Source organism: Melitaea cinxia, chromosome 25 (assembly GCF_905220565.1).
Source record: "Melitaea cinxia chromosome 25, ilMelCinx1.1, whole genome shotgun sequence".
Classification (NCBI taxonomy): Eukaryota; Metazoa; Arthropoda; class Insecta; order Lepidoptera; family Nymphalidae; genus Melitaea; species Melitaea cinxia.
The window spans coordinates 10,131,659-10,203,747 of record NC_059418.1 but is presented as its reverse complement, the minus strand read 5'-3'; positions in this window follow the sequence as shown (position 1 = coordinate 10,203,747).

Genomic DNA, 72,089 nt, shown 5'->3' with positions numbered 1-72,089 from the left:
GGGGACTTTGTTTTATAATACACTAACTGTCGCCTGCGACTACGTCCGCGTGGTTATGAAGATATGCATTACTATTAAGATGTTTAACGCAAATTATTTTTTTATTTCAGTCACTTGAAATGCTTATCAAACTGAGTAACTTTTTAAAAGGCACAATTTAGTATAATTTAATAGTTATTTTTATAAAACCTCTCTATACACCACATTTTTAGTTTTATTTTCAGGCTGTATATGTTTCATACAAACTATCAACCCTAATTAAACCCTCTTAGCGTAGCGTTTATCCGTTCTTAGCGGATGTCTACGTCCTATAAGGAGCCTACTTGCCAAATTTCAAGTTTGTAGGTGTTATAGTTTCGGAGATTTCGTGATGAATGACCTTTCGCGTTTATATATATTATAGATAGATAAGACAACTCACTGATGAAACTGAAATCACAGTGACAGTACAACCACACCACGCGAATCTATTTCCAAAATAATAAAAACACAGAACCGAAAAGAAACGACTCGCTCTCACCGATCTAATCAATTAGAAACGTAACAAGTGATCCGTGTGAAGGAGACGCAATGTTTCCTCAAACAAAGACGATGTTTTATTTAAAGCACTAATTTACATCGAATACGGCGCGTTCGTCTCCACTCGAAGCGTTCTTTTATCGAGATTATTGGAACGAAGTTCCTTACGGCAGGCTTGATATTTGACTGGGCGACCGTCAACCGTAAGAAAAATATATAACGAAAGTGACGTAATATCAGTCACACGACTGTGTAATATTACATACGTTATATTATATACGTTTGTTAAACTAAAATATCACTAGTAAACTTTTTTTTTAAATTATTTATGTAATTTTATACCGTCGACAAAAATAAATAAAAACACATGTTTTTTTTATTTCAAATAATAGTTTGAATTATTATTATTATTTTTTTTTTGATTTATTTTATTTTACGCTATTTGTTATTTTCTTACGCCTTGACGCCGCGTTGGCGCAACGGTTACAGCCATGGATTGTACCTGTTGCGTCGGCGGTTGCGGGTTCGATCCCCGCACATGACAAACATTTGTATTAGCCATACAAGTGTTTGCAGTGGTCTGGGTGTTTGTGCAGTCCTTGTGGGTCTCCCCACCGTGCCTCGGAAAGCACGTTGAGCCGTCGGTCCCGGTTGTTATCATGTACACCTGATAGTGATCGTTACTCATAGTAGGGAATATATCCGCCAACCCGCATTGGAGCAGCGTGGTGGATTAAGCTCTGATCCTTCTCCTACATGGGGAAAGAGGCCTATGCCCAACAGTGGGATATTACAGGCTGAAGCGTTATTTTCTATAATACTAAATTTCCTAAATACTTTTATGTACTTAATTAAAAACCAATCAACAAAATAAAAAAAATCAAGAACTAGAAAAAATTATATAAAATTCAACAGTTTTTTTTTTTTTAATTGTGTTGCTTCTATACCTTCCGAAGGAACTTCGTTCCTACCTGGTGTCCCATGACACCACATAATTTAATAAAACAAATAAGCAAACAGATGTCTTGTATGGGACATTACATTTATTACTTTATTTATTAATTAGTAATTTATAATTAATTTCAACTTATGTGGGAAATCATCAAAAATGAGAGAACGGTATCATCGTGCAAGCGGTACACGAACGAGACCGTCCTCCCGCCTTTAAAAGTATAATAACTGACTTTATATAGAAGGAATAAAATGTTAACACCACGATTTATTACCCGTTTCAGACCAATCAACCACTGAACATTCCTAGACATGTTTGCTGTATGTTGCAACTTGTTGATAGATAGCGCTCATGGTTCGAGCAAAACTACGCCGATCAAATAAAGCGAATGTACCGTGTACGTTTCAACTTGGTAACAGATGGCACTCGTCAAGTTACAAATCGCGGTGGCAAGGTTTTTATTATTGTGTTTATAGTCAATTATGAGAATGTCTTGCTTTGCTAGCGTTAGCACAGTTAACGTTTTAGTTAGCTTTGTAGCTAGCGCTAATAGCTTAGAAGACGCAAAATGACACAATTTTTCTAGTTCCGTCCCCTATCACCATGTAGGAGAAACGGAACCCTAATACATTAACTTATATTCTATAATTAATACATAAAAATTAAAATGGTTAGTGACCACGTGGCTGGCTTTGTCGCACCGTAAACGCTGCTACCGGTCTTTGGACTGTGTATTTGAAAGCCGGTAGGTGAATGGTTATCCCGCTATCGGTCGGCTTTTTAAGTCTCAAGGTGAAAGTGGAACTGTGTTATCCCTTATTCGCCTCTAACGACAACCACGGGAAGAGTGGAGGGGGTGGCTTTATTCTTTAATGCCATAGCCACACAGTTAAATATTTCAGGGTTCTAAATAGCTTTTTTTTATTGACATAAATTACCAACGACATAATTTTTAGTAACTTTTAATTAAATAGTCATTCCACAAACCGCGACAAGACTGTTCCTCGCAGATGTAGCTCAGACGAATCGTATTGGTGTCAATTATTTTATTATGACTTTATAATGCAGAATTATAATCACATACATACTCACATGCATACATATAGTAGATATCTAGATTCTACGCAAATGTAGAATAAATTAATATTTATTATGATAGTATGGATATTTGAAACGGGTTATTTACCATATTTGTATATTTGTCGTTAGTTAGTTCTAGTTCCTGATATTGTTTCGTTCTGATAAAATTAGTATGTAGGTAGTTACGAATAGATTACAAGTAATCATTTGCATCTACCCTCTTTCTAATGTATTCTAAGGGCTTGTTTACCACTACCATTGTCACTTTGCTCGAATGAAACTCGATTCTGTTTTCAGACACGATTTCAAACGTATGTTGTTGTTTTATTCTTTTTTGAACGAAGTTCCTTACGGGGCGTTGCGGAGGGGTACCCTAGCCGCCAAAAATATATATGATATGCAAACAAATTTATTGAAGTAAAACTTCTTTATGTACGCTTGACTTGGGGATGAAGCTAGTGTTAATGCGTGCCGAAAGCGTTACGAAAAGCGTGATCGGGCGAGGCGAACGGAACAAAAGTGTACACATTCTTATCTATATTAAACCAACGCACGACATTATTTGAATCGTAATACCAAAATATTATGTACGGTCAATTAGTAAAAGTATTAAATATAACAAAACAATGTCTTAGGTATTTCATAGCACTGAAACTTTTAATATTATATTACTCTCTAATTAATATCACGCTGTGTATAATAAAACCTTCTTATTCGTTTTACGCTCGCAATAGATTTTATTCATACTTATTCATACTACGTTTCCTTGTAATATCAAACTGGAAACAGTAACCATAAAAGACCTTTCAAAATATGTCACAATCACTTCAGCCTATCGCAGTCCACTGCTGGTCATAGGCTTCCCCAAGTTCGCGCCAAAAATGGCGTGAACTCATGTATGTTGCCCATAGTACCACGCTGGGCAGGCGGGTTGGTTTGTTAAATTAATTAATTAATTATAATAGTTAAATCTTTTTTTTAAATTGTTAAAAATTGATAGCCAGTCCATTAGGTACTAGAGCTGTACTTAAAAGATTGGTTATCAGTTTTCGCAATTATCTTTATAGACTTTATGAAGAGAAATACAATCTTGCCAGCGCGATTCATACTTTGTAACGAATGTTCGGTCTTGTATGAAATTGTTGATAGATGGCTCTCATTGTCAGCTACAATGAATCGCGCTGTGAATTTTTTTATTGTAATATATACATTGTTTGTTTTGTAGAAATAATGAACATTTAACCCGTGACAGGGTGTTAGGAACCATTTTACCGTTATGTTAGTTTTAAGAAAACAAAGAAAAGAAAGAAGAAAATTTTAACGTTGGTGTTAGTTTTAAGAAATTAACAAAAAAAGTTGATTTGTGCAATTCTCACAGGGCAGAAGGAAACCCCGGAAAAGTCGTAGGACGGTAAACTGTTGCGATTTCTTGTATCGATAATGATCACGGTCTCGTGAAAGCAGTAACCGACCTTAATGGAGAGAACTCGAGTCTAGCCATCGCGATTCTTAATTTGTACATGAATGTTTGGTGTGTGTTCAACTTCTTGATAGATGGCGTTGACCATCTGTTATATATACTACATCACGGTGGCGAGATTTCAATTACACTATATACAGTAAATAAAGATACATTTGGTCGTAACTTGACTTCACCTCACTTCACTCGAAAACAATTTTTGCAGTTCCATACAACAATGACAGTCCAGTGTCCACGGAACATTGTTACTAAATTACACTGTCCGTATATGGTTTGGATAGCGCTACAATGTAAATAGGACTTGCGATACTTTGTATTAGTTGATTATTTATCATGACCAAGGCAAGTTTAACGGAGTTTAACGGACAGATATCGATGTCTAAACTTCGTGATAATATTACAATGTAATTTATTTTTAAAAAATCCATTTATATATTTCAGAAATATTCGGTACATACTTCCACATTAACAAATGCCACTCGTCATGTGTTGTAAGTCTTAAATCGCTGTTTTATTGAAAATTAGGTGTGCCCGCAACTTCGTCCGCGTGGAATTTAACAAAAAAGTTATTTTTTAGTTCGCAGAGTTATAAAATAAATACATTTCTAAAATTAGTTTAAGTTACTTCGTATTACGTCAACTATTTGCCAATGAAAGTCCTGTCGAAATCGGTCCAGCCGTTTCTGAGATTAGCCGGAGCAACCAGATAAATACACGCATATTATTATTACAAACAGACACTCCAATTTTATTGTAAATATTTTACTGTAAATATAAATTACAATAAAACTACCAGAGACTAAAATTACAGTTAACCTTATTTAACGACCTGCTACTGTTTGCTACTTAATATATTTACAAATGTACACACTAAGACAAAGCAGTGACGCTATAATATGGAGTATGTAACAGGTAAGCTGCATCAACAGTTTTACATCGCATTTTGAAATCATTGATATTTCGGTGATTTGAAATCATCAAGTCAGCCTTAGTGATATTAAGATTGAAAAAAATGCATTTCTTATTTAAAGATAGTTTAAACTTTAATATGTATTTTTTTTTTAATACAATCAACTCATCGATATATTTTTCATCTATATGTACAATAAAACTGTTCAAGTACAAGTCGGACTCAAGCACTAAGGGTTTCGTACAGTTATATCGACAGCATTACTTAATTATAAGATAAACAAATACACACGCGTCATGTACAGAAAATCAATTTTAATAATTGTTTGTGTCAGTCTGGCGACGGACGGACGACGATATTTAATAGTAATGATTCTTTATAGCAATGAGTACACGGAAACCTGAAACTTGTTGAAATTTCGTTGAAAGTATTAAAAATGGAAAAAAGGATTTTAATATGTGTGGTTACGTTACAATTATTTTATACTAACTCTTGCAACCGTGATTCAGTAATTGTAACCGACCAATCAACGGCTGAATATTCGTTGGTATAATTATGTTTCGACTTGTTGATAGATGGCGTTCATCTGCGGATTCATATACTGAATCGCGGTGGCAAGATTTATAGTGTTGTATATGTATGCCATAATATAGTTCTAGTCGATGGCGAAAGCAATTACAAGTGACAGTTCAAGTTACTTGCCGTTGCTCTCCACCAATTTTATAACATTATTATTTTGTTTTCATATCAGTTAGAGGTAATACACCTCGCTCGTCAGACAATCGCTTCTCCTTCAAGTATTTAGTTCTGTTCCCCAAGGGGATTAACACAACTATTAAAACTGCGCAATAAATAAATTACAATTGTGTTTGCTCACAAACGAAAAGTAAAACAGAATTCAATTACATTGACAAGCAATACAACGTAAGTAAACAGAAAAATAGTCAAGTAAATACGCGTTATTTAAGATTAAGAATCATCAGATCTCAATCAAATTCAAACATGAACATCAGCTTTCGATTAAATTCAAAATCATCAAAATCGGTACAACCAGTAATAAGTTATGCGGTATAATACAACGTTAGTCGACGAAAAAATAGTCAAGTAAAAACGCATTATTAGATATAACTCAAAAAGTAGTTATTATATCTCAAATACATTTAAATGGGACTAAATGACACGCACCACCTTTCGTTTAATTTTTTTTTGTCGAAATCGGTCCCTTCATTAACACAAGCAATAAGCTGCTTACCATAGGAACAGACGACCGTTGTGTATATGTTATATGATATTTATTATTTATTTTATTGCATTATTTTAATTATTCAATTGAATATTGTAACGATTCCAATACGTGTACCGTCCCTCGACCAATAGAAACGCAGTAAGACAACGTCTTCATGCAGTGTATGTTAGTGGAAATCGAGTTGATGTAAGCTTGTCGGGTCGATATAAAGAAAAATATTAGTTTTGGTATTAGCTAGCGAACGATAGCCTTTGTCTCGTGGGGGAAATTCAATTAAAATTCTGCCGTAAATTTTAAACTGTTGAATATATTTTGTTTAATTTCTTAATAAAAGTTAAATTTTCAGTTTGAAATTTGATTTTTCATACATAATGATACGCGGTGTAAAATTTTACAGCGATGTTACTAAGAGCGTGTTTCATAACTTTTTCATATCAGGTTCAAAAACATATATAAATTCTGAAATCAATTATGTTATTGTGATTAAATACAACTCCCTGTAAGGAAATAGGTATTTTTTTATACATTTCACACTCAACGGCCCCCAGTAGGATTTTCTCCTGTGTCGGGGGTCCGGAAACACACACAATACACAAGCACAACGCCCAGACCACGACAAATAGCTATATGGCCGATAGAAATGTCTGTCGTGAGCGGGGATCGAACCCACGACCGCCAGTGCTATGACCGCTGCGCCAACGCGTCGTCATTTCTTTACAATAAAAATAGGTAAAAAAACTTTTTAAGTTAAACGGTTTTATGTTAAACATACATTTCAATGTTTAAGATAAATGTACTAAAAACCAAAAAATAATAAAATAGATACAGTCGTGGGAATTATAAACATATGCATAGACTAGACTAAAATAAAACCGTGGGGCACGTCAATTGTCTACAATCGTTGATTAAAATGTTTGTTTTGTAATGTTACACTATAATTAGGCAGTTGTTCAACCGACAACGATGGACGTGTGATAAGTAGGGCTAGAATGTGGAAACAAGCTAGCAAGCTCGATTATAAGCGAGTTTTAGGGTTTCATAGTGGTGAGCGAGTAGTACTTTTATCATATGTTTTGTCGATTAAAGACAAACTACGAGCAGTGAAACGATTCCTCGCCAGCCAGCAGTGTGAATGTCCAACGATAAACTAGTTGAAACATCTCTTTTATTTACATGGAGTGTATAATTATTGGAATTTCCATGAGCAAGAAAATAGTAAGTAATTTCCTCACCGTCTGCAGGCCAACTGCCTATTTTAACGACGAATTAAACGATTCTTCTATCGCACATTAAGTCGATAATTTGTAGACAATTGACGTGCCCCACGGTTTTATTTTAGTCTAGTCTATGCATATGTTTATAATTCCCACGACTGTATCTATTTTATTATTTTTTGGTTTTTAGTATATTTATCTTAAACATTGCAATGTATGTTTAACATAAAACCGTTTAACTTAAAAAGTTTTTTTACCTATTTTTATTTTCTAGTTTTTAGTTTTTATTTCGCATTCTGTTTAATTCATTTAGTGCTTCATTATTGCAAGGCCCATCTTAAATATTGAGGTTGTATAGTGCACTGTATTCTTCTTGTCAAGCCCTTTTATTTGATACCCATATTGGTGGGATTGATAAAAAATTGTTATCAGACATTTGGTAGCGGCGGCCAGCTTAGATTTCAATTTTGCATAGTAAATTGTATTCTACTTGTTGAGACCTTTCATTTGATACCCATGTTGATGGGATTGATAAAACCTAAGTTATCCGCCATTTTGTAGAGGCCGCCATCTTGGATTTTAATTTTATATAGTACATTGATTATACTGGTTGAGCACTTTCATTTGATACCCATATTGATGGGATCGATAAAACCTACGTTATCCGCCATTTTGTAGCGGCCGCCATCTTGTATTTCAATTTTTTATAGTATATTGTATTCTGCTTGTTGAGCCCTTTCATTTGATACCCATATTGATGGGATTGATAAAACCTACGTTATCCGCCATTTTGTAGCGGCCGCCATCTTGGATTTCAATTTTTTATAGTATATTGTATTCTGCTTGTTGAGCCCTTTCATTTGATACCCATATTGATGGGATTAATAAAACATAAATTATCCGCCATTTTGTAGCGGCGGCCATCTTGAATTTATAATGATAATGAATAAACATAATTGTATTGTCACCATAATCCAAAGTGTATACAAAATTTCAGATTAATCGGTTGACAGGAAGAGGGTGAAATTTGAATTACTAAATTTGACCCAAGAATAATAAAAAATAAAACAAACGGGGTGAGCTAAATAAAACCGTTTAAAAATAGTTTTATTCCAATACAAATTAAGGAATAATAAAATACAAAACGTAAACTTTAAATGCATTCCTATTCACAACTGTTTTAAACAAACGGAATTGACTGGACCCCACGACACAGGGAATCCTAGTGTGGGGACCAGAGATATATTTTTCTTTAGTGACTAAGTATAATTGATGTAATATGTGTTTATGTGATGTACTAATGTTTGAAGGAATAAAGATTAATCGTTAATCGTTAAACATTCGCTAAATGATTTCGGTTCGCTCGTTTTATTACCATAAGTTGATAAAACTGTTATCGAAATGAGGAAAACCAAAATAATTTGTCAGAAATATCGAGGTGTTCAAAAACCACATGAATAGTGCGTCAGATACGCCTATAGACGACTTTCTCAATGTTACTGCTCCGATTTCCTTTTTAACTGACTTCAGAAAAACAGGAGGTTTTAAATTCGATTGTATTTTTTTATGTAGGTATGTTACTTCAGAACCTTTACTGGGTGGACCGATATCGATAAAAAAAATAATTGAAATATGGTCCCATTTAAATTTATTTGAAACCTAACTACTACTTTTCGAGTAATATCTAACAATGCGTTTTTACTTGACGCTTTTTTCGTCGACCTACGTTGTATTATACCGCATAACTTTCTACTGGGTGTACCGATTTTCATAATTCTTTTTTTGTTAGAAAGAAGATATCCTTATTTTAGTAATATGATAAGGAAATCAGGATCTGATGATGGGATCCTAGAGAAATCGAGGGAAACTCTTGAAAATCCGCAATAACTTTTTACTGGGTGTACCGATTTTAATAATTTTTAATCTAATCGAAAGTTGATGTTTGTTATGTGGTCGTATATAAATTTTATTGAGATCTGATTACTAGTTTTTGAGTAATCTTTGATAACGCGTAGTTACTTGACTATTTTTTCGTCAATCTACGTTGATAATCGTAAGTATTTTTGGTGCTGTATAGCGTTCACGTAGACGACGTCGCGGGATGCAGCTAGTTAATATATATATTTATATACTAGCGGTCCGCCCCGGTTTCGCACGGTTGCAATGCTGATACTAAACATAATACATTAAATGTCTTTATTTATAGTATGAAGCTAGCTTATAGCATGGTTATTAACATAATAACAACAATATTCAAATATGCGTCGTTAGATTACACGTTGTTACAGAATGCGTTACAAAAAAAATAAAGGTTCACTGCTCGTGCCCCGTAGGTGGTGACAGGGTGATAATATGTAGCCTATATGTTGACCCGACTTCTCAATAATATTCGTGCCAAATTTGAAGTAAATCCTTGCAGTATTTTTTTAGTTTATCCCGGACCGGATGTATATACAGACAAACAGACGAACAGATAAAAATTTTAAAAACTATATGTTTGGCTTCGATTCTTTAAAAAAAAATTCAATGTACAGTTTTGACTTTCCTACCATTTTATTATATGTAAAGATGATCACAAAAACAAAAAAAAAAGACGTATTGATTTAGTATTATTGTATTTCTCAACGCGCTAGGAAACCTTAATCGGACCTTGATCGTAATCTTCTTGACGTTGTTACAGAATGCGTTAAAAAAAATTAAGGTTCACTGCTCGTTCTCCATAGGCGCGTGGGTCGCATCTTCAAGATACATTTAACGATATTCATTTTACAAAATAAATCAACAAAGAAAAGTGGGCCAGTGAGTTAATATTGCGTTATTTCGCGGACAAGAAACAAAATTCTTAAAAATTAATATTTCAATGTGCATCAAATTGCATTGTATACATTGTGCCTGAGGGTACGTACGTCAGGGCGTTTAAATAAGCTGTGTAAATAAAATAACTTGAAGCAAAAGTAACTCATAATTGGCTTCGAGTTATTTTCTCGTTTTATATATTCAGAATAATTTATTATTTTATAATATTAAGACACATTGATAGATATAATATAAATTACAATGATAAGTAAAATGCCACACAAACTCATTCGAATTTACCTGTCATCGGTCATTAAATTTAAGTGGGTAGTTGTGAGTAATAATTGACCGTTACGTCAACACACTGTAGTCCTAAGAAGGCCGGTAGATGTAGTTTATAAAATTTTTGTATAATTTGGTTTAAAATGTTTGAAAAATGAGGACGAAGAGGTTGAAATGTGTATGTTTAACACGTTACAACCTCTTGTCCTATTTTCGAAATTGTCAGATTTGACTTTATACTCACAAATAAATATCTTGTCAGCGCGATTCATAGCGCCCTACCTACGCCATACTCAGCCTACGTTGTATTACTTGTCGATGTAATTAAAGTCGGGTTTTTTTCTTTTGCGAGCAAACACAATTATTATTGAACTGAGCTTTAACATGTTTAAATCTTTTTAAATTAATGCCTTCTGTAAATAGTGTATGTATTGTAAATAATAGATACTAAGTTTCTTTTTTATACAATGATAGGCTTGCGTTTGACCACTATTTCACCTGATGATAAGTGAAAATGCGGTTTTAGATGGAACACGCTTAGCTAGAAGTAGCCTATTCACCCGCGACTTAAAGATCCCCAGGTTATGCTTTTCTGGAAACACAGACGCTGGTAGAGAGTTCCATTCTTTGGCCGTACGGATCAAGAATGTACTAGCGAATCGCTTAGTGCGTATAAGGGGAATGTCAACCATATAAGGGTGGCGTAACGCAGAGCGTCTGGTTGTACGATGATGGAAGGGGGAGGGGGAATCAGGTTATCGAGTTCCTGCGCACACTCTCCAAAGTGTATCCGATAAAAAAAGCCGCTAAGTATACAGCCGCTAAATTTAAAACATTATGTTTGCAGTTCTGTTGCCGAAGGTTTCATTGGAATGACAGTAATAAATCTCCACTGTCCGCCCATCTCACAGAGCTGTGCTTAGAAGAGTAATGTGACATTCAGAGACTACATATAGCTGAAATAGCTATAACGATAAACACTGATCATTAACTTTGTACGCCATTTCATTGTGTAATTGTTTGTATGATTCATTATTAATCTTCTCGCAGCGATCCAGTATTGGTAACCGTCTGTAAAGTGTCGTCCGTGACGACGTTGAATATTTGTTTTGAAATTTATAATTTAAATATTTGTGAAAATTAGGGGAAGTGCCAACATACTTGTTGTGTTATGGACTTCCCGAAATTTTCAATTTTCGCAGTAATCGTAATCAACTTTATATATCAAAACAAAAATGTCGTTACCGCGATTCAAAATAAACAACCAACGATGAGTGCCATCTAGTAACAAGTAGAAACATACCAGTACATCCAATATTGACTGTGCTTGATATATTGATTATACATATATATGTGTATGTATCATGTATGTTCTTTTTTCTAGGTAATGAAAATGCATCATGTTTACATACACAACGTTCCAACATCCAATGTTGACTGTGCTTGATCTGCGTAACTTTATTAGACACGAAATTTTGTACTGCGAGTGTTAATTGTTATAACAGTATCTAGTATCATTTATTTTTTATATGCAACTGGGTCGACAAACAAGCGTACGGCTCGCCTGATGGTAAGCGATTACCGTAGCTTATAGACGTTGCAGACGACACCAGAAGCGTCGCATTCCCCCCAGGAGCTCTGGTCTCCGTGCTCACCACTAGAACATAACTCTCCTTGAAAACAGTTTTATTTATTTGTGATCTTCCGTAAGGTCGAGGTACTTCTCCAGTCACGCTGCTCCTTATTTTGAGCAGGAAAGTTCCTGCTGTGCCTGACCTCAGTTAATCAAGTTAATAATCGCGGTGACAAGGTTTTTACTGTTGTGTGTATCGTAGATTATTTTTACTAGTTTACATAAGTTTTAATTAAAAAATATATAAATCAAGATACATCAGTATTCACGAAAATGTACTGAAAAAAATGTGTAAATAAATATAATCGTATTTAAATCTTAAAGCACGAAAAAATAGTGTTGAATACTTGAAGTGATTGATTACTGAGACAAGGGTGCAAATTAATAAAAATCGGTGTTTACGAATTTACGCCAATTATATTATTTTTTACAAGAACGGAAACTATAGAAGAAAGAATAACGTAAGTAGACCAAACAAAATCTTTTTTTTCTCTGATAATACCCATCACAAAAAAATGTAACTCGACTTAAATTATACAATTTATCACAGGAGGCACAGAAAATATTCGTTGTGTTTTGACTCGTTGATAGATAGGACTCGTGATCAAGAATTCTAAATCGCGGTGGCAAGATTTTACATATTGTACAGAATACAAAGGTATTTAATTACAAAGGCAGTGTTTTATCTTCTTGACACTAAGGAAGGCGTGGGCAGCACTTCCGTAGTTGTCAAAGTAGATTTATTTTAACAACATTCATGTAACCAAAAAAAGTAAATTGAGAAAGTGTGGACCAGTGAGTTAATACTACGTTGAACAATTTTTTTTGCAAAATTAAATTCTTAAATTGATTAAAATTATTTAATGACAAGGTGTAATTAAAATATATTTGCTTGTATTTATCTACACATTCAGTTGTGGTTAATTCAAGGGATTTTAATTATATCAAAAGGGGTAGTTGTAAATAATATTATTCGATACTATAATTTTAAAAACTTTAAATTTCGGTTTCTATATTCAAAAAACGATTACTTTGTAATTACGGACTTTAATAAGCTTAAATATAAACTTTTGATTTGTAAAATGTGGTGTACAGAATAAAGTTATTTTTTAATAAAAAAATAATTGTCATTACTTAGGTTTCCTTTTTACGGTAATTAATATGAGTGATGACAATTATTCAACATCAAGTGAAACGCAATCTTACCTATTTCCATACAAATTTAAAAAAATAGTCTCGCAAAAGAACAGGTCCGACGTATTGAATGTTCGGTGTAAGTTTCAACTTGTTGATAGATGGCGCTCATTGCTTTTTGCAAATACTGAGTCGCGGTGACAAGATTCTTATCATAGTAAACATAGTCAGTGGTGAAAATGTTGAGAGTTACTGGTTGGTGCGCTTTCATGCACCAGCTAGTAATGGCACTACGACAGGTCATTATTCAGTAATTTTTGAAGTTCCGTCCCCCGTAACAGGGTGAAACGGACCTACACACCTAAGGCTCCGCTGTCCGACAGGGGCACAGGGCAGTGTGCCATGTACTCGCCTAAACAGCGATACCGTAATAGATCTGCTTGTCTATCCTTCTGTGTCCCCTCACCGTGCCTCGGAGAGCACGTTAAGCTGTCGGTCCTGGTTGTTATCATAAACACCTCATAGCGATCCTTTACTCATAGTAGGAAATATATCCGCCAACTATCCTTCTCCTGCATGGAGAAAGAGGCCTATACCCAGCCGTGGCATGTTGCAGTCTGAATCGTTATGGCTATGGTTAAAATTTTCAAACTAAACAGATGTAAAGCACAACAGAAAACACTCAACGCGACACATTTCTTACTTCAAGTCTATTCATTCACAATACACACTTTTGACTACATGGAATAAGTTATCACACTAATCACTTATGTACACATTAATACAATTGTAAAATGAAAACATAAAACGTCACTCTCAGCGTCACTAACGGTCAGCGTCAGTTGTTTCACCAGAATTCACTAATTGTATTACATTTTTGTCATAAACTCAAATATATATCATTATATAGTACAAAACAAAGTCGCTTCTCGCTGTCTGTTTGTTTAGATCTTTAAAACTAAGTAAGGAGTTTTGATGCGTTTTTCTTTAGTAAATAGAGTGATTCCAGAGAAAGATTTATATGTATATTACATGCTTAATGTAGTAGAGGAACACTGATAGTTTTAGAGGTTTCTAATGTGATGTCGTTAATATAATATTATTTTATAATACCTTAATAACTTTTATTATATAATATTTATTTTATATTTTATATTTAGTATCAGCATTGCACCCGTGCGAAGCCGAGGTGGGTCAGTAGTCTTATAAATAAAATTCTTGTGCCACAATGTAAGGTAACATAATCCTCCGAAACGGTTGGACCGATTTTTATGAAATTTTGTGTTAATATCGGGTAGGTCTAAGAATAGGTCAACGTATTTGAGGGCTCAGCTAGTATAGTGTAAAATTGATTGATTGAAGTACGTGATTGACAACGTGAGTTAATTAATAAAACAAATAAGTAAACACGTCATGTTCTGTATGGGAAACCGCTATAACTTACACTTGTTATATTATTTATTTATTACAAATCTGTAATTAGGTTCAACTTTTGCGGGAAATTATAAAAATGAGAGACCGAAGCAGCCTGGTAAGCGGTATACAAACGCGACCATTCTCCAGCTGTCTAAAGTATCGTAACTGACTATATTTAGAAGGAATATAATCTTAACACCACGATTCATTACCCGTAACAGACCGATTTACGAATGAACATTCCTAGACATGTTCGCTGTATGTTGCAACTTGTTGATAGATAGCGCTCATGGTTCGAGCAAAGCTACGCTCTCTCTATTTATTAAAAAAAACCGCATCAAAATCCGTTGCGTAGTTTTAAAGATTTAAGCATACATAGGGACATAGGGCATAGAGACAGAGAAAGCGACTTTGTTTTATACTATGTAGTGATGTCAGCCTTGTTACAGACGGACGACGATGTTTAGTAAAAAATTTCCTTTACAGCTATGAGCTCTCGGAAATCTGGAACGTTGTGATTTTTTAAATTGGATTACTACTTTTTGAGTAATTTTTGATAGCACGTACTTTCTTGACTAATTTTTCGTCTACCCACGTTGTATTACTGGGTTACATTACTAATCAATGTAATTGAAGTCGCTTTTTTTCTCATTAGCGAGCAAACACAATTATCGAACTGAACTTTAATGTGCTTAAATATTAATTGTTTTGACAAGATTACGAGGTCTTGGACTAACTGACGACTTGTCAAACGTATACCTACTGTAAATAATGCAAATAATGAATACTGACATAATTAAATAACTGCTAAAATTCAAAACACTATTTTTGCAATTTTGTTTCGCAAAGATTTCGAAAGAACGACACTAATAAAACTCCGCTGTCTGTTCGTCTCACAGAGCTGTGTTTAGAAGAGTACTGGGACATTCAGAGACAGTATACAATTGAAATTACTAGAACGATAAACAATGAGCATTAACTTTGTTCGCCATTTCATTCTGTAATTGGTAGTGTAATTCATTTATTAGTCTTCTCACAGCGATCCAGTATTGATAACCGTCTGTAAGTGTCGTGTGTGACGAAGTTGAATATTTGTTTTGAAATTTATAATTTAAATATTTGCGAAAATTTGGAAGGCCTAATAACGATGCGTTATGCGGCCCTCCAAGATTTTCAATTTTCGAAGTGATCGTAATTAACTTTATGTATAAAAACAAAAATCTCGTCACCGCGATTCAGAATAAGCAACCGACGATGAGTGCCATCTAGTAACAAGTAGAAACACTCGAGTACATCCAATATCGATTGTGTTTGATCTGTGTAACTTTCATTTTTAGTTATAAACTCTGGATCGTCACACGATTTGTATTGTTTAATAAAGGAAAATGTTTTCGTATGTACATTCAATCATTTTTTGTTTTATTCACTTCAAAGCAAGTGTAGCAAGCTAGAAAGTAAGTAATACAAACTATCTATAAAATCTATAAGCGAGATAGTTACTGTTTGTCCTTAGTCACTTTATGTTCCTATTATTTCGTAGATAGGTAGATATTATAAATGTATGTATGTAATTATATTCGTCTACCCTCTCTTTCTGTTGTATTTTGAACGCTCGTTACCAGCACCATTGACACTTTTTTCGAATGAAACTCCATTCAGTTTTCAGTCGAAATTTTACGCGTTTTGGTCTTTTTATTATTTTCTTCTTTTTTAATCCATTTTTTACCTTTAGTACTTTAAAAATTACTGAAATAGTGTAACGGTTTCACTAAAATGAGACAAAAAGTAACAAATCGGCATTCACGACTTTATCTCTATTTAAACTGCTCGCTGTGTGTTTTGAATCGTTGATAAACAGCGCTCATATTTGACTACAAATGCTAAGTCGCGGTAACTGTGTCGCGAGATTTACCGATGTAGATAAACAGGGTAATTAAATAAGTTAACGTGATTGATTTCTTCCACTTCATATGTTGATAGATAGTAACAGTTTTTAAGAAAAATATTATTTATTCTTTCTAGCAGATTTAAATGAAAGCTTGTAAATTTTTTTTTTTTTTTTATATACACTAATACGTTTTGTTGAGGCGATGAAAGAAACCTTTGTAACGGCTACTTTAATTTCTTACTTCATGTTCTATTTAATACGCGAATTTATCGTAATGACATTGTTTTGTATTTATAATATCGACATTATTTACAGTAAATAGTAAATACAATTTGTTTATAAAGTTGACAACATGACAATATTATGTTCACAGTAATAGAAGTCTTGCCGCCGGCATTAAGAGTTCACAGACAACGATCCGTGTCATCTATCAACAGTTCAACACATACGTGATTATAAGTCGAATAATTGCTTGTACGCCAACGAAAAAAAACCGACTTCAATTACAAAGAAAAGTAATAAAACCGCACCGCCGACATGGCACACGCACCTTTACACAATCTAGCTTAATTGACTGAGGTAGGGCATAGCAGGACATATCCCGTTCAAAATCTGGAGCAGCCTGACTGGGGAGGTACCTACGAACTCATATGATAAGAACGAAATTATAGTTCAAAAATTACCTGAAACAGTGTTAGGTGTACTTAATTATACAGTCGCCTGTCATTATTTTCGCAATTTACTAGAATTTTATTATTACAATATAATTATATACAATCCTAAAAATCTTACCACCGCGATTAAGTTTACGAAGCCGCAGATGAACTTCATCTATTAACAAGTCGAAACTTAACCTAATGTCGATGAACGTACAGTCGTTGGTCACAAATACATAACCACGGTCGTAAGATTTTGCTTTTTGTATGTAAAGTCGATTTTGATAATTTGGAAAATTCGAATAGCTGTTCGGAGAAACGCTATTCGAATTTTCGAAAGGCTGTACGCTGAAAAACTCCTTGCTCGTGCCGTCGTCTCTTTCTTAATGAAACAACAACCACCTTAACAATGAAAATAAATAATTTCAAAACGCTTTAGACTTCTGTGCACTCACAGCTTTAACAGAAATTAATTACTAAAAGATCGCTCCGTGTATTATATTATTATATTCATCATGGCGAACATTCACTAGGATCTACAAAACACGCCTGACTGTAATAAAACTAAGATTTAAAAAAGTCATAGAATAAATTTGTTTTAAAATGCGTATTTTCTGATCTACTCGACTTTCCATATTAGTAGACTCGAAAATAATATGTACGGGTATAATAGTTATAATTAAACACAAATAAACAATAATATACTTTTATGACATTACTAGAAATTTTTATATGATATAGGTATTGTAATATTATTTGTTATTGATTTATTTATGTATTTTTTAATTTTTTAAATTGTATGAAACGCGTTTTTCTCACTGTATATTATTTGAGCATTGATTGTTGCACCACTCTATCGATATTATTTTGTAGCTATATTCACTTTTTTGTAAATTCTTATTTATTTATTTGTATTTAACAAAAAGTTTAAATTTAAAGATTGGAGGAGGAATTAAGAAGGGGTTCCGTTGTCGCATTCGAATAACGGACCTACAAAAATTATAAAAAAATTAACAAAACTAATAATGTGGTAACAACAGTAATATCCTACTAATACAACAATAAAAATTTAGCCAACGTGATTCTGCTTTGTGTCACTGACGATGAGCGCCATCTATCAACAAGTCTAAACATAATTATACCAATGAACGTTCAGTGGTTGATTGGTCGGTTACAATTATTGAATGGCGGTGGAAAGAGTTAGTATAAAAGAATTCTGACGTATAAGACGCATGTTAAAATGCTTTTTCCATTTTTAACTTTTTCAACAAAAATTGTTAGTATAAGCTGTAAAGCAACTTTATTATTAAACGTCGTCGACCGTCCGTCACAAGACTAAAAATAATTAAAATTGGTTTTATTTATATGACGCACGTGTATTTGTTTATTTTATAATCAAGTAATACAGTCGATATAACTGTACGAAACCTTTAGTGCTTAAGTCCGACTTGTACTTGCACAGTTTTATTGTTATGTTTTATACATATAAATGAAAAATATATCGATGAGTTGATTGTATTAAATAAAAATAACACGTATTGAAATTTAAACTTTCTTTACATAACCAATGTATTGCTTTAATCTTAATATCATTAAAGCTGATTTCATATCACCGAAATATCGATCACTTCAAAATGACAATCGCGGTAACTGTATACTTATGTAAAACTGTTGATGGCACTCGCCTGTTACATACTCCATATACTGTCGCTACTTTATATTTATGTGCAATACTGTAAATATACCAAGTAATTGGCAAACAGTATCGGGTCGTTAAATAAGTTGTACTGTAATTTCGTCTTCGGTAATTTTATTTTTATTACTATTTACAGTAAAATCTTCAATAAAAACAGCGATCCAAGATTCACAACGCATAAGGAGTGGCATTTATATTAATGTGGAAATGTGTACCGAATATCTCTGAAATATATGAATAATTAATTTTGTAATTTTGTCATGAAGTTGATACCTCGATATACCCCCGATAAACTTGCTTTGTTCTTGATCAATAATCAACTAATACAAACTATCGTAAGTCATATATTGTAACACTATCCGAACTTTAATTTTTTAACCGACTTCAAAAAAGGAGGAGGTTACTCAGATCGACCGTATATATACATGTACTTATTTTTTTTTTTAATATTTTTATATGTATGTTCGGGGATAACTTCGTCGTTTATGAACCGATTTTAATAATTCTTTTTTGTTCGAAAATTCAAATTATAATTACGACATTATAAATGAAAACACAAATTGTTGCTTGCTACTCGTATATACCGATACATATATTCCTGTATCTTACAATAAGCTTAAAGCACTATTAAAACGTCACTCTAAGCGTTACTAAGGGTCAGCGTCATTTGTTTCGTCAGAATTCACTAACCATGTTTTTGTAATAAACTCAAATATATATCATTCATAATGTAAAACAAAGTCACTTCGCGCTGTCTGTATGCTTAGATCCTTAAAACTATGTAACGGAATTTGATACGGTTTTCTTTAGTAAATAGAGTGATTCCAGAGAAAAATTTATATGCATAATACATGCATAATATAATATAGTAGAGGAACACTAATAGTAAAACTTGATTGATTGAAGTACAAGTCTGACTCCAGCATGAAAGACAAATCGATACAACCGTCAGGACAAAATTAGTTAATTATTAAAACAAATAAGTAAACACATGGCTTGCATGGGAAACCACTCTATAACTTACATTTATTACTTTATTCATTATTTATTAGAAATCTATAATTAGTTTCACTTGTGCGGGAGTTTATCAAAAATGTGGGATCGAAACCGTCTGGTAAGCGGTACACGAACGAGACCGTTCTCCCGCTGTCAAAAGTATCGTAACTGACTTTAAACAGAAGGAATCAAATCTTAACAATACGATTAATTACTCGTAACAAACCCATCAGTGTACCGATTTTGATGATTATTATTTTATTCAAAAACTGATGTATGTCATGTGTTGCCGTTCAAATGTGAGCAATACCTGATGAGTAGTTCCGAGTTATCTCTTGCAGTGCGTGTGTAACTGACTTCACGACTATTACTAGTTGATGTAAATTCAAGTCGATCTTTTAACGTGACAACGTCTAATATAGCGATGACGTCGACTGCATGCACGAAAAAGGATGACGCAGCGTTACGCTCATTGTACGCTAGCGCCGCATCTATCTCTCTTCCACTGGCCTATGCGTCCGAGGAGATGTTTTTTATGACGCTGTCACGTTAAACTATCGTCCGTAAACCAACTTTACAGACCACCAATTTTTTTTAATAAGAGAACATTGAACTGCTGTTGATATTATTAAAACAGGCAACACACCGCCAAGTGTACAAGCTACACTTAGGGGTAGGTCGCCCATTTTGGAAACGTACAGAATAAATTGTATGTACAAAAATTAAAATCTTGTTACCGCGATTCACCGTTTGTAGTCAAAGATGAGCGCCATCTATCGGCAATGTACATTTAACCGTCGTTCCGTGGAATGTTGTGAAGATTTCGGAAGAAATTAATCGTTAACGAATCAGATCCATAGAAATTTCTCACTGAGTGATTGTTTGATGTATGTTACGATAGAATGTGAATGTACCAAACATTCTGTGTCTCGACTTGTTGACTAATGGCGCTCATCTTCGATTACAAATACATACTGCGTCGCGGTATTAAGATTTGAGCATCCGGAGTAAGTCATTATAGAAATAGATGTGATTTTTTAATGTTTCGTACCTCGTCACAGGGTGGCACGGAACTCCTGAGGACATACGACTAATGGAATTAAAACAAAGCTAGTGTTAATAAGAGAAGTTGATATCTTCTTATGTCAATAGAATCAGCATCCACATTCCGAACTGATGGTGGCTTCACATTCACAAAACTATAATTAATGGTTTTGATAGTTAAAAACAAATTGTTTGTAATTTTGTTATAGAAATTGAAATCAAGTACCTATTTTTTAATATGAAATACCACCATTTATTATTTTTCCGACTACCCACTTCTAACATATATATTTAATGGATTCACGTTGGTTACGACTCCTGAATCGTGTTGACAAGATTTAATTTAATGTTTACTTCGAGGTTTCATCAGTCTTCACACTTTTTTGGAAATTAAAAAAAAATGATCAGTAATGATAAAAAATGCTAAGTGAAATGATATTTGAATATAATTAGATAAGTCAAAAAAGTTTACATTAACTAAATGTGTTTAACTTTATGACGGTAATACGGTTGGAGTCTTATTTATTTATTTATTTATTTATTTATTTATTAGGATTACCAACAGAAATTACAACAATAATAACAAAAGAATTATTTTACACAATTGATCAAAAGAAGTTTAATTGTATTTCTTTTTAAAGGTAATCACAACATGCAATAATCAAATAGCAAATATGAAATAAAAATATACATAAAAAAAAAACAGCAAAAATTAGATTTAATTATTGAATTAGATCAGATTTAATTATTGAATTAGATTAGATTTAATACTGAATTAGATAAATTGATATAGATTTTTAAAAAGAAATATAATTATTTGACAATTTTATATATAAAAAGCTTCTCAAATACACGTCAATAACTGTATGAAAGTAACAAATTGGAATCAAAATAATATCAACAACTAAATTACTCTAGTAAACAATTAGCAATGAAGAAACTGATCAATCTAAATCTAAAGACGTGCAAGCCATCAAAAGTAATGTCAAGGCCAGAAATCTTTGACGACAGATCGTTACAAGTACGTGCTAGTCGAGCCAAAGGGGAATACTTGCCCAAATTGGATTTATAGAGGGATACATTTATCAAGGCGTGCGGTTCCCTGGGTAATCTGGATGGTATATTATAATTAAATAATTGAAGTATTGGTGGACAATCAATGCTGTTATTGAGTATTTTGTGCAGAAACATCATGTCTGAAACAATTCTTCGTGATTTCAGTGACAACATATTATATTGTATCAATCTACCCCCATATGAACTACTACTATGACTGCCGTTCGAGCGGTACGCGAGATGACGTAGCAGTCTCTTTTGTATTCTTTCAATTCGAATCGAATGGATTTTGTAGTGAGGACTCCAAATTTGACTGCAGTATTCTAGCTTACTTCTGACCAGACTATTGTAAAGCTTAATTGTTGTAGCTGGTTGCCTGAACTCTTTGGAATTCCTCAATACAAAACCCAGTGATTTTGTAGCTGAGGTAACTATGCTATCGATATGTTCGGTAAATTTTAATTTGCTGTCTAGTATGACACCCAAATCACGCACCGATCGAACCGCAGCCAGTTTTTCAGTATCAATATAGTATTGACTCTGAACAAAGTTATGTTTCCTGGTGAACCTGATGAGGTGACATTTTTTGGCATTGAGAAACATTTGGTTGTTATTACACCACTGGGAAAGACGGTTGAGATCTTGTTGCAACAGTTCAACGTCAGAGATGTTTCTGATGGTTTTAACCAATTTGAGATCATCAGCAAACAGATACACGTTCGAGTGTTGAAATATCGAGGCAATGTCGTTTATGTAGATGTTAAAAAATACTGGCCCCAAAGTAGAGCCTTGTGGTACACCGGAATAGGCAATATAAGACTGTGAAACGTATCCGTCTATCACAACAGTCGAAGATCTCCGCTGAAGGTAAGATGCACACCAGTTCAGCAAATTCTCTCCTACACCAAATGTTCTCAGCTTATTAACAAGTAATGCGTGATTTACCCTGTCAAAGGCCTTGGAGAAGTCTGTGTATATAGCATCAACTTGCAATTTATTATCAATATTCTCAATAAGGTTGGTTACGTACAAGAATAAATTTGTGACTGTAGATCTACCAGATATAAAACCATGCTGGTGCCAACCAATGTGCCGTACCAAGTCCTTGAAAAATGATTTATAGACCAATCTCTCGAAGACCTTTGACACAGTAGATAAAATCGATATAGGTCTATAATTAATAACATGAGCAGCGTTTTCACCTTTAAATACTGGTACAATCCGCGCCTCCTTCCACTTTTCAGGGAAAATACCCGTCCTCAAGGATGTGTTAAATATGAGAGTCAGAGGGGCAGTTAGTGAGCTTGCACATATATATATCAGTACAGGTGGAATTCCGTCAGGGCCAGGACTTTTAGTTTTGTCTAACCGCAATAGCTCACTCTCAATGTCTTGGCTAGAGAAATAAGTACTGCCTACAAAGTTTGGGGGTACTGTCTGTGGAAATAAGTTGTAATTGATATTTTCCCTAACAAAAACTGACGAAAAATGATCGGCAAACAAATCACAAATATCTTGCCTATTACTAGCCTCACGATCATTCAGAGACATTCTATTAGGATAGTTTGACACCTTACGACGCATGTTTTTTATATGTGTCCAGAAATACTTCGGATTATTGCCAATAGCTTCTTCGATATTTAGGATATAACGGTAATAACATTGTTTCATAAGTTTGTAGCAATCCCTCCGTAAGTAAGCGAATTCGATTCTATCCAATGGGTTATTATATAGTTTTATTCTATTATGACATTTGTACTTTTGTTTAATAAGTTTAATCAAACCAGGTGTAAACCAAACAGGATAACGGTTTGACGACCTGCACGATCTGGGTACGAATTTATCAATTCCTACTTGCAAGATTTCGTAGAACTTAGTTACCATTTCATTTACATTATTAATTGTACCCAAGGATTGTAACCAGTCAATGCCATTCAGATACGCTATAATTGAATCATAATTAGCTTTTTTAAAATTGAGACAATATTTATTATTAGTTGGGGCGATGAGACCTGAAGGCTTAATTTTAAACTCGAATTCTAGTGGTGGATGAAAATTATCTACTTTACGTAATGGAAATTGACTTTCAACTACACTAATTTTTGTATTAGACAAGATTAAATCCAAAATTCTTCCCCTCGTATTTTTACAAATATTATATTGGTTTAAATCATGCAAAGCAAAAAAGTCTATCAAACTACTTTTAAGAAGACAGTTCGCGTAATTACTTGGGGAGGCATAATGGCCGGAAACATCGGGGTAGACTGTCCATGTGATTGTACTCATGTTGAAGTCACCAAGCAACAAAATAGGGTCCCTAGCAGTGCCGAGATTATTATTATGTATGGTTGAGGTAGCATTATTAATGAATGTATCCAGAATGTCACGATTAACTGGTGGAGGGATATACACAGCGCACACATGCAAATGTTTAGTGACGTTACCAATGTTATATTCCACTGTTACAAATAAGTCTTCACAAGTACTTTCCCAACCGATTTGCCTACGTGATTTTAAGCCAAAACTTTTTACTGCTATCAAAACCCCACCACCCATTTTCTTATGACTAGAGAGTGGAGATGTTTCGCGATCACGTCTATATACGTAATATCTGTCGTCAAAGATCTCAACATCGTACACACCATTGTTAAGCCAAGTTTCCGTCAAAACAATTACATCATAGTCTGAGTTAAGGACTTGGTTTCTTACATCAATAAGGTGGGAACGAAGTCCGCGGACATTTTGATAATAAAATTTTATCGAATCGAATTTAACAAAACATATTTCACCAACACTTGTTAAACAATAATAATAAGGAGTGACCTAAGATAAATTAGAAAGTGATTCGGAGTTTTTAATAAGTATATATTCAGACGATTTACACTTCCGCATAAAGACGCGACCGTTCTTGATCCAAACAAATTCGTATTTCAGTTCCTTAGCTCTGATGCGTGCCTGGGCGTGCAAGGCCTTTGTAGCCGGTGGTAGATGTTCAGCAACAAATATAGGACATTTCTTTCCGCCAATTCCTAAATGACCAGTATTTAATTTATCTTCATTACATTTTGCTTGTTTATTGAAAGCTATAGTAGCTGCAAGAAAAGTATCTCGAACCCTTGGGCTGCTGAACTTGACTAAAACAGAACGTGGTCGGGAGCTTTCCTTGTTAAATTTCATTATTCTGCTGCAGCTCTGTATGTCAGTGTCAGATATGTTACATTTAACCGTTGCTGCTAGTTGTTTTACTGTCGCGACAACATTTTCAGACCGATGTTCAGGAACACACTGGATTTCCAGATTACTGGCTCTAGATTGGTTTTCAAGTAAAGTGAGTCTGCCTTGTAGATCTTTCACAGTGGCTTGTAAGGTCTTATTATCAGACTCAAGTAACTTGATCATATCAGTTTTTGCCGATAGATCATTTTTTATGCTCTCATATTGGTCTTCGAGGAAATTGATTGAGGCCAAAACTTCATTAGTTTTAGATGTAAATTCGTCTAGAATATTTTGCTTAAATACGTCCAGTAAAAATTGCATTTCCTCTCTGACAATTACCCTCACTTCATCAAAAGTAAGGCTCGTGACAGTAGTTTCTATCATCTTTCGTTCACGATCCTTTATAATTTTATCACTGCTACTATCATTATCATTATTTTCCTCTATGACCTTGTCAGCTTGCAAGCCTCTAATAGGTGTGTTTGTGTTATCGCTTTTTGGTCTGGCACAGTTTGGACACAGCCATGTATTCTTGTAATTGTCGGTTAGATCATTGTAGCTTATATTGGATGTCGAGATACAATTGTAATGATATCGCTTTTTGCAAGTGCGACACAATACTATTTCCGATGAGTTTGAATTGCGACGACAACATTCAAATTTGCCCTTAGAAGCCATGATAAGTATCCTACTCTGACCAACAATCGTTGCCTCAACCACAATTATACGTTACAGTTATTTGGGGAAAGTTCTTGCTGGTAGCAACACCAATAAGTCAACTGTCGATGTCAGACATCAAATGACAGCTGTCAGATGTCAGCCGTCACCCACCAAATGTCAAACGTCAGCTGTCCGCTGTCAGATGTCGATTTGATATAAGCTGTCAAATGTCAACCATCATTGACGGAAGTGTCAACTCTGACACGAAAAATATTCAGTGCTGTTGCGTTGGTAGTGTTGACTTCAATTTTTTTATTAGTACTGTAAGACTACCCTCAATGACTAATATTATGAAATCTTCCTGAAGATAACTGTCCTGATTAACTTTATCTCTTTATCTACTGCCACAACTTATACTTGCAAGTATTCCCGCAACACAAATTTACACTCTTTGGGCGCTCGCACAAACTATCGATGTAAATTTCACGTTATTTCATAAAAAATTTATGAGAGTACCAATAATAGATATCTTTCCAGTGACAACCGGAAGTGAACTGATTGTCTTAAATATGTTCTAGTATTTTGGTTGCAAAATAAGATTAAAACGATAAGTAAAACGTGATATTTACCATGTTTGTCGAGTCACTATAAGTTTCTGATGATTCGTTGGTTCTGACAAAACGTCTGCGTAGGTAGATATAAATAATAATTATTGATATAAAGGCCAAAGACGAAATTTTAGTAGTACAGTTTTGTTAAACTTATGAGGGAACTTAGACCTTAAAACCTTGTCATAATATTGTTTAAAGTTTCTATGAGAAACATGCCAATGTGTGTAATAAAACTCACACTAATTGCGAGTACTCCCATTTTCAAAATTATCATAACTGACTTTATATACAATAATAAAAATCTTGTGACCGCGATTCATTATTGTAAACCAACGATCAGCGCCAGCTGTCAACACGTCAAAACATACGATAAACACCGATATAACAATAATAAAAGTCATTTAAAATTATAACAATGAAGTCCACTGACGGTAGATGTAAATCAAATCACAAAACTAGGCGCGTACATTACTATCTCTAAATGTTTTAATTAATTTTGACCGACTTTACGAGTAATTGTGAGCTATATCTAATAACGCGTACTTGTGCATATAAACTGAAGTCGATCTTTATTGTGTGACAACAAACACAGTCACTGACAGACTACAAACTCTACTACTCTACTTACAAATCCTAAATCACGGTGGCAAGATTTTATTTTTGTGTGTAAACTCAAACACGATGTTTCGAGTAGGGAGTACATCTTCAGTTTCTCTTATGTTTCTTTACTTTTTGCACTTCCGTTGCACGCAGCTGTCAACGGTATACCAATTCTCAATGTTAACTGTCACTCAAGTTTTTCTAGTTTAAAGATGAGGAGATGGATCCAGTTCTGTATTGATTTTCTCATGTATATATCTCATGTACATAATTTTAAAAACTATAAAAATCACAGAGGTAGAGTACACAGTTCTGATAATTATGATTAAATTTTGTAACAAAGCGTCGTCCCATTGCAGTTGGAGTGAAGAAACGTAGATCGAAGAATGTGAATGTTCGGAGTGTCATAGAGTGTCTACTTGTTACTAGATGGCTCTCATCGTCATTTACAATATCTGAATCGCGATGGTAAGATTTTAATGTTTATATATAAAGGCGATACTGATAATTTGAAACTGGCATGTAGTCTGTAGGTGCAATATTTGAACTGTAATTCAAATATTGCACTTACAGTCACATTTCAACTCCAAAAAAAAAATTGAACAAGTTTTCATTTTCCATGCACTCTATGCTTTAAGGTAATTTGTTAGTGACGAATCCTTATTGGCGTGAAATAAAGTTTGTAACTTTAATGAACGTTCAACTATAATATTATTTAAACTATAGTAATAATCAAGTAAGGTAGTAACTTCGGCTACATTCCTACCACATTCCACTAGGCTAAACGTCGACGAGGTTTGTTAGTTTAGACAACATAGCTTAAAACTTCATGCATTCGTTGCAGTCCTTGAAATACGTAGAAATATAATGAAATTGTATTTCAGGGTTCTAAATAGCTTTTTTTTAAATTCACATAAATTATCAGTTACACAATTTTTCGTAACTTTTAATTAAATATTCATATTACAAGCCGCGACAGGATCGCTCCTCGCAGATGTCGCTCTGACGAATCGTATTGATTTCAATTATTTTATCTGTATCCAACTAGTCTGTGAATATCTTCCTGTAGGATCCTGTATTCCGATCATATTGTAAAATGTACTTTAAACATCTATCATGTGTTTTATTTACGTAAAACTAAACAATAATACTTATTTTACGAATGGTCAGTAAAATATTTGACTTTATAATGCAGAATTATTATCACATTCATACACATATATATGTGTGTCGATAGATGGTGCTCATCGTTGGCTGTAAATACTGAATCGCGGTGGCGAGATCGTTGTTGTTGTGTTTAAGTATATCTGTAAAACCCGTTGAGTTGTCACCACCCAGTGATAAACAGCACTTGAGAGAGTAATTTTTGCAGTTCCTTACACGTCACGGCGTGTAACGGAACCCCCATAACTAAATCTTCGCTGTCATTCTGCTATTTATATTTATTTATTTATTGTCCGTCTGCAGATCTATCCTTAGAGCCCTAATATTTGGACTCTTGTTACTTTCATACAATTTATTTTATTACGGCTATTATTTTCATATAATTTTTTTAATTTTTGTATCTGAATTTTATCTTCCGAATTTTTGCAGTTCCTTACCACGTCACTGCGTGTAACGAAAACTTCCCCAGTCGTGCTGCTCCATATTTCGAGCAGGAAATTTCCTGCTGTGCCCTACCTCTGTTAATTTAATTAATAATCACGGTGACAAGGTGTTTACTGTTGTATTTATAGTAGATTATTTTTACTACTTTATATAAGTTTTAATTTCAAAAAGATATAACTTTGGCACAACTGAAAGCCATTAAACCAATCAATCAATCAAAAATTATTTTCGTAACTATAGCAGATACAATAACGTAAGTAGACCAAACAAAATCCTTATTATTAACCGACTCCCAAAAAAGGAGGAGGTTCTCAATTCGATTGTATTTATTTAAATGTATGTTAACTTAGAACTTTTGACTGGGAGGACCAATTTCGATAAAAAAAAATAATCGAAACGTCGTGCATGTCATTTGGTCCCATTTAAATTTATTTGTGATCTAACAACTACTTTTCGAGTTATATCTAATAATGCGTTTTTACTTGTCTATTTTTTCGTAGGTCTACGTTGTATTATACCGCATAACTTTCTACTGGTTGTACCGATTTTAAAGATTTTTAATTTAATCGAAAGGTGATTTTCATAACGTGGTTACATTTTAATTTCATTAAGATCTGATTACTACTTTTTGAGTAATCTTTGATAACCTACGTTGTATTACTTGTCGATGTAGGTAATTGAAGTCGGTTTTTTTTTTCGTTTGAGAGCAAACACGATTATGTATAAAAGCAAACTAATTAAACAACCATTTAAGATCATAATATTACAAAACTCAGGCACGTTCCGCAGATGCGAGAGAGTAAATGTCCGGCATTATGTGTGTTATACACGACGATGTTCTAGTGACAATGTTTGTTACAACTACGAGTGAACGGCGATATAAAACTTATTGAAACTTTTGTTAAAATTGTTCAAAATAGAGAAAAAGTTCCGTCGAGACGTTTACAGCATCACTCGTAGGAACTTTAACTCTATTTTCCGAAATTATTATAATTAACTTTATATACAAGAATAAAAATCTTGCCAACGCGATTCATTATTTGTAATTATTGATGAGCGCCATCTATCAACAAGTAGAAACACACACCGAACATTCACTGAACTGTTACAAATGATTCGTGACGGGTTTTCAATTGAAACTCGCATTTCAAAAACATTTAGCCTAAATCTCACAGAACACTATTACTCCTACCGGAGCTAAATCTAGTCTATCGTAGTACATTACAACTGATAAGTGTTGACGTTATTTAAGTAAAGAAGTTATATTTGACATACAAGTCATGCCTCGCAGCTCTGTTTGCCTTGAAATATAATAGTTTATAATTAACGTTTTGTAATGCATATATTATATTTAATATTTAAGTACGTACGTATATTGCTGATGTTTTTTATTTATTCTTATCATACGAAACTGAACAGAAGCAACAACTGTTCTTAATAAACAAAATGTCAATTTGAAAGTAAATCGAAATTACTTTTTCATCTTCAATGTTTTGTAACAACCAACTGCTCTTAGATTTAAAATGTATGTTAATCTCGTAATATCCTGAAAATCGTCGCTTTCTTAGCGGGTCCCATAAAAAGATAACAGCCCTTACAGAACCATAATTATTTATTATAATGAATAATTAATTTCGGTTCGTATTGTTTTACAAAGAATGAAAAAGTCTCTTAATAGCTTTTTTTTATTTTTTATCAATAATAATGACATATTGATTTAACATAATTATGTTAAGTTTGAGACGGAATAGAAGACGGCTGACGTGAACTTTAAGATATAAGATGAAAATTTAAAAGTTGAAATAGATCTTAATTATTTATGTCTTTATTTTAGTGTTGTGAATCCAAGTATTGTTAATTTGTAAGTTTTGATGCAGGATATGTACGGGTCACTAAGTGGGAAGTGGTAACATCAATACAAATATATTAGTATCAGTGAAATACATTTATTTAATAATATATATCAATAATAATATTGTATACATATAGTAAGAAATAATTATATATATAAATGCGTTATTAACAGTTTAAGGTATAATATAACATCAACTGTCACTACTGAACACAACACTTGACTGTTTTCAATTTTCAGTTCCTTTCAAAGTTAATAATCTTAAATAACGCGTATTTACTTGACTAATTTTTTGTCTACTTACGTTGTGTTACTTATCAATGTAATTGAAATCGGTTTTATTTTACGTTTGCGAGCTAACATTATCACAATTTTTTATTGATATTGAGCTATCAGATCCCTCCTCATGTTATTCTTCCATTTATGCTTTGAGCTTTCAACGTAACTATTTTTCTTTTCTTTACTAATCCATTTAAACACACATATTAAAGGAGTAAAATTAAAAAAAGATATGTTTCCATAAACTGTAACCTGACACGGAACTAACATTTATAGCATAAAATAACGTTAGTATTAAATATGTTTATTGAAACATAATATGCACAAGTATCGTCTCTAACAAATCGTGCTGTAACGTTCGCTGATATTGTTTGAAAACAAAGAAAAAACCAGCCTGGGTTGTTTCCCTATTGTAGAAGTTACCACAATTGATTTTACATGCAATAATTGTGTTTGCTCGCAAACGAAAAAAAAAACCGACTTCAATTACATCGACAAGTAATACAACGTAGATCGACGAAAAAATAGTCAAGCAACTACGCGTTATCAAAGATTACTCAAAAAGTAGTTATCAGATCTCGATAAAATTTATATGTGACCACATGATAAATATCAGCTTTCGATTAATTCAAAAAGTATCAAAATCGATACACCCAGTAAAAAGTTATTGCGGATTTTCGAGAGTTTCCCTCGATTTCTCTGGGATCCCATCATCAGATCTTGGTTTTCTTAGCATGGTACCAAACTAAGGATATCCTCTTTCCAACAAACAAAGAATTATCAAAATCGGTACATCCAGTACAAAGTTATGCAGTATAATACAACGTAGGTCGACGAAAAAAGCGTCAAGTAAAAACGCATTATTAGATATAACTCGAAAAGTAGTTGTTAGATCTCAAATAAATTTAAATGGGACCAATTGGCACACACTACCTTTCGATTAAAAAAAATTGTCGAAATCGGTCCACACGGTCAAAAGTTCTGATGTAACATACATAAAAAAAAAATAATAAAAAATAAAATAAAATAAAAATACAGTCGAATTGAGAACCTCCTCCTTTTTTGGAAGTCGGTTAAAAATAAACAACTTGTCTCCGCGATTTATTTTTTTATTTAACAATCAGTGCCATCTATTGACACGCCGAGAGATACATCTAAAACTTACTTTATAACGCATGTTTATCATATCACTAGCGACCCGCCCCAGCTTCGCACGGGTGCAATGCTTTTACTAAATATACTACAGAATGTCTTTATTTATAGTGTGAAGCTAGCTTATAGCATGGTTATTAAAATAATAACAACAACATTCAAATATGCGTCGTTAGATTACACGTTGTTACAGAGTCCATTGAAGAAATAAAGGTTCACTGCTCGTTCCCCGTAGGTCATAGCGTGATAATATGTAGCTTATATGTTGACCCGACTTCTTAATAATATTCGTGCCAAATTTGAAGTAAATCCATGCTGTACTTTTTGAGTTTATCCTGGACATATACACAGACATACATACTACTTCGATACTACCGGACATACTTCGGTATCGATTGTAGATCACACCCCAAGTATTCTTTAAAAAAAATATTCAATGTACAGTTTTGACTCTCCTACCATTTTATTATGTATATAGATAGATCATTGCCATTTTTATTACATATAAATAATAAAAATATTAACATAAGCAACACCTACCACAATATCGATAATTTCTGATTAAATTTTATAGCAAGTGTCGTTCCGTCACAGTCAGAGCGAAGTCACGTAGATCGAAGTATCATTCTGTGTCAATAGATGGCACTCATCGTCGGCTACGAATACTGAATCGCGGTGGCGAGGTCGTTATTATTGTGTTTAAGTGAATCTGTAAATTCTGTTGGGATTACCGCGGGGTATAAAATTATTTACTAAAACACAATTTCAATTTTTTCTAGTTCCTTACCACGTCACAGTGTGTAACGGAACCCCTATAACTAGGACTTCGCTTTCCTATGTCAGAGATCTAGAAACACACCTGTATGGCCCATAAAGACATTTGTCACGAGTGATAGAAGGAATAGGAAGACTGGTGACTACAAACTGACTGGTCCTCACGGGGCTGTTTACCCCAGAACTTTGTACTGGATTGACCGATTTCGATGATTCTGTTTCTAATCGAAAGGTGGTGCTTATCATTTGTTCTCGTTAAAATGAGATTTGACAAGAAAATTTTGAGTTATCTCTTATAATGCGTATTTACTTGACTATGTTTAGTTACGTTGTATTACTGGTCGATGTAATTGAAGTCAGTTTTTTTCGTCTGTGAGCCAACAAATTGGTGAATAAATAATTAACGTTTAAATGTTATTGTGAATCATAGAAGTCAATTTTATGTATTTCTACTTTGATTTATTCTTTTAATAATTCGATTTAATATAGTGACGATTCTAATACGTGTACCGTCCCTCGACCAGTAGCAATGCAGTATGTGACAATATCTTCATGCAATGTATGTTGGGGGAAAATCGTCGACGTAAGCGTGTTTGAATTCCGTTTGGTATCATCTAGCGAAAGATAGCCTTTGTCTCGTATGTGAAATCCTGTTTAAATTCTGCCGTAAATTATAAATTGAGAAATAATTTTTTAATTTTTAATAAACATTAAATTTAATCAGTTTGAGATTTCATTTTCATACTATTTAAGTGAGTCATTTGTGTGACGGTAGTTTAAAAATCTACCGACACAAATTATAAACCTTGGTTGTAAATACCTCCATTAGGTCTTTATTTCATTTCATTTCGTTTTTTGTTTTAAGCAATTAAAGATAAAAAAGTCTCCTGTTACTAGACATAATACGAAAGAGCACCGTAGACTTAACTGAGATCAGAGTTTCTACTTTGTAAATGTAAATAATGGATACTAACATAAGTAAATAACTGCTAAAATTCAAAATACTATTTTTGCAGTTTCGTTTCGCAAATATTTCGAAGGAACGACATTAATAAAAGTCCGCTGTCTGTTCGTCTCACAGAGCTGAGCTTAGAAGAGTAATGGGACGTTCAGAGACAATATACAGTTGAAATTACTATAACGATAAACAATGAGAAATAACTTTGTTCGCCATGTCATTGTGTAATTGTTAGTGTAATTCATTTATTAGTCTTCTCACAGCGGTCCAGTATTGATAACCGTCGGTAAGTGTCGTCTGTGACTACGTTGAATATTTGTTTTAAAATTTATAATTTAGATATTTGGGAAAATTTGGGGGGCGTATAGCGATTGATGCGTTATAAACTCCCCAAGATTTTCAATTTTCGAAGTGATCGTAATTAACTTTATATATAAAAACAAAAACGTCTTCACCGCGATTCAAAATAAGCAACCAACGATGAGTGCCATCTAGTAACAAGTAGAAACATACCAGTACATCCAATATTGACTGTTCTTGATCTGCGTAACTTTATTTAAGACAAAATTTTGTACTTTGAGTGTCAATTTTTATAATACTATCTAGCATTCACCTCTCTACCACCGAACAGCAAGACATCGCATGAGTCTGCACCGCTACGTGGTTGAAATCCCACGATCTCGCACTAAGCACTTTGCTTTCTCGTTCTTAATACACACCGCAAAAATTTAGAATGCCCTTTTGGCTTCCGTTTCTCCAAACAATTACAACTTGGGTATCTTCAAATCAAGAGTGAATAGGTATCTTCTAGGCAAGCGCGCACCATCTTAGGCTGCATCTTCACTTACCATCACGTGAGATCGCAGTCAAGCGCTGGTCTATATATTAAAAAAATAGTAATATTTTTTTTATATATTACTAGGTCGGGAAACAAGCGTACGTTTTACCTGTTGGTAAACGATTACCGTAGCTTAATAGACGTCTGTAACACCAGGAGCATAGCAAATGCGTTGCCGATCCTATCCCTTATCGAGCCCCCCAGGATCTCTGGTCACCTTACTCACCACAGGAACACAACTCTGCTTGAAAACAGTATCATTTAGCTGTAATCTTCTGTAAGGTCGAAATACTTCTCCAGTTGGGCTGCTCCATATTATGAGCAGGACAGTTCCTGCTGTGCCCTTATTGTGTTAAGTTAATAATCGCGGTGACAAGGTTTTTAAGGTGTTGTATTTATAGTAGATCATCTGCTAATTAAGTTTTAATTTCAAAAAGATATAACTTTGGCACAACTGAAAGCCATTAAACCAATCAATCAATCAATCAATCAATCAAAAATTATTTCCGTAACTATACAGGTATCGTAAGTAGACCAAACAAAACCCTTTGTTTTCTCTGATGATGCCCAGCAAGAAAAAATATAACTCGACTTATATTATGTGTGTATGTATATGTGTGTGTGTGTGTGTGTGTGTGAGTGTGTGTGTGTATGTGATATATATATATATTTGATGGAAAATTATTAAGATTATGCTAAGTCTCGCTGATGTTGATAATTTTATCTAATACAACAAAGACGCAAATTAAAATTAACCGTTTGATCGTTACTAGGTGGCACTTATCTTTGATTACTTGACTTGTAACATCAAATATTGTAACAAAGTGTTGTTTCGTCGCAGTCAGGGCGAAGTCACGTAGATCGAAGTGTCACTCTATGTCAATAGATGGCGCTCATCGTCAGCTGCGTATGCTGAATCGCGGTGGCTAGATCGTTATTATTGTGTTTAAGGGAATCTGTACTCGTTTATCGTAGTAAAATTCAGAAATGTATATATAGGCAATTTTTTCTAGTTCCTTACCACGTCACAGTGTGTAACGGAACACCCATAGCTGAGTTTCTGCATTCCTGTGTCAGAGATCTGGAAACACACTTAGTGAAGACAAAAACACTCAAACCACGATAATCACTTGTATAGCCCATACTGACATTTGTCACGTGTGAAAGAAGGAGCAGGAAGACTGGCGACTACAAGCTGCGCACACGGAGTTGTTTACTCACCTTTTTTAACCGACACCAAAAAAAGAAGATGGTATCAATTCCTCTTTTTTTTGTATGTTACCTCAGAACTTTGTACTGGATTGACCGATTTTTAATCAACAGGTGGTGCTGATCATGTGTTCTTGTTTAAATGAGATCTGACAAGAACTTTTTGAACTATCCCTAGTAATGAGTGTTTACTTGACTGCGTCTACCTGCGTTGTATTACTTACTGGTTGATGTAATAAATAAGTCTCTCTAATATATATGTAGCTATGCCAGTCGGCTGTTACTTATAACACAAGTATTGAGTTGCTTACTTTAGAAACTGATGACCGTATGTATATGTTGTAAATATTTATTTATTTCTAATTTCATTAAAGCTGGTTTATTACGCTAAATTTTAATCAAAATCTACGCAACCTCTGATTGAAGTTCTGTTGTATTTCTTTTTACTATCAATGGTTTTTTGTTTATTTGTGTATTGGAAATAAGTAAGATTGCTAATTATAGCATATCTGTTATCCAAAACTCTCAACGGAGCTCTGGTAATGAAGTTCAACTTTTCGTATATGTGACAAAGTAATCTTTAAAAGCGATATAAATAGACCGCTTGTTCGTGTTTTAATTTTTAGTTTTTTTTAAATATTAGTAAAGTGGAAAGGGGTGCAGTTAATAGAATGAATTTACTTCAGGTTTTTGATTCGTCGCCATTAAGTTTGAGACAAGTTTAGTGGGAACTTACTTGCAAACTCAGCGATGTTAGCTAAGTAACTCGTGACCGTATTGAACGGTAATTCCTACAAGTTTACTTTAAAAACAAAAATAAAAATTTAAAATAACGCGAAACAATAGCCTCATTGGCGACATGTGGATGTTACCGGAAAATTTGATCTTCTGCCTTAATAAATACAATCAAACTTCTACACATATTCATCCTGACTACATTTAGTTCCTAACTTGTAACTTGTTTCTTTTTTTTATTAAAGCGAAGTAACGTTGAATTTTGGTGAAATTAACTGTTAATAAATCGGTTCCGATGAAATCGGGTCATTATTGTTTGGAATATTTTATGATAAACTAATAGTATTTGTTTTCAAACGAAAAAACTGACTTCAATCACATGGTCATTACATTATGTAATATACTGAGTTGAAGTGGATAGTTGTGAATAATACGATTCGATGATTTAATTTATAGGAAATTAAAAAACGTTTTTGTTTATTTTGTTCTTTGATTTAATTTCTTAAATGTATTCTAGTATTGAGTAGAAGTTTAATTTGTTTACAACGAGACTGCATATTGTTAACATTATTGTGTAGTTATCATTGATTGGCTTGCTTTGTTATAAAAGTACGAGTGATGATAATTATTATTCTAAATTAATTAGTTTTCACCAATTTGCTACCAATTTGCTAAATTTCGTCTTCAGTACAGTTACGCAGATCAAACAAAGTGAATGTTGGATTATGTTTCTACTTGTCGATAGATGGCACTCATTGCTTATATTTAATCGCGGTAATGAGATCTATATTTTACTGTGTAAGATCAATCATAATCATGTTAAAATTGGAGAATTTGGCGGACGATTATCGCTTACAGTCGTTAATCTTCAGTCAAATTTTCACTTATTTTAAAATATAAAGTTTGTAAATATCATTATGTAATCTTGAAAGACGGATCATATAGACAATTACCAATAAGGAAACCCTGTGTAAAGATTAAAAATTGAATTACACTATAAATTTCACATTGAATCTACGTACAATAATTGTGTTTGCTCGCAAACGAAAAAAAAACCGACTTCAATTACATCGAAGAGTAATACAACGTAGATCGACGAAAAAATAGTCAAGTAACTACGCGTTATCAAAGATTACTCAAAAAGTAGTGATCAGATTTCGATAAAATTTATATGTAATCACATGATAAATATCAGCTTTTGATTAAATTAAAAATTATCAAAATCGGTACACCCAGTAAAAAATTATTGCGAATTTTCGAGAGTTTCCCTCGATTTCTCTGAGATTCCATCATCAGATCCATCATGGTTTCCTTATCATGGTACCAAACTAGGGATATCTCCTTTCCAACAAAAAAAAAAAATATCAAAATCGGTACATCCAGTAAAAAGTTATGCGGTATAATACAACGTAGGTCGACGAAAAAAGCGTCAAGTAAAAACGCATTATTAGATATAACTCGAAAAGTAGTTGTTAGATCTCAAATAAATTTAAATGGGACCAATTGGCACACACCACCTTTCGATTAAAACAAAATTTGTCGAAATCGGTCTACCCGGTCAAAAGTTCTGATGTAACAATCATTAAAAAAAAATAATTGTGTTTGCTCGCAAACGAAAAAAAACCGACTTCAATTACATCAACGAGTAATACAACGTAGATCGACGAAAAAATAGTCAAGTAACTACGCGTTATTAAAGATTACTCAAAAAGCAGTTATCAAATCTCGATAAAATTTATATGTGATCACATGATAAACATCAGCTTTCGATTAAATTAAAAATTATCAAAATCGGTATACCCAGTAAAAAGTTATTGCGGATTTTCTAGAGTTTCTCTCGATTTCTCTGGGATCCCATCATCAGATCCTGGTTTCCTTATCATGGTACCAAACTAGGGATATCCCCTTTCCAACAAAAAAAGAATTATCAAAATCGGTACATCCAGTAGAAAGTTATGCGGTATAATACAACGTAGGTCGACGAAAAAAGCGTCAAGTAAAAACACATTATTAGATATAACTCGAAAAGTAGTTGTTAGATCTCAAATAAATTTAAATGGGACCAATTGGCACATACCACCTTTCGATTAAAACAAAATTTGTTGAAATCGGTCTACCCGGTCAAAAGTTCTGATGTAACATACATTAAAAAAAAAAAAAATAATTGTGTTTGCTCACAAACGAAAAAAAACCGACTTCAATTACATCGACAAGTAATACAACATAGATCGACGAAAAAATAGTCAAGCAACTACGCGTTATCAAAGATTACTCAAAAAGTAGTTATCAGATCTCAATAAAATTTATATGTGACCACATGATAAATATCAGCTTTCGATTAAATTAAAAATTATCAAAATCGGTACACCCAGTAAAAAGTTATTGCGGATTTTCGAGAGTTTCCCTCGATTTATCTGGGATTCCATCATCAGATCCTGGTTCCCTTATCATGGTACCAAACCTGGGATATCCCCTTTCCAACAAAAAAAGAATTATCAAAATCGGTACATCCAGTAGAAAGTTATGCGGTATAATACAACGTAGGTCGACGAAAAAAGCGTCAAGTAAAACCGCATTATTATATATAACTCGAAAAGTAGTTGTTAGATCTCAAATAAATTTAAATGGGACCAATCGGCACACACCACCTTTCGATTAAAACAAAATTTGTCGAAATCGGTCTACCCGGTCAAAAGTTCTGAGGTAACATACATAAAAAAAAAAAAAAAAAAAAAAATACAGTCGAATTGAGAACCTCCTCCTTTTTTGGAAGTCGGTTAAAAAAATACAGTCGAATTGAGAACCTCCTCCTTTTTTGGAAGTCGGTTAAAAAAATACAGTCGAATTGAGAACCTCCTCCTTTTGTGGAAGTCGGTTAAAAAGCTAATGTTCATTGCTTGTATCAACTAGTCTATATGTGACTAATCAGCCTCGCGGTGGCAAGATTGTTGTCACGGAGTATACACTCGTAGTAAAGTGACTTGTTTGATCACCGTACGTTATCGTGTACGTAGATAACGTACATGTTACATATTTTATCATGGGAATTTTTGCTGTTCCTTACCACGTCGCTGTAAGTATCGGAAGTCTTAAGTATGACTAGACTCCGTGTTTGTTCGTGTCGCAGGGCTGTCTTAGAAACAACGGTCTGTGTCAGGTAACTCGCTATTTCACAGAATGTGACTATAGTAGACATAACCAATAAAATAACATAATGACGATGATGATAATATATATATATAAGTGTTTGTTATCTTAGGACAGTTTTTCATTTTAGATTTCTTATTTTTTTGTAATAAAATGTCTTTATACGTGCTTGACTTGGGGAGTAAGCTGGTGAATGCGTGATTAGAGAGTTACGAAAAGTGTGATTGGGCGAGGAGAACGCAAGTTGAAAGGGAGATATAAGTTGTGAAGATAGAAAGAGAGAAAGTTAAGTTTCGTAAGTTTTACTTCAGTCGTGTGGTCTAAAGCACACTCGTATATTAAGTAAAAACAAACAAATTGTAATTTTTCGCTAACGAAGTCATTTATGCAAAGAATACAGTTCGCTGATAGTGTATTAAAATGGTGGCACTGTATTTAAATGCAGGCAATTATTCAACGTCAGATGAACCGCCTTTTCGTTTGTAGGATGTTGCTTCATTACATAGTATAAAACAAAGTCGCTTACCGCTGTCTTTATGCTTAGATCTTTGAAACTACGCAACGGACTTTGATGCTGTTTTCTTTAGTAAATAGAGCGAGTCCAGAGGAAGGTCTATATGTATAATACATGCATTAATATAGTAGAGGAACACAGATAATTTTTGCAACCGAGCGAGGCCGGGGCGGGTCGCTAGTTTAAAATAAAATGATAATTGAATCAGTGTACTTTGTCGAATGCACGGTCTGAGTAATACTGGTTCCGTTAACCCAGTAGGACACGGAACTTTAAAAATAACCGTACAACCTTCCAAACTATTTTATATTGTTTTGTACAGTCAAGCATCTTTCTTGTTAAGCGGATTTAAATACAGGATTCTCAATATTTATTTATAAACTAAACCAACAAAACCACAACGTGCATGAAAATTCTACCAACGTCGATGTTTTAACCGATTTAATTAAATACGAAGGTTAGCAATTCGACTGTGCTTTTTTGTGTGTGACACCTCATAACTTTTCACTCAGTGTACCGATTTTGATGATTATTATTTCATTCAAAAACTTACGCATGTCATGTGTTGCCGTTCAAACGTGAGCAATATCTGATGAGTAGTTCTGAGTTATCTCTAGCAGTGCGTGTTTAACTGACTTCACGACTATTACTCGTTGATGTAAATTAAAGTCGATCTTTTAACGTGACAACGTCTAATATAGCGATGACGTCGACTACATGCACGAAAAAGTATGACGCAGCGTTACGCTCATTGTACGCTAGCGCCGCATCTATCTCTCTTCCACTGGCCTATGCGTCCGAGGAGATGTTTTGTTATTACGCTGTCACGTTAAACTATCGTCCGTAAACCAACTTTACAGACAACCAATTTTTTTTTTTAATTAAGGGTACATGGAACTGTTGTTGATATCGTTAAAACGGGCAACACGCCCCCAAGTGTAAAAGCTACACTTAGGGGTAGGTCGCCCATTTTGGAAACGTACAGAATAAATTTTATGTAGAAAAATTAAAATCTTGTTACCGCGATTCACCGTTTGTAGTCAAAGATGAGCGCCATCTATCGGCAATGTACATTTAACCGTCGTTCCGTGGAATGTTGTGAAGATTTCGGAAGAAATTAATCGTTAACGAGTCAGATCCATAGAAATTTCTCACTGAGTGATTGTTTGATGTATGTTACGAGAGAATGTGAATGTACCAAATATTCTGTGTCTCGACTTTTTGATTGATGGCGCTCATCTTCGATTACAAATACTGCGTCGTGGTCTTAAGATTACTATTATTGTACATATAGTCAGATATAAGCATTTAAGCATACGGAGTAAGTCATTTTGGAAATAGAAGTAATTTTTTTATGTTCCATTCCCCGTTATAGAGCGTCACGGAACTCCTAAGAACACATAACTTATAAAATTAAAACAAAGTTAATGTTAATAAAAGAAGTTGATATCTTCTCATATCAATAGAACCAGCATCTACATTCCGAACTGATGGTGGTTTCACATCGCTAAAACTATAATTAATAGTTTTGATAATTAAAAACAAATTGTTTGTCATTTTGTTAAGGAAATTGAAATCAAGTATTTTTTAATATGAAATACCACCTTTTATTAATTTTCTGACTACCCACTTCTAACATACATAGGATTTACGATTTACGTTGGTTACAACTCTTGAATCGCGCTGGCAAGATTTTTATTGTTATGTGTATAGTCAAATGTCGTTTCAAGTATGTAATATCTTTTTCTACGTTTCCGATAAATAACCAATTTTTGGCCTTCCGGTATACGCAGGTGTCAACGGTATTCTACTGCTAACATTGTGCTGTCCGTCCGTATCACAGAACTTATCTTTGAAATAGTAACAGATACACATAACACACACTCTGTCAACGATTATAAACATTAAGTTAACCATTACAAAAGGTCTAATAGATGACATTTAGATTTTGGCTAAACTTTAACACAATTTAGTTTTGCACTTGACTTCACCTACGAGAGGTTATTACTTTAAAAGTAATTTGATATTTACTTCGAGATTTCATCAGTGTACATACTATTTTAGAAAAATAAAGTGATCAGTAATTGACAAGTGAAAAGGACATTTATGTATATAAAACTTTATTACGTTAATGCAATTGAAGTCCAAAGACGTTTTAATATTTTGGTTGCAAAATAAGACTACAACGATATCTAAATCGTCTATGTGGGTAGATGTAAAAAATGTTTATTAATTTCGGATGACAATGTTTTAGTAGTATGAATAATATATAATATTGAAACTTTTGTTAAAATTGTTCAAAATAGAGAAAAATTTCCAACGAAACGTTTGTAAAATGTATGTATCCGACCGAATTTCGGCCATGGCGACCACTTCGACCCCTTACAGGGCTAGGCGCTGGTGCGCACGGAGATGGCTTATATAGCCGATTTTTGCAGTAAACTCCCTTGCACAAAGTGGGCAAGTGAGCTTACCGCTCTCATAGTTAAAGTGAATGGCGGCGAGTGGACGGTCCCTGAGCTCATCGCGCTTGGCGTCGAGGTCAGCTAGTCGCTGCTCCTCAAATTCACCAGTACGCTCCCTCACGATCTCGCGCCATTCCGGTCGCTGTGCTGCCAAACTCTCCCATCGAGAGGGCTCTATATTGCATCTTTTCATGTGACGTTTCAGAACATCTTTGTATCTGAGGAGTTGTCCACCATGCTTTCGCTGGCCTTCCTCCAGCTCAGAGTAAAAGATGCGCTTCGCCACTCTCTCCTCCGACATCCGTGATACATGACCGCACCACCGAAGTTGGCGACGCATCAGTTTACAGCGTTACTCAAAGGACCTTTAACTCTATTTTTCGAAATTATTATAATTAACTTTATATACAAGAATAAGAATCTTTCCACCGCGATTCATTATTTGTAATTATTGATGAACGCCATTTATCAACAAGTAGAAACACACCGAACATTCACTGTACCATTACAACTGATTCGTGACGGGTTTTCAATTGAAACTCGCATTTCAAAAACATTTAGCCTAAATCTCACAGAACACTATTACTCCTACCGGAGCTAAATCTAGTCTATCGTAGTACATTACAACTGATAAGTGTTGACGTTATTTAAGTAAAGAAGTTATATTTGACATACAAGTCATCCCTCGCAGGTCTGCTTGCCTTGAAATATAATAGTGTATAATTAACGTTTTGTAATGCATATATTATATTTAATATTTAAGTACGTACGTATATTGCTGATGTTTTATATTTATTCTTAACATACGAAACTGAACAGAAGCAACAACTGTTCTTAATAAACAAAATGTCAATTTGAAAGTAAATTAAAATACTTTTTCATCTAGTAACAATTCTATGTTTTGTAGCAACCAACTGCTCTTAGATTTCAAATGTATGTTAATCTCGCAATATCCTGAAAATCGTCGTTTTCGTCGCGGGCCCCATAACAAGATAACAGCCCTTACAGAACCATGAATATTTATTATAATGAATAATTAATTTCGGTTTCTTATCTTTGACAAAGAAGGGAAAAGTCTCTGGAAAGTTTTTTTTTATCAATAATAATGAGATGATGTTTTAACATCGGTTAACTTTGAGACAGAATAGGAGACGGCTGTCGTGGACTTTAAGATATAAGATGAAAATTAAAAATTTGAAATAGATCTTAATTATTTGTGTCTTTATTTTTGTGTTGTAAATCCAAGTATTGTGAATTTGTTAGTTTTTGATGCAGGATTCCGAGTAGAAATTTTTTCGTCTTCCTTAGAAGGACCGGACCAGGCATGCCTGATCAGCACTAGATAAGGCATGTTACGCAGATGATTGGTCTGGACCTGATCAGGATGAGATGAGATTTCCTGATCGGATTCCAGATCAGGAAATCTCATCTCATCCTGATCAGCCGGTTCGGTCCGGTCCTTTTAAAAAACACTAATCTATATTCTTGAAAAAATTGTTTAACAAAAGAAAAGCGAATTGATATTATAAATATGTTACTTAACATAATTATTATGATATTTCTTTCCGTTTATTTTTTCCAATGTATTATTTATTTATGTTTTTACTTTAAATATTAATTATTTTTATTTATTTTTATGTTATTAATTAATTTAATAATTTTAACTAATTTTAACTGAGGTAGGGCACAGCAGGAATTTCCTGCTCAAAATATGGAGCAGCCCGACTGGGGTAGTACCTCGACCTTACAGAAGATCACAGCAAAATAATACTGTTTTCAAGCAGTATTGTGTTCCTGTTGGTGAGTAAGGTGACCAGAGCTCCTGGGGGGGGGATTGGGTATTGGGTCGGCAACGCGCTTGCGATGCTTCTGGTGTTGCAGGTGTCTATAAGCTACGGTAATCGCTTACCATCAGGTGAGCCGTACGCTTGTTTGCCGACCTAGTGACATAAAAAAAAAATAAAAAAAAAAAATTATTATTAATTAAATTTTATTTATTAACTTCTAATAATTAACTACCAATTAACTATTTCCTATTACTTACGACTGCTCCACTGTGTAGAAATGGACTCCCTGCAAGACTGTCCTGATAACTGTATATATGCTAAGTGCGCTTGCAAACATTAATAGCGCGATTCAGGCTCAGTTCACGTAATTTCTTTCAAGCTATCCTGATCTGGAACGGACCGGGTACTGATCCAGTATACCTTACCATAATTTATTATATTTTACATCAGGCTATCCTGATCTGGACAAGACCTGGTCCGATGCAGTTATGCTTTACCATACTTGATTATATTTTTTAACCGACTCCAAAAAAGGAGGAGGTTCTCAATTCGACTGTATTTTTTTTATGTATGTTACATCAGAACTTTTGACCGGGTAGACCGGTTTCGACAAATTTTGTTTTAATCGAAAGGTGGTGTGTACCAATTGGTTCCATTTAAATTTATTTGAGATCTAACAACTACTTTTTGAGTTATATCTAATAATGCGTTTTTACTTGACGCTTTTTTCGTCGACCTACGTTGTATTATACCGCATAACTTTCTACTGGATGTACCGATTTTGATAATTTTTAATTTAATCGAAAACTAATGTTTATCATGTGGTCGCATATAAATTTTATCGAGATCTAATAACTACTTTTTGAGTAATCTTTGATAACGCGTAGTTGCTTGACTATTTTTTCGTCGATCTACGTTGTATTACTTGTCGATGTAATTGAAGTCGGTTTTTTTTTCGTTTGCGAGCAAACACAATTATACATCAGGCTGTCCTTATCTGGACCGGACCGGGTCCTGATCCAATATACCTTACCATACTTGATTATATTTTACATCGGGCTATCCTTGTCTGGACCAGACCTGGTCCTGATAGTACTTGCCGGATCTGGCATGCCTCATTCTGTCCTAATCCGGTCCAGATATATGATCTGGTTATGCCTCACTCTTTTTCTAGTCGGTTAAATTTAATTGAGATCTATCAATTACTTAACGAGTTATATCTAAAAATGCGTATTTACTTAACTATTTTTTCGTTGACCTTCATTATATTATACAGCTACTGGATTTTACTGGATGTACCGATTTTGGTGATTTTTATTTAAATCGGAACCTAATGCTTGTTTTGTAGTCTCATTTGAAATTGATTGAGATCTGATGATTGTTAATCTTAAATAACGCGTATTTACTTGACTATTTTTTTGTCTACTTACGTTGTATCACTTGTCAATGTAATTGAATTCGGTTTTATTTTTCATTTGCGAGCAAACACAATTACAATTTTTCATTGATATTGAGCTATCAGATCCCTCCTCATGTTATTCTTCCAATTGTGCTTTAAGCTTTCGACGTATCTGTTTTTCTTGTCTTTACAAATCCATTTAAAATACGTTTATATATTAAAGGAGTCAAATTAAAAAAAAAGATATGTTTCCATAAACTGTAACCAGACACGGAACTAACATTTATAGCATAGAATAACGTTAGTAATAAATATGTTCATTGAAACATAATATGCACAAGTATCGTCTCTAACAAATCGTGCTGTAACGTTCGCTGATATTGTTTAACAACAAAGAAAAAACCAGTCGTATAGCGCTTACTACCTGCGCCTAGGTCTGTTTCCCTATTGTAGAAGTTATTACAATTGTTTTTAAATGCAAAAACAAACAACTTGTCACCGCGATTTATTTATTTTATTAACTGTCAGTGCCATCTATCCACACGCCGAAAGATACACCCAAAATTTACTTTATAACACATGTTTAACAAACAACAACCACAATCTCGATAATCTTCGATCAAATTTTGAAGCAAAGCGTCGTTCCCTCACAGTCAGAGCGAAGTTACGTTAATGGAAGTATCATTCTATGTGCTGATAGATGGCGCTCATCGTCAGCTACGAATCCTGAATCGCGGTGGCGAGATCGTTATTATTGTGTTTAAGTGAATCTGTAAATTACGTTGAGATTATCATCACCTTTAATGAACCTAATTTTTTCTAGTTCCTTACCACGTCACAGTGTGTAACGGAACCCCCATAACTAAGTCTTTGCTTTCCTATGTCAGAGATCTGGAAACATACCTGTATGGCCCATTAAGACATTTGTCATGAGTGATAGAAGGAACACGGGATTGTTTATGAGATATAACTACAAATAAAAGCAAACGAAATCAATGTTAATAGTTTGTAACCTGAGGAAACTCTTTCTTCTACTCTTTTTTCTTTTACTCTGACAGACACCAAGTTGCCGAGTCTCGATCATCGGCGTAGGTTAGCTCGTCTGTCGGTGTTATACAAAATATATGTCGGTGAGTGTGCGAAGGAATTGCACGATCTAATTCCCCCAACAACCTTCCGCCATCGGGACACTAGGCGCGGTCGATCGTTCCATCCTTATGTCATTAATATGCCACCTACGCGCACAAAACGATTACTTTCCTGATGCGCACCGCTAAGGAATGGAACTCGTTGCCCGCGTCTGTGTTTCCCGAACGATACAATCTGGGTGCCTTCAAGTGCCAACAAACTGGTGAATAAATAATTAACGTTTAAATATTATTGTAATCATAGAAGTCAATTTTATGTATTTTTACTTTGATTTATTCTTTTAATAATTCGATTCAATATTGTAATGATTCTAATACGTGTACCGTCCCTCGACCACTAGCAATGCAGTATGTGACAATATCTTAATGCAATGTATGTTGGGGGAAAATCGTTGACGTAAGCGGGTTTGAATTCCGTTTGGTATCATCTAGCGAAAGATAACCTTTGTCTTGTAGGTGAAATCCTGTCTTTTTTTTATGTCATAAAGTCGGCAAACAAGCGTACGGCTCACCTGATAGTAAGCGATTACCGTAGTTTATAGACGCCTGCAACACCAGAAGCATCGCAAGCGCGTTGCCGACCCAATCCCCAATCCCCCCAGGAGCTCTGGTCACCTTACTCACCAACAAAAACACAATACTGCTTGAAAACAGTATTGTTTAGCTGTGATCTTCTGTGAGGTCGAGCTACTACCCCAGTCGGGCTGCTCCATATTTTGAGCAGGAAATTCCTGCTGTGCCCTACCTTAGTTGAAAGTCGAAATTCTGACGTTAATTTTAAATAGAGAAATAATTTATTAATTTTTAATAAACAGTTTGAGATTTCATTTTCATACTATTTTATTGAGTCATTTGTGTGTCGGTAGTTGAAAAATAAATTACAAATCTACCGAAACAAGCTATAATTTTCTGTTGTGATTATCTCCTTTAGATTTTATTTCATTGCATTTATTTATTTTTTGCTTTAATTTCGTGTTATATCTAGTAACAGGAAAACCGTAGCCTTAGCTAAGATCAAGGTTTCAGCCTTTTTTAAAAATATGAACGAGACACTCAATCTAATGTCACCCAACATCTTTATGGTAAACACGTAAATTTGTAAGTACTCATAAATATTTTGGTTGCAAAATAAAAGTTAAGCGACATTTTAACCGTGTTTGTTGTTCTTGATATTTTCGTATTTTCTGATCTAACATCTGCGAGGGTACATGTAAAAGATATTTATTGATATAAAGTTGGACGACGGCGTTTTAGTGGTGAAGTTCCATTTAAGTTATGAGGGCACGGAAATCTTAAACTTATCGATTGTAGAAATTGATAAATATTGTACGCAATGACTTCTACGATTGTAGTTAGTAAACCACAACAGACCACTGAAGGTGTAATTCAACACTTAACACCCGTAGTGAGAGTTGTGCAGTATCAATAATATCATAACTCACTTTATGACAAAACCAAAGTATCGTATCAAAGAATGAAAATATTCGGCGCGTTGACAAGGTTTTGATTGTTGTACCCACATAATACAGTAATCAAAGGATTTTTATTTTTCTGTATAAAGTTCGTGATAGACATCACTTACAGACAGTTACCAATACTGAATCGCTGTGAGAAGATTAATAATTGAATTACACTAACAATTACACAGTGAAATTGTCTGCACTTATTTATCAATACAATAAGTTATTTCTGAAATTACAAGATTTTGTTTTACAAAATAATTAGCAACTAAACTAAACATTTGAAAAGGCCTCACAACACAACACAAAGGCATCACTAACGAACACGAGACATAGTCTACGCATAAGACATTGACCTATCCCATGTCCCAAAGAGGCAATAGAACTATATTCTTGACCTCAAATATTTCTAAAAATGCAATTCCTTTGCTCCAAACCACATTAAAACTACAACCATATATCATATAAGGACGGCACAGCTAAACTAATTTCACCGATTTTCCTCAAGTGTGACGCTGGATGATAAATTAAATAAATAAACGTATGTTTTGTAAGAGGAACCGCTTTCTATCTTCAGTCGTGTCAATCTAGACACACACAATGTTTTTTGCTTATGTTCCCGTTGAAGCTTTGAACGGATAGAATTCTAAAATTTGTTGGAAATTTTTCGATATTATTAAATAAGGAGGTCAACGACGAAGAGTAAGCGTGTAAAGTTTACTCTTCATCACCTACCTCCAGTTTTCAAAATGATCATAATTGATTTTATAGACAAAAATAAAAATCTTACCATCGCGATTCATTATTTGTACCTGTCGATCAGCGCCATCTATCAACAAGACGAAACATACTCGAACATATGTAGCAACTGTGGGTAACTCTAGTAGGTAGACAGAGGAGACACGGATGGACAGTCTGTGGAGTTCACGTAATAGGACTCCGTTGACATATGAGGTTAAATAAAGTGAAAAACAATAAAGTTTGGTTTATTTGACATATTAAAGTAATCAATGTCCGTAACAATTAATCGACTTCCAAAAAAGGAGGAGGTTCTCAATTCGACTGTATTTTTTTTTATGAATGTTACATCAGAACTTTTGACCGTGTGGACCGATTTCGACAATTTTTTTTTTAACCGAAAGGTGTTGTGTGTCAATTGGTCCCATTTAAATTTATTTGAGATCTAACAACTACTTTTCGAGTTATACTTGACGCTTTTTTCGTCGACCTACGTTGTATTATACCGCATAACTTTCTACTGGATGCACCTATTTTGATAATTCTTTTTTTGTTGGAAAGAAAATATCTCTAGTTTAGTACCGTGATAAGGAAACCAGGATCTAATGATGGAATCCCAGAGAAATCGAGGGAACTTCTTGAAAATCCGCAATAACTTTTTACTGGGTGTACCGATTTTAATAATTATTAATTTAATCGAAAGCTGATATTTGTCATGTGGTCACATATAAATTTTGTTGAGATCTGATAACTACTTTTTGAGTAATCTTTGATAACGCGTAGTTACTTGACTATTTTTTCGTCGATCTACGTTGTATTACTCGTTGATGTAATTGAAGTCGGTTTTTTTTCGTTTGCGAGCAAACACAATTATTTAACAATTTACAATACTGAGCAATAATGGAATTAAGTACACGGTAATATCCTAGTACGGTATATTCCTAGACGTGTTCGCTGTATGTTGCACCTTGTTGATAGATGCCGATTAAAGTTCGAGCAAAACTACGCCGATCAAACAAAGTGAATGTACCGTGTATGTTTCTACTTGGTAACAGATGGCACTCATCAAGTTACAAATCGCGGTGGCAAGGTTTTTATTATTGTGTTTATAGTCGAGTTTAATGTCTTGCTTTGCTAGCGTTAGCACAGTAGTTAATGAAATAGTTAGTGCTGTAGTAAACGCTAGATATAAATAATCAATCTCATTATCCAAATTTTTCTAATTCCGTCCCCTATCACCATGTAGGAGAAACGGAATCCTAATACATTTACCTAAATACCATAACGAATATATATAAAATAATTTTTAACAAAAAAAACCGACTTCAAACAGGAAACTAAAAATTGAAAAATAAATTTACTTAGTACAAAGTAATTCGTATTTTGATTTAGTTAATCAGAAATGATTAAATAAATATTTTATAATTTTGATTTTGCGTCCGTCTCCACTCGAAGCGTTCTTTTATCGAGATTATTATTTCTTTACGATTCGTCGAGACTTGTGCGGACGAGACGTTTATTGTTGAACACAGAGAGGCCTCCGTTGTGTCAGTTTGATTAGTTCTTGTGGCTACTTCTTTGAGCTGCTTACTGTAAAGTGTTGAAGTAGCGCGTGGTGTTCGATGGATCGTAACTTTTAAACTAATGTCACAATTGTTATTATCAGAACATGTAGATATGTGTTTGTATGTATTTTCAGATCTTCAGCTTTTAAACGAAGTACACATGTAAAGTGTACACAGTCTTATCCATATTAAACCATCGCCTGACGTCATTTGAGTCGTGAAATTGAATCCAACTTCCCGTGAAATACAAATATCTCTTAGCTACCGAAAAGTCGTATAAAAATTTAAATGTAATCCGAAATTCAGTTTGTACCGCGATCCGGTCCAGCAATATTTTTTCCATATTTTGAACGATTCAAAATTATTCAGTGTCTAATGCGCCTCAATATCAATTTTTTTTGTGCTTCAAATATTTCCTTTTGGAATGTTATAAATACAAAGAATAGGGAACAATGTTGTTACGTCGACCTCACACAAGTGTTCCGATGAGATCTTCATATATGAGTTATTGGTCTCGGGGAAACTGTCGCGTTCGTAAAACGAAAAACTAAAAAATGTCTTACTCTTCCATTATTAAATATGTCCAAAATCTCCCTTTACACCCATCTCTTTCACTCACGAGCTATCTCTGTCTAACGTTTAAGAAAACAATAATTAGCGCAAAGAATGCAGAACCCCATTTGTATGCTTATTAGCGAACCCCTGAACACTTGACAAAACTTCGCGTATTAAATGACGGTCCAGTTTATAAGAGAAAGCGATTTAGTGTTATCAATAAAGTAAAAATATGTATACCTTGGATCAATGTGTTCATCTCTTAATGAAATCAACTAAGTTTGTGTTGAACTCCGACACAAAAAGTTCCGTACCACGAAATTTAACATCACATAGTTCTTAATATCCAGCAAAACAACACAGAAAACAAACACGATTCTTCTATAGAGGCTTTCTCTTGTTATAATAATAACATTTCAAATATACAACCCAAACATAAACCAACAAAGAGACCAGCAGACAGTAAGGTTATAACAGGATTACGTTCTCTTACTTCTAGTTAATTATAAATACAAAAACGCTCTCAGCAATAACTTGTACCAAAACACGAAGGATCAAAGCAAGACACTTAGGAGCAAAGTCTAATTATAAAGAAAATTTTTATAGCTCAGAGATGACTTGAAAGAATTTACATCAAATGTTAAAGGCGCATTAATCTCTTTATGTTCATAAGGTCCTCATCTGCTCCACGGTGCTTACAATAATTCTTTTTATGATACCGTTAACCGACTTCCACAAAAGGAGGAGGTTCTCAATTCGACTGTATTTTTTTTTTATGTATGTTACATCAGAACTTTTGACCGTGTGGATCGATTTCGACAAATGTTTTTTTTATCGAAAGGTGTGTGTGCCATTGGCCCCATTTAAATTTATTTGAGATCTAACAACTACTTTTCAAGTTATATCTAATAATGCGTTTTTACTTGACGCTTTTTTCGTCGACCTACGTTGTATTATACCGCATAACTTTCTACTGGATATACCGATTTTGATATTTCTTTTTTTGTTGGAAAGGAGATATCCCTAGTTTAGTACCATTATAAGGAAACCAGGATCTGATGATGGGATCTCAGAGAAATCGAGGGAAACTCTCGAAAATCCGCAATAAGTTTTTACTGGGTGTACCGATTTTGATAATTTTTAATTTAATAAAAAGCTGATGTTCATCATGTGGTCACATTTAAATTTTATCGAGATCTGATAACTACTCTTTGAGTAATCTTTGATGACGCGTAGTTACTTGCCTATTTTTTCGTCGATCTACGTTGTATTTCTTGTCGATGTAATTGAAGTCGGTTTTTTTTCGTTTGCGAGCAAACACAATTATTATATAACGCTTCAGCACTGCACACTAATTGTGTTATAATATTAGATTAAATTTAATAACAGAAAAATATAGTAATTACTAGATGTTAAATAAGAGTAAAGAATTCAGTTTCTAAATTATTTATTAATTAAATCAATTGATTCAACATCTCGCGCCTCATCTTAAATACAACAAACACACAACGAGCCTCTCATCACGTGAGCTCTCAGCGGTCAAGCGCTCAGTACACAATAAGTGTTGGAACTCTTCCTCAACAATAATATTATTTCTTCGGACCTGCGGCGAGGAGATAGTGATGTTAGCTGTACGCTTGTGTACGTTATATGTAACAAAAATCTTTTGAAAACTGTCTTTAAAAAATCCATAGAACTAAATTATGACGATATACAAAAGTGTGTTGACACAGGTGCTACATTTTTTAAAGCTGAGTAGTAGATGAACTAAGAACCTCTTTTTTTCTTTCATTGTTAAATCTTAAAAATATAAATATTACTTCATCAAAACTGTTTTGTACGATCTATGTATTTCAGAATTCAGTAAAAATTAATGTTTAAACAATTTTTATTGTGAATGTACCAACATTTTTATTCTCGTCCAACGTTTCTTTTAAAACAATTTTTATTGACATTTTTCGCTCAAACAGTCCCCAGCCCTTTTGTTATGTCAGGCTGCCTGACCGCGATAAGTGACGTAACGAATATAGTGGGGATTATCTTACACAGCTTCCCGAACAAACCCGGTAACCTGACTGACAATAGAAGTATTACGATTCATACAATATCAAATATTTTAAACCTTTTCACAGTATACATAATAATATTATTAACAAAAAAGTATACCGTAAAATGAATTAGTTGTTTAGATAAAGGGGTCAATATTTCTATACTTAAATCGCACAGAACTATTTACATGTGCACTGGTTTGTAGCACTGTGCTACATGACGTAGCGTACCGCTACGGAGCTACATATTTAAGGAAAAATGATATGTTCTTATGGCGTGTGAACGCGAAACACTGGATAACGGTTTAATAAAGATTTTCGCATAAGCGGTAACATAAAAACAAACGTATGAAGATTGTACGTAAATATACATTTGTAACGCTCTCGTCACGCGTTCACCAGCTTACTCCCCAAGTCAAGCGAGCGTAAAGAAGTTTTACTTCAGTCGTGTGGTCTAAAGCACAATCGCTTTTTTATATACTTAAAAAGAAATATTTTTTGAGTCATATAAGTATCTTTCCAAGCTCCCTATATTATGATACCGCACTCATAATACAGCCTTTGACTTTAATAGCAGCTACGTGAGACGCGAGTGGGTTTCGCGCCCAGTTGGAATAATTTACGACATACACATTCCAATACTATATTCCTAGAATTATAATACATTATATACTATACAAGACAAGCTTGATATTTCATATTGTTATGGCCTTTTGTACTGGCTTCAAATTATTCATCAATACTGAGTCAAACGTACATACACAACCTCAGTCAAATAAAAGACATTACATCATAATCTCTTGAAACATACAAACAAAACGAAAATCCGTTTGTTTTTACAATATTTGATTGTACGTTTAAGTAAGGATGATTAATCTAAAAAGTTAATTAACTAGAAACAAAATGTTTCCTATGAAATGTGTGTGTATAAGTATAATACGTACAAATTCTACACAGATATCTATGGACGCACAAGGTCTTCGTGACTGATTTACGGTTATCCCGTTAAGCGCGTCTTATCCGGCAGCGGTCGAAGAAACGAATAGAAATCTATTTTGAGTTTACGCAAGTTAAAGGGAAGGACTTTTTGTTGTAATATGTACTGGCTATCAAGCCTAATGTGTTCTGTATTCTTTTTATATTTTGAATTATGTTTTGTTAATATATGTCACTTCATTAAAATTATTGAGAAGTCAAACAATATTTTATTCTAAAATATTAAAATATTTACTACAATTCGTTATCAGCACGAGTTTGATGAGCTAGTTTAGCTTATAAGTGTCTAGCTATTAAAAATATAGAATAGTAATATACATTTTTGTAAAATATGGATAGCAAAATGTTAAATATGCGACAGTCTTTTTTTCCTTTTTCGTGGCTCAGCCTAAGTAAACGTGAAGACTATGGTGAGTGGAAATTTAAGATAAAAATGTATCTTATGCACGAAAAGTTGTGGGAAACGATCTGTGGCTATCCTGATGGCGATCAAACTAGTAAAGAAACGAGAACTCGTAATGACCAGTTGGCCCTTGCCAAAATTTGCATGACCCTCAATGGTCCTGCAATAACCCATGTGAGGAAATGCAAAAGTGCTTCTGAGGCTTGGCAGGCACTTGCAGCTGCATACGAAGATAAAAGTATGGGCAGAAGATTATCACTTGAGCGTAGATTATATCGTTTAGAATTAAAGGATTTTGATAACAATATTGAGGCATATATAGATGCAGTATTGGCTACGGCTCAAGACCTATCTGATATAGGTAAAGATATCGAGGATGCTTCTCTTGCTGCAATAATATTAGGTGGTCTTACAGAGAGATATGTTCCGCTAATTATGACTTTGGAAAATTCTAATACTCCAATAACTACTGAATTAGTTAAAGGAAGATTGCTGAGTGAAGTTTCCAAACAAAATATTGAATTGAATAATATAAATGGTGCTTTGCGTACATTAGAACAGAGTACAAGTTCAACTCCAGCTACTAAGAGCTCACAGAAACGTAAAAATAAAAAGAAGATAGTGTGTTATAACTGTAAAGAGCCCGGTCATAAATCACCGGACTGTCCTCACAAAAATAAGGATAATAAGGGAGCTAACGCAGTTACATTGTCTTCGGCACTAAATATTGTTCAGAAGGAACAACGAGATATTTGGTACATTGATTCTGGAGCAACCAATCATATGACTTCTAGGGAAGATATTTTGCAAAATGTCAAGAAGTTATATACAGAGGCTAGTAAAGTTACAGTTGCAAATGGAGAAAAGGTAGACTGTACAGGAGTTGGTGAAGTTAAGTTTAGTACTAAAGATGGCATTGTAGGTACAATTTCTAATGTATCAATTGTCCCAAAACTGAATTCAAACCTTATATCTGTAAAAAAGGCTGTAGATAAGGGTTTTACTGTAGTTTTTGATAAAGGAGGTTGTAATTTTTATACTGATTTTTGTTGTACAGGTAATATAGTTTTACACGGTTCTATTCGTGGAGGTTTATATACTTTGGATTGTTCAATAAATACGTCTGAAGATTTGTCGGCCAATACTGTGCATTCAGGTTCATTAAAATATCGCCTGTGGCATAAACGTCTCGGACATCTTTGTCGGTACGGTATGAATAACCTTAAACAGGGACAAGCTATAGGACTGGAATACGATGAGGTCGATAAAGAACCTTGTGTAAGTTGTATTGAAGGTAAGCAAAGTAGGAAACCTTTTAAAACTATTGCTTGCAAGAAATCTACCTCTTTATTAGAAATTATTCATTCAGATATCTGCGGACCTATGTCTGAAGTTTCTTTTCAAGGAAACAGATATGTAATTTTCTTTATAGACGATTATTCACGTAGAGTCTTTGCTTATTTTATGTCGACAAAGACAGAAGTGATGAGCAAGTTTTGCGAGTTTCAGTCTTATGTTGAGACTCAAACTGGGTCTAAGATTAAGATATTAAGGACCGACAATGGGTCTGAATATGTTAATAAACAGTTTGAAAATTATTTGACTTCAAAAGGGATAGAACATCAGACATCTGTTCCTTACAGTCCTCAGCAAAACGGTATCGCAGAAAGGACTAATCGATCTATAATAGAAAAGGCTCGCTCAATGTTGGCGGGAAGTTCATTATCTAAAGCCTATTGGCAAGATGCTGTCGATACAGCTGTATATTTGAAAAATAGAAGTCCTCATGTAGCGTTAAAAACACACACACCTTTTGAAAAATGGACAGGAAATAAGCCAAATATTTCAAATTTGCGTGTGTTTGGTTGTCGAGCGCTAGTTCAGATACCTTCCTGTCATAGGAAGAAGTTAGATCTAAAAGCTGCTCAGTATATTTTTGTTGGGTACACAAATGATCCAAATAGTTACATGTTTAGGAATGTTCTTTATCCTAGAAGGTTAATAAAGGCCAGAGATGTTACATTTTTTGAAGAATGTTTTACAGATATTAAGTCTTCGTTGTCGGAAAATGTAAAAACGTGTTTGCCTTTACCCATAATAGTATCGACTGAATCATACGAAGAATCTTCGCCAAGACAGGTTGAACCTGACTCGGTAGGAGTTGAGCCTGTGGAAGATTCTAACCCTGATGATAGTTTTTCTGATGCAGTTGATGATGGTTTTCAAGATCATTCTACACAGCAATTTCAAAGTACTAGTAGAGAACAAGATGATACTGGTTGTAGATATCCTCTACGAAATAGACTGCGTAATCTAAAAACGGAGTTAATTGATACTGACGAACCTATTTGTTACGCTGATGCTCTGAATTCAGATCAATGCAATAATTGGATAAAAGCTATGAATGATGAATATCAAAGTTTAATTAAAAAGGGTACATGGGTTCTAGTAGACAAACCAAACAAAAAAGTTATTCCTTGTAAGTGGGTTTACAAAATCAAAAGAAATGAACAAGGTAATCCGATAAAGTACAAAGCGAGATTGGTTGCAAAAGGTTTCAAACAAGTAGCAGGGGTTGATTATGACGAAACTTTCTCTCCTATAGTGCGACATTCGTCTCTGCGAATGCTATTAGCATTGGCAGCGGAGATGAATCTAGATATACATCACTTAGATGTAGATACTGCATTTTTAAACGGAGATCTAGAAGAAGAAGTTTACATGTTTCAACCACAAGGTTTTAACACTGAAGATGAAAAGGTTTGTTTGCTAAAGAAATCCTTATATGGATTAAAACAAGCTCCACGGGCTTGGAATTTAAAATTAAATACAACTTTATCTTCTTTGGGTTTTAAACAAACTCCTTCAGAACCTTGTGTATATACGAAACTTTTTGCTAAAGGTTTTGTGATACTGGCAGTATACGTTGACGACATTTTAATTTTTCACAATAGTGACGAAATATTCGACAGTGTCAGAAACGATCTTAACAAATTTTTCTCTGTCAAAGATTTAGGAAAAATTAAATATTTTCTTGGCTTAAATATACAAAAATGTGGAAATACTGTTAAATTGAGTCAGCACAGTTATATACGCGATGTCTTACGGCAGTACAATATGTCTGATTGTAAATCTGCACAGACTCCATTGACTACAAATAAGTTGGTTCCTGCAGAACATTGTGAGTCAATATATCCATATCAGAGTTTGATGGGTAGTCTGATGTATATAGCAGTAAACTCTCGACCAGATATTTCATTTGCTGTTAGTTATCTGAGTCAGTTTAATACTAAGTTTGATAAGACGCACTGGTTAGCTGCAAAACGCGTATTACAGTACTTAAAAGGGACTATCGATTATAGTATTTGTTACAAGAAGACTGGGAAGTATCTTACTTGTTTTACAGACGCAGATTTTGCAAATGATTGCTTAGATCGTCGCTCATATACCGGTTTTTATACTGAGTTTGGAGGAGGCCCTGTGTCGTGGGAGTCTAAGAAACAACCCACAGTAGCGCTTTCTTCTGCAGAAGCAGAGTACATGGCATTGAGTTCCTGTGCTAAAGAAGCCGTGTATTTACGCCGTTTCCTGTCAGAGATAAGTGATATTTCTAAGGCGAAAGTAACAATTTATAATGATAGCCAGAGTGCACAAATGTTGGCCAAGAATCCAATTCATCACAATCGTACAAAACATATCGATATACGATTTCACTTTATTCGTGAAAAGGTTTCAGATGGTACTATTCAATTAAAATATTTACCTACAGCCGATATGCCCGCTGATGTTTTAACTAAACCTTTAAGGCATGTAGCTCATGATATTTGTGTAAAGGGCATAGGTTTAACTGTATAGTACCCAAATTAGGCTAGTAGCCATTAAGTGGGCGTATGTTGTAATATGTACTGGCTATCAAGCCTAATGTGTTATGTATTCTTTTTATATTTTGAATTGTTTTGTTAATATATGTCACTTCATTAAAATTATTGAGAAGTCAAACAATATTTTTATTCTAAAATATTAAAATATTTACTACACTTTTATTATTTTTATTGGACATACCCTGTGATTTCACCCGCGTTACTTTATGATAATAAGCTCAGTATATTTTGAATGAAAGAGAAACGAACATCACACAATACAAACTTTTGTATTTATTTTTAAAACAACTGAATACAAACACCTTTATAAAAACAAAGTATCTCTTTTTTACCACTCAAACTTTAATTTCATATTTTTCTTGTATCTATCGATATAAGCTTAGAGGCCTAAAACACCACTTCAAATAAAACCTTCACAATCGTTTTACGCTGGCAATAAATTCAACAGAACTGCAATTTTATTCATAGTCCTTTTGGTAATTTGATTGTTCGGAGTGGATGTTGCAACTTATAAAACGTTCTTAGTTATAACTATAGAAATATGAAATTCTATTATTTCTGATAAATATATTTATAGCAATATTTTATTGAACCAATAAATAAATAAACAATTTAAACTGCCTTACAACAACAATATCCACCTACCTTGTCATTACTCCTCACCGGTGTCTTCGCCACATACGGCACTCCGGCCACAGGAAACATTGACGACATCATTGCTGGCGCGAAGATCACTTTGACGGCTTGCTGTCGACAGCACGACTTTGACACCTCACTCACACTAACCTCACACGACTTGACCTTATTCTCACACTCACAGCAACAGTGATGATAATACTTAACAGACGAACTTTGACAGTTGTTCTGACTTTCTTGACAAAAGATGTCGCTTGATGTATTTCGACAATGTTCTTGACTGTTTTTGTCAGTTGTTTGTATTGAAGTATTTTTCATTTCAGTAATGTTTTCATTTGTCTTATTATTGTTTGATACCTTCGTGTATAATTTCGGTTTCTTGTTGAAGTCCTCGGGTATTTCAAGTAGTGGCGTCTTCCTCTTCAACTCGAGTGGTGTTTCTAACAAGTATTTGTTTGGTTTGCAGTTTTCTTTCGTGTTTGATGATACGAATGGATGCACTAGTAATGTTCTTGTTGGATTACTTGGGTTCAACGTCCCGGCCCCGGAGGGCTCAGTTTTACTCGTGGGATCCAATTTGATTGTAGGTATTGACTTTTTTTTAATATCAGTTTTATTTAGAATTTCATTAAGATACCTACTTTGAGTTTAGTTTTACTTGTCGATACATCTTATATATGAAAAATAGTTTAAAAAGGACACATCTATAAGTAATAATTGTCGAAATTGACTTAATTCTGCACTAATTATATTCTTTCACTATCACTCACGTTACATTTTTACAAATCAACTCCTATCTAAATTTTAAATTATTAATTACTTTATTAATCAAAAACTGTTCCAAAATCCGCTTATTCGTTATTTCACATTGTTCTTTCTTGTTTCACAATCACTTAAATTGTCACAAAACAATCAAAAAGTCAAAAACAGTCACAGTATCGCCGCGAGTACAACGTCACAACATAAACGTCCTTGAACTTGCGCAACAGGCGACGTTTGTTTGTAAACAAACAACACGTAAACAATGAAATGTCATTCAAAAAACACTGACATTTGATAAAAATTAACTTTTATTTAATAACAAAAATGCTAAAGAAATTATCAGCTGATATTTTCTCAAATAAAATCAAAGAAATATTGGTTTTATTACGTTAAGAAAATGTCTACACGCTCGTGCGGCGCGACGTATTGATTACAACTGAAGAGTTGAGGAGTGTTCGTAGGCGGGACCAGGGAGGGCGGTGATGTAGACCACGCCTCTCATAGATAGGTTCTGAATTATTTTATATCTAGACAATACAAGATGGCGTGACATTTCACACTTCCTACTATTTATAATGACGTCCAAGCTGAAATTAGTACAGAATGAAAATTGTCAATCATATAGATTCAATATTAATCCAGAACTTTACTTAACCTAACGCATAGTGTCATCCCCGTTCTCGGCGCAAAAAGCTGACTTATGGATAAAAAGTATCCAGTATACAAGAATTTAGTGTGAACTTAAATCGTGGCAGATTTCATTAAAATTCATTTACTAGTTGCGGGCGTGTTGTGCGGTTGAAATACAATCTAACAGATAATCATAAATAGATGAAAATGAAACTTGCGTGAATGAAGTAATGGACCCAGACATCGTATTGCAGTAACACCATCGTCCGTTAATTCTAATATTACGAAGTCCAGTCATTACTGCTTGCAAATTGAGTTAAACTGTAATTTGAACCCGTATTCCGGTCCGATGCTGTTTATTTTATAGCGGGTAGAAAGGATCCGTCTCTGTTACGGCGTAGGGCGGCGTTTTAGATTATCAAATGTAACTTTATGTCTTGGGGTGCGTTATACTTTTATTTCAACATTGACTTTATATTTTATTGTATTCGAAATTGGTTTCAAAATATATATTCTATGGATTAAAATATTTTATCGCCCTCAAGTCAAATAGGCCACAATAGGTACGAGCATGTATATCAATCGATAATTATCTGAAACAACAATCTTTTGATAATTGACTACTGTAGAAACAGACGACACTATTAAACTTAATTTTTGTATAAAAAATATTAGAAAATAATTCTCATACTCAAGTAAGAACGTAAATTTTCCGAACTTAGTTCCATAAATTTCCGAGAAGGGTGAAGGAACAATAGCGCACGTCTGTCTGTGATGCGCTTTGATTTAGATGCGGACATAATACTCTACAACTAGCTGCCCTATCTTATTTTCCTCGACTTTTGTTAAAGGAAAGGAAATCACAGCTTGATAGCTTTTTTAGTAACAGTTACTGACGTATTAAGTTTTCTTGAAAAGCTGAAATGAATACACACATCCAATACGATGTTAAGATGCATTTTGCTGAAGTGAAGTTAACGTTTTGGCCTTTATAATATTTGGTTGAAAACACGTGTTTATCGTTTGAAGGTCATTTTAAAATGAGCATTTCTTTAAAGAATTTCCTCTGATAAGCGACTGGAGTTTACTTCTTAAAAATGATAATTGTAATACAAACAATAAGGTGCTCTAACAACTGGATCAAATTATAATTATAAAATTACAAAATTGTAAAATTAAAACATACATGGTTGCTTGCTACTCGTATCGATGTACTAATCCTATAAATATAGTATCCTATAAATATTCCTGTATCTTCTAGCTCTAAAAAAATGTCACTCTCAGCGTCACTTAGTTCAGCGTCAGTTGTTTCACATGAACTCACTAACCACATTCTTGTTGTGAACTCAAATATATATATTTGTAAAAAAATGATTGATCATAGTACAAGTATGACTCCTGACGAAAGACAAATCGGTACAACCGTCAGGACAACGTGAGTTAATTAATAAAACAAATAAATATACACATTTCTTGTATGGAAAACCGCGATTACTAAACTTCATTACATTATTTATTTATTTATTAGAAATCTTTAATTAACTTCAACTTTTGCAGGAAATTATCAAAAATAAGAGAACGGTATCATCGTGCAAGCACCGTTCTGCCGCTTTTAAAACTATAATAACAGAGTTTATATATAAAGAATAAAATCTTAACAACACGATTAATTACTAACAGACCAATCAATGACTGAACATTCCTAGACATGTTCGCTGTATGTTGCAAGTTGTTAATAGATGGCGCTCATGGTTCGAGCAAAACTACGCCGATCAAAGAAAAGCGAATGTACCGTGTATGTTTCTACTTGGTAACAGATGGCACTCATTAAGTTACAAATCGCGGTGGCAAGGTTTTTGTTATTGTGTTTATAGTCGATTATGAGAATGTCTTGCTTTGCTAGCGTTGGCTTTAGTAGCTAGCACTAATAGTTCGTAAGGAACACTCACCTGAATTTTTTCTAGTTCCGTCCCCTATCACCATGTAGGTGGAACGGAACCCTAATACATTAACTTATACTAAAATGAGATTGATACATAAAAATTTAACTGAATCGCTTATCGTTACGACTCGCCTATACACATAAGTCACCGATATTTACCGGTTTATAAGAGTTTTAGGTTCAAAGGGATATAACTTTAGATACACCAGTATTCATGAAAATATACTGAAAAATAAATTTGAAATTAAATACGAGATCGTTTTTAAGTCATAAGGCACGAAAGATGTTGTTGAATACTTAGTCGATTATGAGAATGTCTTGCTTTGCTAGCGTTAGCACAGTTAACGTTTTAGTTAGCTCTGTCATCATCACTTCAGCCTATCGCAGTCCACTGCTGGACATAGGCCTCCCCAAGTTCGCGCCACAGATCATGCTGTAGCTAGTACCAATATAAGGTAATCCGAAAACAACCCAATTTTTCTAGTTCCGTCCCCTATCACCATGTTGGAGAAACGGAGCCCTAATACATTTACTTACATACCATAATTAATACTTAAAAATTAACATGAGTCGCTACTCGTGACGATTCACCTGTTCACATAATTTACCTGATATAACTCGACTTATATAGCTTATCGCAGGAGGCGCAGATAATATTCGCTGTGTTTTTACTCGATAATAGATAAATGTCATCATCATTATTATCACACCATCACTTCAGCCTATCGCAGTCCATTGCCGGACATAGGCCTCCTTAGATTCACGCCATAAATGGCGTAAACTCACGTGTATTGCCCATATTCACCACGCTGGAGAATTCACGCAATTTCCGGCGCGAACTTATGGAGGCAAGTGTATGTGTGTATGTGTTTATGTATGTGAGCGTGTGTGTGTGTGTTTATCTTGCGAATTTTCGCAGTTCCTTACCACGCCACTGTGTGTAACGGAACTTCTAATTATGACTAAGACTCCTGCTCGTTCTGCTGTCTGTTCGTGTCACAGGGCTATCTCAAGATCTATAATAGGTAAACACTTGGTATTGCACAATATGTTTTTAAACGGTTTTATTTAGCTCACCCCGTTTGTTTTTGTCTTATAACATACACACACGGTCGTTTGTTCCTATGGTAAGCAACTTAATGCTCGTGGTACATGTAACAGCAGACTGTTGAATATTTATTTGATAAATATAGATCGAGATAACGCATATACATATAAATAAATAAATACAAATATTACTAACAGACTCAGGCGGGAATCGAACCCACAACCCGCGGAGAAGTAAAAACACAAACACTACAAACTGCGCCAACGGGCTAGTCTACGCACAATGTGCGTTATAATAGTAGATATTAAAACAAGTAAAAACAAAACAAAGTCAATGATAATAGTTTGTTATCTTAAGGCATTTTTTTTTACAGATTTCAAGAAAGTAGGAGTTTATCAATTCCACTGTATTTTAAGCGTCTTACCCGAGAACTTTTTACTGCATGGGACCTAGTTCGATGAATCTTTTTTTTAATACATAAAAAAATACAATCTAATCGCGAATCTTTTCCTATTTTGGAAGTCGGATAAAAATAAAGAAATACACACACGTATTACAAGGAAAAACAATTGTAATTATTATTTATGTCATTCTTGTCACAGATGGGCGACGATGTTTAGTAACAAAGTTCCTTTACGGTTACGAGCTCATGGAAATCTGAAACGTGGTGATTTTTTTTTTAATTGGATTACTACTTTTTGAGTGATTTTGATATCCCATACTTTCTTGACTATTTTTTCGTCTACCCACGTTGTACTACTGGGTTAGATTACTAGTTGACGTAATTGAAGTCGCTTTATTTCTCGTTAGCGAGCAAACACAATTATTGAACTGAGCTTTATCATGCTTAAATATCAATTCTTTTGACAAGGTTACGAGGTATTTACATATAGAATACATTTGGAAAAGACACTAACTGTCGACTTTTCAAATGTATACCTACTGTAAATATTGTAAATAATGGATACTAACATAAGTAAATAACTGCTAAAATTCAAAACACTATTTTTACCCGACTGCCAAGGAAGGGTTATGTTTTTCGCGCGTATCTTGTATGTATGTATATTTGTATGTATATTTGTATGTAATATTCTTTACTACCTCATATTTCCAGAACCACTAAACGGATTTACATAATTGAGGTATCTTTAGGTTCGTCTTAGCTGCCCAAGTGTTCTTAGATAGGTGACATTAAAAAAAAATCAAACATGGCGGCTGCGCGAAGCCATTGTAGTTAATGAAAAAAATTTTTCTCGAATACTACAATATGGGTAACAAATTGAAGGGCACAATACAAGGATTTTAAAAAGGTATATCATGATTATTGCAGTTTCGTTTCCCAAAGGTTTTAAAGGAATGACACTAATAAAACTGCGCTGTCTGTTCGTCTCAATTATTAATCTTGTCACAGCGATTCAGTATTGGTAACCGTTTGTAAGTATCGTCTGTGACGACGTTGAATATTTATTTTGAAATTTATAATTTAAATATTTGCGAAAATTTGGAAAACAGAATAACGATGCGTTATGCAGCTCTCCAAGATTTTCAATTTTAGAAGTGATCGTAATTAACTTTACATATAAAAATAAAAATCTCGTCACCGCGATTCACAATAAGCAACCAACGATGAGTGACATCTAGTAACAAGTAGAAACATAGCAGTACATCCAATATTGACTGTGCTAGATCTGCGTAACTTTATTTAAGACGACATTTTGTACTGCGGGTGTTTATTTTTGTAACAGTATCTAGTATTTTATTTTATTTTATGTAACTAGGTCGGTAAACAGGCGTACGGCTCTTCTGGTGGGAAGCGATTACCGTAGCTTATAGACGTTGCAGACGACACCAGAAGTGTTGCTAACGCGTTGCCGACCCTATCCCCTATTCCTCTCAGGAGTTCTGGTCTCCTTGCTCACCACAATAACACGACTCTGCTTGAAAACAGTATTATTTACCTGTGAAATGTGAAGCGAGTACATATGTTTTTTAATCGTTCTAAGTTGTTTAACAATTGTTGAGATAAATCGATATGAGCAATGTCAGCATATAGACTGTGATATTAAATAAAACAACTAACACCCACACACACACACACACACACACACACACACACAACAGACAGAGGGTCAAAGTTTTTGTTACGTAAATACAGTTTCAGTTAAAGTCAACGACACAAAGCTCACCAGTAATGTCATTAAAGCATAACATATTTAGTTGCGTTTAATCACAACTATTACACGCGGTCCAAGTGTTTTTAATTCCAAAAATATCGAAGTTATTATAAAATATGTATTTAAAAATTAATTTATACCATAAGTTTTTAAGATTAAGAATTAGAAGAATAGAAATTTCTGTTAATGCTGAGTGTGCGCGCAAATCCAAAGCGTGTTGAAAGTTTTCTAAAAATTGTTACTGTTTTACATTAAAGGCCAAAGATTCTTCCTAGTAATTATTTAACATTACTAGCATGAATCGCAAACCAAACATTCGAAGTTTTTTTTTCCGAAATGACTGTTGCTGTTGGCCCTACTGGCCTTTACAGCGTCACCGGTGAGAGGGGCCGGGTACTGAAGACACCGGCCGCGAAGGAAGATGTGGGCCCTTTTCGGAGGGCACGGTGGTGACGTTCGTCCTAAGGGCTTAGAACGTCGTCGGGATGGAGGAGGCGCTATGCGGAGCGCTGCGGCGAGTTGTGGACGGTCGATGCGCCTAAGCGTATCCGAGCCGTCCTAACGCGGGGGACCTCGTCTTCGCCGGCGAAGGCGGTGCGTATGTGTCTTGTGAGTGGGTGTGTTACCTACGAGAGGGGCGTTGACTGCGGTTATCCTATCGTCGGGATCTGTCAAGACGTGTTTAGGACGTCTAAGTCTCGTCTGTACGTTTCCTCTACCTACGTAGGAGCAGGCCTCTGCTACAAGAGGGTTGGGGTGTCGGATTGCTCTCTCAAAAAACCTTGAAGAAAGTTTTTTGAGATGCATTCGAAGTTATCACAGTTGACTTTACATACAAAAACAAAAATCTTACCACCGCGATTCACTATTTGCAACTCGACAATCAGCGCCATCTATCAACAAGAAGAAACTTATAGCGAACATTTGTTATATACGAACCTTCATAAGAGATCATTCGACTATGGTTCATTTCATTCTAAATCTCCATAACGCGTATTGTAAGAGAACGATGGTTCACTGCAGAATTCGTTCTTAGAGCTAGAGAGAAGTAAAAAAAAAAATAACAATAATTATAATTTCGTCGAAGTCATGACTGTAAGCGGTTTTATTATAAGTATATGTTCGACCCTTCAGCAAGTATTAGATTAGATATTAACATTGACACTACGAGCCGCGATCAGCACGCCCCCTCGCGGATGTAGCGCAGACCTAACGTCTCGATGTTTTACACTTTCTATACTGAATTATAAAATTATACGAAGGAAAACGATACTTTGACTTGATTTCTTTATATTTAAATTTATAAATTTAACATCGCATTCAACCTGTAATTTTCTACTGCTAAGCATAGGCTCTAAGCTCTTTCTCCGTGTAGGAGAACGATACAAGCTTAATCCACCAAGCTGTTCTACTGCAGGTTGGCGGATTTACTTCCCACTATGAGTAACGATTGCTATAAGGTATTTATGATAACAACCGGGACCGAAGCTGACCACTGAGAGACACACAGGATAGACATCCGAACCGGAAAGAAATATTTGTACAAATACAACTATAACCAGAAAACCATCGATGTTTGAGGTTAACACTCACACAACCCCCCCCCCACTCATACACCAGGGCGGTTGTTTTAAATTCAACATATACCCAAGTAATTTCAAAGGAAAACTCAAAACTTTTCCTTCTATTCAGCTCGGACTACAACTTGTGTACATCTCAACTTGGATAGAACAAATCATATTAAAGGTTTGCGTTGTGTTACAGACGAATGACGTTGATTTAGTAAAATAGTTACGTTAAGGCTATGAGTGCATTGAAATCTAAAACTTCATTGAAATGTTAAAAACTGGAAACTGAAGACCCAGATGTAACTGATACACGAGGGTATTTTGTTCCCCAATATTCAAAATGATCATAATTGACTTTATGTACAACAATAAAGACCTTGTCATCGTGATTCGTCATTTGTAACTGACGAGAAGTGGCATCAACGACAAGCGAAACTGAATCGATTGTTAATAGATGGCACTTATCGTCGTTTATAAATCCTGAACCGCGATGACAAGATTTTTGTTAGTATACATAAAGTTATTGACTGCATCATTACCATTATATCTGTGTCTGTGACCAGATTCTTTGTGCAGTTTTTACGTTTGTGCAATTTTTGGAGTTCCTAACCCCGTAACAGGGCGTGACGGAACTATATGTGTGTAGCTCTAGGTCTCCGTTGTGCTTCCGTGTCACTGATATATAGTTGGAGCCGTGACAAGTTAATACTTTTTTACTCTGAATTAAATTATTCTCTCTTAAATTTTATTATAATTTTATTTCGAAGTAATTAATTATGATTGATTGTTCGATCTTCTACTAATGTAATATAAACTCTTTGTAATCAAAAATTATTTTCTACTTTTTAGTTCGATTAGCTATAAAGGCATTTTTTTTTTTTTGTTTTTTAAACTATAATTTATTAAGTTCCATGGTGGTAGTGGAACTGTGTTATCTCTTAGTGGCCCTTTACGACACCCACGGGAAGAGGGCGGGCTATTTTTTTTTACTGCCGTAACCACACAGCACATGCTTTATTAATGTATAAGTTAATAATATATATAATATAAATAATATAATTACTTATAGCTTCCTTTGGATGAAGTCGGATAAGCAAAGGTAGACCTACTTAGCGGCGATGTTTTTGACAGCTACCCGCAAATACAATAATCGGATACGATAAATTTAAACAAATTTGTGATAATTTCTTGCCTCTTTCAAACTTCCATTACTTAATATGTTTCGTAATATCTACCCAAAGTGAAATTAATAGGAAATACTCCCGCAGAGACGAAAAAGGCCTGCAGTAACATAGGCTGTAATTGTGTAACTGTGTCTCGGTCCGCCTTGTTAGTATCGACTTATCGAGGCAGTCATAACTGAAAATTAGTGTTTCGTGTAACAAAACTTAAGTACTTGATCATTTTGTGTCTACTTACGTTTTATTTATTACTTGTCGATGTAATTGAAGTCGGTTGTTTTTTTCATTTGTGAGCAGAGACAATTATTGTTTAGTGATAAATTTCTGTTAAAGCTGCGAGTGAACGGAAGTCTAAAATATGTTAAAAGTTTTAAAAGTTGTTACTGTTTTATAATGAGAGCTTATGTTCAAACTTGTAACATTTCAGCGTTACTAGTAAAGCAAATGCACCTAATATTGACTTCAAGTTTTTGTCTCGTTAAATGTATTCAGAATAATTTATTTATTAATGTATTCAAAATAATTTATTATAATGATCAGTAGAATGCCACACAAACTCATTCGAATTTACCAGTCATCATTAAATGAAAGTAGGTAGCTGTGAGTAATAATAATTGACCTTTACGTCAACACACAATAGTTCTAAGAAGTCCGGTAGTTGTGGTTTTGTATAAAAATTTTGTATTATTTAGATAAAAATGTTAAAAATGGAGGAGGAGGGATCGGACCGTGTAGGTTTATCACGTTACGATCTCTCGTCCTATTTTCGAAATTGTCGGATTTGACTTTATACTCACAAATAAATACCTTGTCACCGCAATTCATTACTAGTAACCAACGATCAGTGCCATCTACTGGCGTGTTTCTCATTTTACTAATAACTTTTGTAGTTGAGATTTAGTTCTCTCACTAACGTATATTCATTCATTCCTTATACCGACTTCAAAAAAGGTGAAGGTTCGCAATTCGACTAACTTTTTACTTGAAATATCGATTATGGTGATTGTGTTTTAATCAAAAGCTGATTCTTGTCATTTAAATTTAATCGGTATCTGACGATCACTATTTGAGCTATCTCTAATAACGCGTATTTACTTGACTATTTCTTCGTCTACAATTATATTGTATCTGGTCCATGTAATTGAAGTCGTTTTTTTTTTCGTTTGCGAGCAAACACAATTATGCTATGAAGTTATATATTTTTAACATATTGCAACTCATACTAAGATCAAGATACAAATATTACTCACACTCCGCTGTCAGTTACAGAATGATTCATTTCTTATCTAAAGTAACGATTACAGTCACGTTTGCAAAATTTTTATGACTAATATACATACAGTCAAATTGTCAACTTTATAAATAAAATGTATTGTATTGCATTTGTAATATCGATATTTGTAGTAAAATAATATTGATAATACAAAATCAACAAAAGAAAGTCTTATTTTTTGCGTTTCCGTTACCCATGGTATCGACGGAACTATATAATTTTTAACAAAAAAAAAAACCGACTTCAAAAAGGAAACTAAAAAGTGAAAAATAAATTTACTTAGTACAAAGTAATTCGTATTTTGATTTAGTTAATCAGAAATGATTAAATAAATATTTTATAATTTTGAAGTCGGTGCCAAGTAAAACAATAACTACTAGTATCTACTCGTAAGTTGTATTCAGTTTTCTTTCATAATTTGTTTCATTGACTATTAGTTTGAATACTGTTATTATTCTGTTATTGTTTTGACATATCTATTAATATTTTTTGTACTTGTTTGTTGTGTGTATGTTGTTTGTATTTGTTATTGTAGCCAGGTTGTTGTAGTATTTACTTGGCACCAACTTCAAAATTATAAAATATTTATTTAATCATTTCTGATTAACTAAATCAAAATACGAATTACTTTGTACTAAGTAAATTTATTTTTTACTTTTTAGTTTCCTTTTTGAAGTCGGTTTTTTTTTGTTAAAAATTATTTTATTTTACAATTTTTAGTGATGGGTAGACCTAACAAGGATGCTTTTTCTCTTATGTCGGGGGTTCGGAAACATACACAATACACAAGCACAAACATCCAGATCATGACAAACATCTATATGGCCAATACAAATGTCTGTCGTACGCGGGGATTGAACCCTCTAACGCCAGCGCAACAGCCGGTGCTGTGACCGCTGCGCTAACGCGTCGACATACTATGAGTAAAGTTCGCTATCAGGTGTACGTAATAACAACCGGGACTGACAGCCTAGCGTGTTCTCCGAGGCTAGGTTGGAAGAACCACAAGGATTAACAACTGAAAATAAATATTTGTATAAACATAAATATCCACTCCGAGCGGGAATAGAACCCGCGACCGTCGGTGTTTAAGCGCCGCCGACACGGCACATGCACCGTTATATCAAAGCGGTCGTCAAACAACAAAAGGTATAACTGCTGAAAATTGTTGAGAAATTCCCTCGAGTGTTTATGGGCTCCATCATCAAACCTGGTCCTGCGACACAGATGATCACACAGCAGGTAATTGCTATAAATCGTTGAAAAATTCCCTCGACTATCTTTCGTCTCCATCATCAGACTTAATGGCACTTGTAACTCATATAGGTGCAAAGTTCTCATCAATAGAAACGAATTAAGTTCAAACAGCAGGTAATTGCTATAAGTCGTTGAAGAGTTCCCTCGACTATCTTTCGTCTCCATCATCAGACTGAAATAGCACTTATAACTCATACATATGCAAAGTTCTCATCAATAGAAACGAATTAAGTTCAAACAGCTGGTAATTGCTATAAATCGTTAAAGAGTTCCCTCGACTATCTTTTGTCTCCATCATCAGACTGTAATAGCACTTATAACTCATACAGGTGCAAAGTTCTCATCAATAGAAACGAATTAAGTTCAAAAAGCAGGTAATTGCTATAAATTGTTGAAGAGTTCCCTCGACTATCTTTCTTCTCCATCATCAGATCGACTCCAGACCTTTATTTAATAGTAGTGGTTTATAGTACTTAATGAAAACATGATTAAATTTACTAGTCACCCTTACGATTTTTGAAAGTTTCCCTCGATTTCTCTGGGATCCCATCATCAGATCCTGGTTTCCTTATCATGGTACCAAACTATGGATATCTCCTTTCCAACAAAAAAAGAATTATCAAAATCGGTTCATAAACGAAGAAGTTATCCCCGAACATACATAAAAAAAAAAATATATATATATATATATATATATACGGTCGAATTGAGTAACCTCCTCCTTTTTTTGAAGTCGGTTAAAAACGTAAAACTCCGCTGTGTTGACAGTGTCGTTTCTAGTATTCGATGTGTACGTACTGTGAATATCATTACGATAAATACGAGTATTAAATACAATATGAAGTAAGAAATTAAAGTAGCCGTTACAAAGGTTTTTTCTTCGCCTCAAAACACGTATTATATAGTTAGTACACACAAAAAAAAAATGCTTGCGTACAAAGTCCACACGCCAGAAGTGAAATTTCTTTGGCAAACTAATAAAAAATACATAATTAAAAAAAAAGAACTGAAAAAAAAAACAA